At 39.1% G+C, this 71272-nt stretch overlaps 5 protein-coding genes across 6 annotated transcripts; 3 read left to right on the top strand and 2 right to left on the bottom strand.

The window, feature by feature from the left end:
* The first annotated feature begins 8204 nt into the window (after positions 1–8204).
* LOC114563034 (homeobox protein MSX-2-like) lies at positions 8205–10376 on the top strand. Its single transcript, XM_028589800.1, has 2 exons — positions 8205–8689; positions 9387–10376. The coding sequence occupies exons 1-2, from the start codon at positions 8380–8382 to the stop codon at positions 9833–9835; spliced, it is 759 nt and encodes a 252-aa protein (XP_028445601.1). The 5' UTR covers positions 8205–8379; the 3' UTR covers positions 9836–10376.
* Positions 10377–26858: 16482 nt separating this feature from the next.
* Positions 26859–28315, bottom strand: drd1a (dopamine receptor D1a). The gene has a single exon (XM_028589783.1). The coding sequence runs from the start codon at positions 28157–28159 to the stop codon at positions 27041–27043; it is 1119 nt and encodes a 372-aa protein (XP_028445584.1). The 5' UTR covers positions 28160–28315; the 3' UTR covers positions 26859–27040.
* A 13810-nt stretch (positions 28316–42125) lies between these two features.
* nek12 (NIMA-related kinase 12) lies at positions 42126–45326 on the bottom strand. Its single transcript, XM_028589436.1, has 2 exons — positions 44073–45326; positions 42126–42637 (listed from the first exon to the last, which is right to left on the bottom strand). Exons 1-2 carry the CDS (start codon positions 45166–45168, stop codon positions 42438–42440), a joined length of 1296 nt encoding a protein of 431 aa, XP_028445237.1. The 5' UTR covers positions 45169–45326; the 3' UTR covers positions 42126–42437.
* Positions 45327–46344: 1018 nt separating this feature from the next.
* On the top strand, positions 46345–49916 carry pin4 (protein (peptidylprolyl cis/trans isomerase) NIMA-interacting, 4 (parvulin)). Of its 2 annotated transcripts, XM_028589437.1 has the most exons (4): positions 46349–46525; positions 46763–46833; positions 47981–48100; positions 49425–49916. In XM_028589437.1, exons 1-4 carry the CDS (start codon positions 46489–46491, stop codon positions 49581–49583), a joined length of 387 nt encoding a protein of 128 aa, XP_028445238.1. In that variant the 5' UTR covers positions 46349–46488; the 3' UTR covers positions 49584–49916. The 2 variants fall into 2 exon arrangements, with proteins under 2 accessions (XP_028445239.1, XP_028445238.1); XM_028589438.1 differs by lacking the exon at positions 46763–46833 and having other exon boundaries at positions 46345–46525.
* A 517-nt stretch (positions 49917–50433) lies between these two features.
* faf2 (Fas associated factor family member 2) lies at positions 50434–58403 on the top strand. Its single transcript, XM_028590153.1, has 11 exons — positions 50434–50639; positions 51952–52020; positions 52232–52366; positions 52669–52745; positions 52838–52976; positions 53091–53176; positions 53462–53553; positions 55900–56077; positions 56710–56881; positions 57035–57178; positions 57604–58403. The coding sequence occupies exons 1-11, from the start codon at positions 50577–50579 to the stop codon at positions 57784–57786; spliced, it is 1338 nt and encodes a 445-aa protein (XP_028445954.1). The 5' UTR covers positions 50434–50576; the 3' UTR covers positions 57787–58403.
* The last annotated feature ends 12869 nt before the right edge of the window (positions 58404–71272 follow it).

The raw sequence follows: 71272 nt of genomic DNA, 5'->3' as shown, positions 1-71272 counted from the left end.
GTTTGATGGCAGCAATGTGATTGGCTAAGGTAGATCGTGTCAATATATGGTTGGACTACTTAAGAGTGATTTATGCTTCTGCGTTAAATCTACGCCATGGCTAGGTACGGGGAGGCACGGACCCTAAGCTGTAGCCAGACGTGCAGCTCTTGAAAATGTAACTACACGTCGCGGCGATGCATGTCGCTGAGCCGTGGCTTGGTAGCGTTGCATTTCCCCCTACTTATTTCCTGGTTGTCCTTCTTAATAAACAACATGAAAAGCACAGGGGAGACACCTGTTTTTTCCCTCTCACTATGACTCTAGAGTCGGTACTCGCTCCGTAGCTAATCACTGTCACTCTGTCACTCGCTCTACCACACACACACACACACACACACACACACACACACACACACACACGTTGGCCCTGCTATCTTCTTAAAGAGATTGACGCAGGGGGAGTCTTCTTTCACTGAAATAAAAAAAAAAAAGTACCTTTCTTTAATACAGATAAATTAGTTTAATGATTGTCATTAGAAATATAGAGTAAACATTGAACTTAATCTGCCACTTGTTGGCAGCTCATCAAGCTGTTTACACAACACTGACATATTATCACCTCTAAAACCAAAACAATGATTTGAAAGGTGCTAAAATGCTCCACAGAGCTGTGGGGGAACTACAAAATATGATAATTGTCTGTCACCACTCTCACATTACGCATTTTCATCCACTGTTGGTATGAAAAGACTAAGAGTCTACAGCCTCGCTAGCGGCTCTGTGGGGTTGTACTTAGACACAGCACGCTCACAATGCCAGTGTTTAGCTAGTACACTATCTTAGTTTAGCGTGCTGGCATGCTAACATTTGCTAATTAGCACCAAACACTAAGAACAGATGAGGCTGATGGGAATGTCATTAGTATTGCAGATATTTGGTGATAAACAAAAATTTAGGAAATTTTGACCCAATGGCAGCGCTATAGGATAAGACAAGGGATCCCCAAAAGTCCCCCCAATTCGTCCTGAGGGGGGAGGCATCAATGTGTGTAACAGATTTAATTAATCCAATAGTTGTTGAGACATTTCACTAAAGACCACACATGTGAACCTCATGGTGGCACTAGAGAAAAGGTTAGAGACGCTTTAAATGCAGACGCTGTTGCAAATTCTCATTTTTGCCTGTTCTGTTAACCCTACTCTAACAAGTAAGGAGAAGCAACCACATCGTAAATATAAAAAGTATGCATCCCTGAAAGAATTAAAGGCATATTGAGACAAATTATGACACGCAGCAAAGGACCGCAGGTCAGAGTCAAACCCGGGCCCGCTGCGTCAAGGAGTAAACTACATATATATATACTATACTTTATTTACTATACTATATATGGGCGCCCACTCTACCAACTGAGCTATCCGGGCGCCCTGTTTCTTCAGCCTTAATTGAGTCAACAGGCAGCATCCCTTTGCAAGCCAAGAACAAACTACTGTAAAGTGTGAAACTAATGTGACTCTTTTAGGCAACTGCAGAGAAACAGAAGACGCATTAACCGACCAGGCTGTCCTCCTTGAGAATATAAACCATGTTAAACAAATAGAGCCCAATAATGGATCACACAATTAAAACAAAGTAGTTCATGCTTTCTTTAATCTTTTTTCAATCAATGTGAATATGTAGGTGATTAGATGAAGTTATATAAATACTTAGGTTCATTTAAAAACTTTCTTTGAATGGCCATCATCTAAACCAGAGATCTTCAACAGGGGGTCCGGGACCCATTATAGGGGTCCTCAGAGTTACTGCAGAAGGGCCACCAAAAAAAATGTAAACAGGATTTTACATATTTTAATAGCTTAGTATTGTCCGCACCATAAAAAGGTATGTGGAAAAAAAGAAATTGGTTGAGACAGCGGCGTAGGAAGGTTGACTATATTGTAATAATTAGCATCTGGTTGTAAATCATGTCCAATCAATGGTTGAAAAGTCTTAGCAGCTAATTGATCATAGGTAATGCTTTTCCTATCAGGACACAGCACAGCTTCACCTTTTATAATCATTATTGGATTGATAATGCTAAATATTTTGTAAAATCATCTTCGGAGGCCATGACAAATGAGGGCAAGATGGTTTTGGAAAGGCGATATTTCACCGGTGGATGACCTGGTTGTAGCTACATTACGGCGTAATCACTGTGCCTGGAGGAGCCAGCACAGCCAAGTGGAAGGCGCCACTCTCACTCTCTGCAGATGGGGCTTGTTTTTGCATGTACAGGGGTTAGAGACCGAATAGAAAGTGGCTTTCAAGTGTAAAGCAAGCTGAGGACTTGGTTCACTTTATGTACTTTACCTTTTGTCTCCATGTTTTAGCACACTAATTCCTTGTATGGGATTGGATTTAAGCAGTATGGCCCATAAACTGGCTCAGGCAGTACTAATGGCTACATACTCTCATATGTAAGAGAAAGAGTTCAGTGACATGAAGTTGCTGTTACGTCCCCATTTGCTTATATTACGTAGCGCTGAGCCTGTGTGTGTAATATTTCTGTAACTTGTGATCTTAATTTCATTACAACTAATATGTCCCAACTGTTGATGTGTTCTGAATATGCACAAGTGTGACTTTATGAAGCTGCAGCTCATTTTCAGGAAGAGGTTTTGAGTGAGACATTTGTGAGATCGTATCACTGAATAGTTGTTTTGTGGTTAGCTTTTTACAGTTAATGCATGTCAGCGTAAAAATTGTTTGGCATGCTACCAGACATGGAGATTCTGTATCACATGTACATTTGCTTTAACTGTAATTTGTGGTGAGATGGGGATTTACCGTGGCTGCAGTGCTTTCGTCAGTAAGAGGATTAGTTTAATTTGTGTGGAAACACAATGAAGCGCTGAAAGATCCATCAACTAACCATGAAGTAATGATTGCCCTGACTGAAGGGCCTCAAGAAGCAATAATGAGAAAACACATCTGACGATTTTCAGCATCCCAGGAGATAATTACCATCTCAGATTGAAGCTATTTTTCCTTGCAAGTTGCATTAAAATAAATTAAAGACCTAATATCTTCTGCATTGATTATATTTGCATTAAAGACCCATGTTATATATGGGTGTGATTTGTGAAAAAAAAAACAGGGATGTTTTTTGAGCATGCACAACAAAACATGCAAGAATTAAATCCGCCTTTAAATACCATGGAAATAGTGCCACTCGGCCAGCCATGCCAAAACACTTATTTATGAACTTCAATATTCAGTGGAAAATAATGTCAAAATGAAATAGCACAACGTGGTGTCAACATAAAACACAGCGCTTTCAAGCATAACCACGATCTTTATCCTAAACTTAACTAGTCATTTTGCTGCCTAAACTTCGTCATCGCCGCATGACACTCATGACACTTTTCTGGCTAAACTCACCTACCACGGCCCCTGAAAGGACCGTCATCTGGCAGTGCCTGTACCCGGCTCGCAGTCACCTATTGGTGACTAAACAACTGCCGCTGGTAGCCGGCGTCCCGGAGCTCTGTAGCGGCTAAATACAACCAGCAACTGCCAGTGGACTGTTCATGTTACAGCGCTTTACTTAGTTTAAAATACTTTTATTTTATGTATATAATATATATCAAATCACACCCTGTGTATGTGTGTGTGTGTGTATATATATATATATATAAAGCATTATCAGGGTACTTATACACTCACCTAAAGGATTATTAGAAACACCTGTTAAATTTCTCGTTAATGCAATTATCTAATCAACCAATCAAATGACTCAAATAAGGTGGTGGTGGTGGTGCAATGGTGTGGGGGATCCCTTTTGCCTTCAGAACTGCCTTCATTCTTTGTGTCATTGATTCAACAAGGTGCTGGAAGCATTCTTAAGAAATGTTGGCCCATATTGATAGGGTCAAAGGATAGGGTCAAACACGGTATTGGTATGGTGTTCCTAATAATCCTTTTTGCTACCTCAGTTTAATTTACGATAGTTCTAAAGCCCTGTAGCTCCATTTTCCTTTGTACGGCAATGTCTTTAAATCACATTGGTCGCACTCTGGAGCCATGCTGTTAGGATGTTGAAAATGTGTTGCAAAGTCATGTACATTAATATGTAGAACAAGACTGCAGTTAAAGAAAGGACACTGTAACCACCATGCTTCAGTAAATAAACAGTTGTGGGAGTGGTGGGCGTCAGCTTTATAACACAGGACTCATCTGAAGCCCTGCAGGCCAAAATCCACCCCAAATAAACTCCTCTCTTTAGATTTATGAAAACATACTTAAGAGCCCATTTTACTTTAGCTGTACTCCTTCCTACCCTATACTTATAAAGACATTACACATCAGTTATCTCGAAGTTGTCCGTGGTTATGCCTTTCTTTTTTTATGGGTCGTTTATTTTAACTGTCTTCGGATGAAATATTGATTCAGTCTTGATTGGCCCACAATGGCAACAGTGAAACAGTCTGTGGGCTGCTGTGTGGAGCAAAAAAACCAACAACTCCGCTTTGAACACGATGAAGCATGTCCTGGAAACAACGACATGACGGAAGTAGTCGCAAAACTCACTTTGTAAAATTGCGTGGAAGGTTATAGTTCATTAAAGACACTAAGTATTTTGTATTCAGCGCAAGACTTGTGATTGTCTGCATCCTGTAAAATGAATAGCAAACAGATAAAAGGGTTCTAAATAAGCCTTTTCTTTTCCTGATGTAGCCTCTTAGGTGTGCACGGATCCTCGTTAAAAAAAAAAGCACTTCACAATATCAAAGATTTTATAGTTGCAAACTTACACTTATGTGTGAATATGTGTGTGTGCGTACTCCACACTGTTGCTAGCAGAACTAATGCAGGTGAAGCGAGGCAAAAGAGAGAGCAGTGCTAATTGGTGTTTGGGGCCGATCAGTGTGAGCTGAGGACGTTTGCTCTCCGGTCTGCCCCAGCTGCTCTGCCCCACACGGAGACTCTGACTCTGTAACCTTTGCTCGGATGGTCGGGCTGCACCGGCTCTGTCAGTAGCTTCCCCTGTGTGTCTGCGGAGGCAGACCCAAGCAGGAACATCTCAGTGACCAGTGGACAGCAGCGAGCTATTTGTTCCTGGTTACTGGAGGAAAGACTGAAAGATGAAAGGGGACACTTTAGGCACTGCTGGATCACCATCACAATATACAAAAAAAAAATAATCAGGCTACCAAATGTTTTAGACAAGCCAATTAAGCTCCAACATAGAGCTGGGCAATATATCAATATTATATCGATATCGTGATATGAGACTAGATATTGTCTTAGATTTTGGATATCGTAATATGGCATAGGTGTTGTCTTTTCCTGGTTTTAAAGGCTGCATTACAGTAAAGTGATGTCATTTTCTGAACTTACCAGACTGTTGTAATTGTTCTATTATTTGCCTTTACCCACTTAGTCATTAAATCCACATTACTGATGATTATTTATTAGTGCTGTCAAACGATTAAAATATTTAATCGCGATTAATCGCATTAATGTCATAATCGCAATTAATCGCACATTTTTATCTATTCTAAATGTCCCTTTTTGCCCCATTATTTTTTCTCATTTTAATGCCCTTATCAGCATGGAAAAGTGGATCAGCTTGCTTTGTGCTTTTGTCGCCTGGGTTTGACGAGGGGGGGCAGAGAATTGGCATCAGCTGTGTGCTTGGTCATAAATGGTATTTCAGACTGGACGTGCTGCGACGATAGCTCAGTTCACAACGACAAAACACACAGATCACTTTGGTCCTGTCAATGGAACCATTTGGCAACTTTTTAAAAGTAAACTTTCCATTCGGAATCGTATTGGCATCCCTTTCGGTGTCTCGCGCTCGCCATCCCCTCAAAACGCCAAAAAGAACGTTAATCTCACGATAAAAAAAAAAAAAAGGTCGCCGTTAAAATGGGTTAGCGTTAACGCCGCTAATAACGCGTTTAACTGACAACACTATTATTTATCAAAAATGTCATTGTGTAAATATTTTGTGAAAGCACCAATAGTCAACACTACAATATCGTTGCAGTATCGATTATCGAGGTATTTGGTCAAAAATATCGTGATATTTGATTTTCTCCATATCGCCCAGCCTTAACTCCAACATTTCAGTGCTCCTATTCTATGGATCATACTCCAATAAATCAAAACACAGCTTCCCCTAATGGACCACTTTGCTGAAAATTCAACCAAGCTCACCTTGCTTCTGTTATCAATATCAGCCTGCCTTCTCTGCGTAGATCCGCAGAGCGTTTACAGGAGGGTACGTTCTGCTTTAACTGCTTTTACTCCATGAGATAGTTTGAATCATACTCATTCCTTCAAGCTAAGGAAGATTTAAGTTTTTCTTATTATTTCCCCCCCGTCGTGTCCCAGGAATGATTATGAGGTGAAATGCAATGAATGACACAGTATTTTGGAAATTTGTGCTAATTACTGATTTAAAACAATTGTTTGTTTTTTTTAAGATTCACTTTTGGGCTTTTCCACCTTTAATGGATAGGACAGCTAGGTGAGAAAGGGGAGAGAGAGAGGGGGAAGACATGCAGGAAATCGTCACGGGTCGGACTCGAACCCTGGACATCTGCTGTCGATGCATAAACCACTCAGCATACGTGTGCCTGCTCTACCCACTGAGCCAACCCCGCCACGATTTAAAACAATTTCAAACAATTTCAAACAGGACATGATTAGCGAAATTGATTAGTCAATTTAAATTAGTTATTTTTTGTTGTTTTTGTCCTTACAGGAAGCACACTGAAATGCCTCATGTATTGATTTGCATGTGTACTTACAGCAGAGCAATCTCCTGCTGTGTGAGCACTCTGCCTCCTATGGAGACTAATGATGTTGGCGACGCTGGGGGAGTGGAGCCCCTGATGCTACTGTAATCCTGCTGATTACAGAGGGGCACACAGCCTCTGTGATCACAGAGGTCTGGACAGCACACCCCGGTCACCTCACAGGTGGCCTTTGGATGCGTGGGCATCTGTGTATATATAAGAGAGACTTGTATTGTAGACACGGAGACAGACATGAGGGTAAAGATAGAATCTGGCAGACTATAGGACACAACATGCAATAAGCACATTCGTTTTTGCATCGGCTGCTGTGCACGTTTTTCCTCGGCTGGATGAACACTAAATCGTACTCAGAACGGCGATAAACCTTCTGCTGTTCATGCCGGTTTCAACATCCGTGCCCCTTTTTTGGCTGGTTTTCAGAACGCTGCATTGTCGTTATGCCATCAGTGAGTGGTTAGAGGGTCATGTTCAGAGCTGCTGTTGTACTTCTCATGATATTTCCTAATACTCTGGAGCCCTACAGGTATGAGCTTCAAACAGGCACGAGACGCCTCCGTCTCTCCTCCTCCCGTCAGAGCAGAGACTGGGACTAATCGCAGCGGGCGCCACACACCTCAGGAAGGTAGCAATTTTCCATCATTACCGTTAAATCCTGCTCAAAAGAACCGGATTCCAGAGGCCTAATTACAAGGTGTTAATAATAACAATGTAATGACAGTCATTTTAAGGCCTGCCCCAAACCATAATCCATCTCCCAACTGACTCTCACATTTAAGTGTGTGGTTTCGGCAAAGAAGTGCTATTTGAAATTGAAAAGCGCCGTGATTCTTATCGATTAACATTGCAATTACTCTCACGATTGCGTGTCAGGTCCCGTATGTTAGGGCTTGAGTAAGGAGCTCTGTCAGCCTTTGTTGGGTGGAAACACAGCTCTTCAGATGTCACCCTGATGCTTTTCATCCCGGTTGGCGCTGATGCTCGGAGAGACAGCCAGGACAATCCGCCAGCCTAATTGCAGGATGGAGTAGACAGGGGATTGATTTACTTATGTCAGTAATGGTTTCCTCCACAAAATACCAGGCCTCAGTCTCGTGCAAAAATCCACGTGCATTAATTCAGGACATGGAGCGGGACTATTTTCTCGCGCTTTCGTTTGTCAGCTGAGCGTTTGCAGAGTGGCTAAAATACGGCCTGACGCGGTCAGTAATTCTGATTAAAGCCGTGTGAGCTGTTGTGGAACTGGGAAACAATCTTCTCCCTGCATAATTACTGCTAAATGAGGCTGATGTGCAGCTGACCTGCTGTCTAGTAGGGGGGTGTGGCACCACAGGGATCCCGTCCAAGAGACCCAAGCGCGCCGTCCAATCACAAGTCTCTCCCCCCCCTCAGCCCCGGGCTCTGAGTGAAATTCCCAAGAACCTCCCAAAGTTTTTTTCTCCCCAGCACAACTTTTGTCAACTTTGTGTAACCACTTAACTCCGAATTTCTCATCGTGTGGACGCTGCATGTTTGCACTCCGTGACAACAAAGGGTAGGCGATTTCTGGATTAGATATCGATCACGGCCCTAAAAAAAAAAAAAAATAATAATAATGGAAAGAAAGAAAGAAAGCCTGCATTCCCCTGGAGACTGTAGAGACGAGTTTTCAACAGACGAGGATGTAGAAGCCCCGCGGCCGGAGAAGCGCGCGGCGCAGGTGTCCCGTCTGCCCTTCAGCGTGGACGCGCTGATGTCGGACAGGAGGCCGCTGACAGCAGATGGGAAATCCTCTTTGCACGATGAACGGCCGCACAGGCCGGATGTGTTTTCCCGACAATTGGTATCTATCAAATCAGAGCCTTTGGAACGAGGCGGCCGTGCGTCCTGGATGTCCAGCCCCATTGAGATGTCAACGCCACCCCGTAAGTGACCCGGGGTAATGTCTGGAAAGATTTATGAATACGGATTTACTGTTAAGTAATGGCTTAGCCTATATAATGGTTTAACGTTTAATCGTCTTTTGGTGCCTTAAATAACGCCAAGGAAGGATCCAATCTTGTATGTTTTTAGATATGAAAACTTCATAACTGCTACATTTATGGAGAGGTAAGTCTACTAAATAGATTGATATTCAGAATCAGTCTAAGTAAAGGAATAGCTTAGGAAAGACATTTTTCTTTTATAAATTCTAGTATTTATGAATAAGTGTAATTCTAAATATTTAAGTGTTTTCTCTCACTTTTGGTTTTTGTCTGTTTTAGGGCTGCACTTGGCAATCATTTAATTTAAATAATTCATAAAATAATGACAAATGGCCATCACAATTCCTCAGAGGTTAATGAGGTGAGGTGATAATCAACTGTCCAAAACCCAAAAGGTAATCAGTTTACAGTGACATCAAATGGAAAATAGCATCAAACAGAAAGGTTTTGCACTTCTCCTTGATAAATCAATTGGTCCATAATCAAAAAAATCTAAATTGTCAAGTCATTTTCGGCCAATCAACTCATATTTCCAGCCCTTATTCAGTTATTTGGATATTAAATCAATGAAATAGTATACTATAGTTTCATCTAAGTCCGCCAAATGTCAGCCTCACATCTTCCCCATGTCCTCTAGGGCAGCTCAGTCCAGCAGTGTGCTCCTTGAGGAAGCACAAAACCAACCGCAAGCCTCGCACTCCCTTCACCAGCACGCAGCTCCTGGCCCTGGAGAGAAAGTTCCGTCAGAAGCAGTACTTGTCCATCTCCGAGCGGGCCGAGTTCTCCTCTTCCCTGTCGCTGTCCGAGACCCAGGTCAAGATCTGGTTCCAGAACCGGCGAGCTAAAGCCAAGAGGCTTCAGGAGGCCGAGGTGGAGAAACTCAAAATAGCGGCTGGCATTGGGCCCAAAGCTGTATTCCACCCTGGCTTCCCGTCCTTAGGTTTTCCCCTTAGTGTTAACCTGCAGGCTGGATCAGCAGCACTTTACGGACTGGGCTGCTCATATGGCCGCAGCCCCATTTCCCCCGCTGCACATCTGGTCATGTACGCCTCACAGGTCGGCCACAGCCTGTTCCACCTCTCCTGAGGGGAAGCAGCATTATACAGACAACGCGACATGGATGTGTGTAGAAAAAGAGGACGAGTGTATCGTGAAGTCATGCACCTTATAAAAGACTTGATTACGGTCCTGAAGTGGAGCTGAAGCTTTGTGATGTTAACTGGTCTTGAGTTACACGGAGAATTTATAAATGTCCTTTTACAAGGATATGGCATCAAGATCAGTTTTTGCTGATTCAGCAGGGTTCACTGATAATGAATGGAATATTGATACCAGATTGTATTTATTGTAGCCTTTTTGATTTTTGTTTTTTCTACTCTTCCTGTATTCCCTGGATTAATCCAGCATTGGCAGTCAAATTTTCACTTGTTAGCCTTGAATATGCAGGGATATTGTATGTAATACTGCTCTCAGAATAATAAGAAGCGACAAATGGAGAATGACATTTCCGACTTGGTGAAGTGCAGGCATGCTTTAAAGCCAAAGCATGCCCAATTTGGGCTGCACGATATGAGGAAAATATCAAATTGCGATTATTTTGACTGATATTGCGATATGATTCACGATATTGGAGGGAATGATCATTTTTGTGTCATAATTCTCATTTTCATTGAAATATATATAAAAAAATAACGATTGAAGTGTGACTTTTTTTTTTTTTTTTTTTTGAGGATCTGTACCAAACAAAGATTTTTTTCTTTAGTCTGTAGGGTACGATTTGTAGGCCGGGACGTCTCTGCAGCACCACAATACTTTATTTTAGAATGGTTTTGAGAACTATTTTGCCTTTAACAAATATTGCGCCCCTCTGCGATTTGGATATTGCACTAGTCCATATTGTGATTTCAATAAAATTGCGATTAATTGGGGCGGCCTCAAGCTCACCCAGTAAGAGCGTTCGCCCCATGCAGGCTGAGTCCTGCAGCGGCGCGGGTTTGAATCCGACCTGCTGCGTGTCATCCCCCATCTCTTTCCCCCTTTTCCTATCTATTCACAGTCACTATATAATAAAGGGAAAAGCCCCCCAAAAAAATAATCTTAAAAATTGACAGCCCTTCATTTATATCATGGTGCATATCTAATATTTAAAAGTATATATTGAATTTGTTTAACATGAGATTAAAACTTGTAGTTAACCCTGGGTTGTGTTCTCTTGTTGATCTCCTTGTACACCTGCTGAGCGACCTCTAACCTTGCTCAAAGGCAGCGGTCTAGTGATACACAACCTTTAATGGTTGTTTCAGCTCTCCAGTTGAATCTGCTGGCCCTTCTGCTTCTCACTTCCAGCTGCCTCCTCATGTGTGTACTCCACATCTAGCGCAATGCTCTCTGGTTCTTGGGAGCTATGTTTCTTCCACAAATCGCCACGCTGACGATGCCAGGAATCCTCATGAGCGGATCTCCGTGGCGATCAGACATGTTTGATATCTGATGTATACGCAATTTTCGAGTACGGACTGATATTCTGAGGTCTCTCATCCTCTCACATTATTGCAATTACTTTTTTTTTTTTTTTTTTTTTTTTTTTTGGACATTTAGTGTTATGAATAACCTTTGGAAGGACATCCCAACATCAACCGTCATTTCCAATCTTCCGATCTTACATTTTTTACAGCAGACATTTTGACTTAAGCACAGGTGTTAACTGTTAACACAAACAATAACTCGGACACGTTTTCTTCTCCTTTTTGTGACATGACAAAATGTATTCTGTAAAATAAGATCAATACAGCCCACTGGATTTTTAGGGTTTAGTTCCAACCTGGACAGAAGCAACGGCTCGGATCATTGCAGTGTGCAGATTGGTGTTTTTTTTTTCTGCCTCTCCTACCTTAGTTTGCATATATTGCTTTAGAAAGTATGAAAAACAGACCATTTTTGAGTTTAGAGCCTCTTAAGTCATAAAAAATAAATATATGTATGTAAGCTGATAAGTTGTCCATACTATGACAGTAAATCATGTGGGCCTAATCACAGTGCATCAGTCTCAAACACACTTAACACGCTGACTCACTTTGAAAAAATGAGATAACAGTTGTGTGGAACAACCTAAACTTTGCAGCTTAAACAAAGGAGCTTAAACAACATCTGGACGAGCTTAAACAACATCTGGACGTTAAAGTCAAAGTGCGTTGGTATCCTTTTGAAACTTTATGTCGAATTTCCGTATACTTTATATAGTACTGTATGGTCTGTCACATGTATGAATACGTTGGGATCCACTGTATGTATTGTGTGGGTGGATGTTCAAGTGGGTGGCCCACGTGAGGTGTTTCCATGTGAAATTAGGTCTACAAAAATTTATGTTTTCTGCAAATGGCACATCTCAGATTGCCTTAATTGCAAATGTGTTTTCACATTTGCTCTTGGACATCACAGAGGTTGAGATGTATTCCTTCGATGTGAGCTGTATTTTTGAACTGTATACTTTAAATGAACTTTGTTACACATTATACCAGACCCTTTGCGGTCTGCGGTTAAATTGTCCCTGAATTCTGACTCCAAAGCTCAGTGAAATTATAAGACTCAGTGATAACAGCACAATGCATTGTTGGGTTGCACTCTCTCTCTCTCTCTCTCTCTCTCTCTCGCTCTGTGTAATGCTTGTTACCATTAGCACATATTTCACAGTCCATTTGCTCCCCTCCATTTTGAAATTAAACCCGGCATTAAGCTGATAGTGAGGTCTTAATGGCTTTGATTGCCCAATAACCCCGGCCTCCAGTTTCACATGTTTACAATGTGAAACCTTAGCGGAAGAAATTATCACAGCCACAGACGTCGGATAAAGAAAGAGTGGTTGGGTCTTTTAATGAGTAAAAACATTAAAAAAAAAACACAAAAGAAATCAAAATAGAAATGCCAGTCTGACAAAGAATTATATTAGTTTTTTGAAAATATGCTTTGAGAAGTTATTAAGTATACTGACTGAGATAATCCTCAATCAAGAGAGCAAGGGGTCCAGAGGAAATATATATATATATATATATATATATATATATGCTTTAAGGATAGGTTAAAATTGTTCAAGACTATCTTAATACAATACGTACATGCCCATATGTAATTTGAATCATTTTTGTTGGTCACTGTCATCATTTCTCCTCTCCATACTGGCTGTGAAGAGATTCCTTCTTCTAACTTGATTCCCTTGTTAGAGATGGGGAACAAAACCCACAGTCCTCGGTCTGTGCAAAAAATGCTTTTGTAAAATTCAGCCGATGATATTATGAGTCATTCCATTAGACAAATCAAGTGCATGTGTATTCTCCCAAATGTCACTTTAGTCCGAAATTCTCTCTTTTTGTCTGCCTGGACAGTGTTTTCTTGCTCCTTAACTAACCAAAGAGGAGATTTTGTACTAAAATGACCTAAGAATACTTAGATTGAGGACTGTGTTTTTTCCCCTCCATTTCTTACACTGTAACCAGGCGACACTATCAGACAGACTTTTTCTATTCATAACTTATAGATATATTTTAAAGAGCTATAATTAGTCATACGCCTTGTATGACTAATACCTAAAGTTCTTGCAGTTCTGTCTTGAATCCACTAGGTGTAGCAGCTTCCCATCTGTTGCCTCTCACTGTTTTCAACAATTAAGGCCATTCAGTCCTGGCCACCACATATTAACAGACTTATTCTCAGCATTTACAAGATAGTTCCCGAACACTTAAGGTAACAACATATTGTCTTAGATAGAGATTTACATGTTACAGGCTCTAAGATAATGTCTGTTTAATTCATCATGAGTGCCCGAGTGAATAAAAGATGAAACTCGTATGTGTTGTTCCATTGTGCCGGTGGTAAATGGCACGAGTATGGGGATTACTAGAGTCGAGTGTTGCGGGGACAGAAGCATTTGGGTCCTTATATATGCATCATTGCAAAGCAGTGTTGCATCACTTCTGCTTAGATTGAGAATGGGATTGGATGTTATTGAGAATAAGTGCAGTGCAATATTGTGTAGCTCTCTCTGTTCTCTCTTCATTGTGATGAATGCAGATATTCACAATAGTATGCAGCTTTCTGATCACACTGGCATCTGATTAAACATGGCCTCACACAATTTCTGAATCCGTTTAATCGTAAAAAAAAAAAAAGTGTTCAGGGCAAAAACAAAGCAGTCAGAGCCATTGTGTTAAAAGAAGGGGAAGAGCCAGTTTGGGGTTTTTCGCTGCCCCTCTCCTCCCCTGTCCCAGCCTGTTAGACAAAACTGAGATTTGGAGGAACATTTCAGCATCTCCCCGCACGCAGGAACAACGCTGAGATAGAGTAGGCGCTTCATCGCACAGTGGAAAAACACACACACACACACATTTGAGGATCCCTTCGCACAAGGGAGGCAGTAATGTGAGACATGACAAACAAAAAAATAAATAAAGCGGTAGGGGGCACACCTCATAGGCCAGAGGAGCGAAGCATTGGCATTTGTGTTGTTCGGAGTGCTGTAATTAGAGGACATGCTTTCATCTCGTCTTCAAAGCTGCGGAGCAGGTGTGTTTCCCCCAACAACCCCTGCTCTATTCTCCACATTTGCTGTGGATTTTCAGGCTGTGCATCTCTGAACACATTTCTCAATTTCATTTTGAGTCCTTATATTTCATGTTGCATACCAGGTAGACTATTAACAAACATAATATAGATAGATTGATAGATAGATTTAGTTTATTTCAATCACCTTAGTTCATGCAGTGTCATCTTAACTCGTTTCTGATCAATACTGATCGAAAAGGTATAGGTTGAAGCATTTGCTTTTTACACCTACCCTTTTTACATTCTATTTTATTCTATTTTTTATTCTTAGGTCCTTTAGGATATTATGAATTTATATGAAATGTATTATTAATTTCTGTATTTATATACATATTATCACACATATGTGCAAAAATAAAAATAAACAAAACAAAAGGCACTCCCATTCATATACACATTGCCATTCATGCCCCGTTTTTATATTTGTTAATCATCCTACTTTTTAGTATTTTCTTTTTTTAAATCTTTGTAGCGTGTAACACATTTTTACTTCCGCATCTAAAAGATCATGTACAGTCTATAGTTAGGCACCCAGTCAACCTTCATGACTTTGCTGTGAACCATGTGGAGACAAGCCTAGACACAGTAACAAGTTGACAGATTCCTTACAGGGAGAATATCTCAACTGAAACATGCATGCTTAAAAAAACGCACAAACACACTCAAACACACACACAGAGGCAGACATCGTTCTCAGAGTAATCCCACCTCAAGCAGTTTCTGTCTTTTGTTTAGTTCTTTCAACCGGTTTTCAAGAAATGTTTCCGTCAGTCGGGTCGGCCAAACGACATGACCTATTTAAACATAAAGGCGCACACCTAAAAAGCTTTAGCTTTGAGGTTATAAGACAGCAAGCTTTCTCTGGGGTTATGGCTGTTTGTTTTTTTTTTAAGATTGGGAGCACTGATGGCAACAAGAGGTAGAAGAACACACTCCAGGATGGTATTATTATTATTATTATTTATTTTTGTTGTATTACTTCTAATGTTTAAGGCTTTTTTGTTTTTCTGTCTCTTTCTCTAACTCAACCCCTGTGGATTATTTTTTTTTAATTCCCAGTTATTGTAGGAAACCTGTTCTCAGCCCTTACAAAGCAGCAGCAGCCTGGTATTGTATGCGCTGACATGATTGTATTTCTGCTTCTGTGGAGCTCTGATGCTCTTTTGAAGGCCTGAGATGAACACTTCCGGGCTCAGCACTGCTATTGACCTCTGAGGCTAAAGAACAGCATGACAAAATCGTTCATAGTCCTGTACATCCGGTACATACTGTCCTCTTGTCTCCAGATTTTTTTTAGCCTAAGTTTAAGATTAGACCTTTTTTTTTTATGTTCTAAAGGTGACTCTTCCAGAGAGGACACTCCATATCATTAGCATCCTGCTGTGACATCCATACATCGCCCCTTGGGAGGTTTGTGCCCCCGTGTTCGAGCCTTTTCAGAGCGGTGCCATCTGTTGGCGTCGTTGTCGTCCGTGGCTCTTTACAGATCCGTGCGTCCGCTCCCGTCTCCTGAGATCATGTGAGTCATCAATCCACCCCCCCCCACCCCCGTGGCCTCTATTGTACTGAAGGAGATCTAGCCCTCCAGCACGTTATTGGTAACTTCATAACCACACTCGCCGACATGAGATATTCACCCAGATACACCCAGAGCGATTCGCACAGAAGCATGCGATGGGGGATTAAATTCCACAGATGTTCTAAACACTGAAATCTGAGTTATGGTAAATATGGCACAGAGCGACTGTGTTGTCACCCTCCGCAGAGGCTCCGCTTAAAGCTGTCCGCATGGTCCCGTTTTTGTTTGAGAAAATGGAATCGTCAAGCTGCAATTTGAAGTTGTATAGTTCACCATCATTGAAGATGTTCATCTTTTCTTTATAGATTCTTTTTGGGCTTTTCTGCCTTTAATATTCGACAGGACAGCTAGGTGAGAAAGGGGAGAGAGAGAGTGGGAAGACATGCAGGAAATTGTCACAGGTCGGATTTGAACCCTGGACCTCTGCGTTGAGGCATAAACCTCTCAGTATATGTGCGCCTGCTCTAACCACTGATCCAACCCGGCCACTGTTTGTCTTTTCTGTGTTGGATAAAAGCTGTAAAGATAAGCCTGTTGGCTTTATTTGAATTTAACAGACTTTACAATCCAGCTTGATGCTTTGACAAAACATCCTGATAGGACTGTGAGAGATGTGTTTGCTAATAGTTTACATTTTCTATTCACATGTACACATGCAAATACATACATGCAAATATGCCTTTTTATTTAGCTGGTCTTCCATAGCATGTAATTCAGCAAAGCAGGCTTGACACCCACCCCCTCCTGTCTGGTCACATATTGAATTTTTGATGAACAGAAGGTGGGCTAAGCAGGGGAGCAGACTTCCAGATGGGGCAATTAAAGAAGATTAACATTTTCCTCAGAAAAAAAACATCCATCTCCACTTCCTGTCCAGCACTACTGGTCTCCCCAGTGTTGACGTAAACCCTACAGTTGAACATGTATTCCTTGTACACCCCCATATATATGTCTAAGGGCCATGAGTGTATTTGCTTATAAAGTCAGAGATAATCAAAGCAGTTCAATATTGTAATGTGCTGCCACACTATGAGGTGTAAATAGAAGGCAAAAGAACCCGAGGTGAAGCTCGTAAGGACCTCTTTAGATGAGTGGAGCTTGGCGTTTTAATCACAGGATGAATTGCGTAATCCTGCAATCAGACACTGATGAGTAAGACAGCTATAGATCTGTCCACTGATAAGAAGACTGCTGCTGAATAAACTTTCCTAGAAAGTCCTTCCAGCCATAAACTGGAGCTGTCACACAGAGTAATATGGCATGAGGGGGGTGTAGTGAGCGCACAGAGAACTGGATTCAAGCCCCCAAGCATCCACCTCGCTGTGGTGTCCTTGACACACACGCACACACACACACACACACACACACACACACACCCCGAATCCCGGCCAGCCGCAAGGAGGCTGTTCTGTAACTGAACCTGACCTTTGGCCTCGGTGTGGAGGAGCAGCAGGAAAAAAAGAGATGTTTCCTATGGGAGTCATGTTCCATAGTTACATGTACAGTTAGCCCTAACGTGGCTTACAGCAGGTTATACAGGTCACAGCAGCATTTGGTCAGCTGTGGAACTGTGAGGGCAGATGGTTGTTATAAGTAGTGGGCTCTTCTGGTTGTTAGTAACCCAACAGCTTTTAATTAAAATCAAATAAAGTAGCACTCAGTCAGGTGGAGGCCTCATAGAAGCTGTCCTCTCCTGTCTTAAGTTTCTCTCTTAATGTTGTCACTGAAGGTGAGAGGAAAGGCCTGTTTTTTTTAATTTATTTTTTTTTCCCCCAATGGTTGGAGTGTGACGTGCAATTAATCCGTTATGTGGCAGAAACAGAGGTGTTTTTTGTTCTCTGGCTACAGCCAAATTAAGGATCCAAAATGCTTGTTCCCACAGTCTCCCAGCTGTGTCTCTGGTGTGTTTGTGTGTGTGTGTGTGTGTGTGTGTCTGTGTACGCCTGTGAGCATGTTTGCGTCTGCTCGGGCTCGTGTGGTCCCATCTGAACTTTCCAGAGGGTAAAAGAGGCTCCTGCTGTGCTGCCGTTTGACAAGTCCGTTCCTAAAATAGACCAGATTGTGTCTGCTGACTGCTTCCCTCCTATGGAATTGAATAAACAGGAGAACAATGTACAGCCACAGCACCACCCTGCTGCTGCTGCTGCTGCTGCTGCTACTGCTGCTGCGATAATGAATGTTTGAGGTGTTTCTATTCCTGGATCATCTGAGTGAAGCTGTGTTGTCCCGACTCTCCTCTTTGGCCATGTCTTGTTCTTTGTTCACTATTTTGTTACTGGGGTAATGAGTCATTCAGTGCACCACACGTCAATTCTGCCTGCATCAAGACTAATAGAAAGAGTCACTTTGGCTCCAGCAACAGTCTGTTTGAAAAGGCTTTAAAATATTAAAGCACCTCACACTGGTGTACATATTTCTTTGTGTAACGGGGCTCTGTACTCGCATCATCTCCAAGCACTTTGAGTTTGTTCTTCAATAAGACCCTCTCAGTCAGCAACACTGAGAAGTACAAATGCCGCATTTTAAAGTGTCCCGCATTGCAGACAAGGAAAGCAATCCGGAGATATGATGTTAATGCTTTGCTAAACCTATAAAGTCCAAACTATGGCAGCATCTTGGCCTTCTAAGAAACAGTCAACTTTGTAAATCTGCTGTTTTAGAGGGTTTTTTAAACTGCCAAAAGTACTTTTTCAAGCTATTCAGTGAGGTGTTTTTCAGCAGAACCTGAAAAAATATGCCTGGCTTTTATATTCTCCCGGGCTATAATTCCAGATGTTTAAACCAGCCTGCCATCACTTTTAATCAGTGATTTACCATATCAGTACATATTTTATTTTGTTACCATCTGTCTAGGGCTGCAACTAAAGATTATTTTCATTATGTATTAATCTGCCAATTATGTTCTTGATTAATCCTTGTAAAATGTCAGAAAATAGTAAATAAATGTCCATCCCAGTTTCTTAAAGTCCAAGATGGTCAGTTTAATATGATATAAAACAGAGAAAAGTGGGAAATCTCCATAGTTGAGAGGCTGAAAACAATCAATCAATTTTGGCAGAAAGAGGTTTTTTGTTAAAATAGCCTAAAGCCTCTTTCACACTGGCTGCATGGCGTTTCTGTTGCGTGTCAGTTGCGTGTCAGTTGCGTGGATTTTTCTATGTCTTTGCGCACCAGAAACGTGTCTGACACACTGCTGCTGCTTCTGCTGCTAGCCTTGTCTGGACACATTTATGTTTCCCATTGATAAAATGAAGTACCATGTTAAACATAAATATATACTGATTTGATTACAGCAAAGACAACGTCGGCAGTATTGACAGCAAAATAGGCTACAGAATATTTTGTTTGGTATTGACAGGTGCAATATTTGAAAATCAATAATTATTTATAATTTTTTTAAATTACATTTATATCTGCATTTATATCAAAACCTAGAGACTTTCAAACATCAAAATGTAATCTATTAAATGTATTCGTTTCAAAATGACATATAAACATCTTTTCGTATTCTATTTTGCCTGGAAACGCTTCCACCGTGCTTGCGTGTCGCGTGAAAAATAGGCGTCAGTTCTATTTCTAGCATGCACGCGTTTTCGCCGCGCCTGAGACGTGCGTGTCACGCAGGCAGTGTGCAAGCGCTAACCTGTTAACATGGGAGCCAAAATAAAAAAGGACACGCCACGCAGCCAGTGTGAAAGAGGCCTAATGTTTGCATACATTTAATGAAAGCTGAGAAAGGCTAATTCCCTTTGTGCAATGCATTGTGGGAGTGTAGTGTCTAGCAGCAGCACACTTAAAAAAAAACACAAGCATATTTAGAATGCATATTGACATCTTTGAATTGACATCATTTTGTTACTTTTCCAGTGTGAACACACAACGTTGTTTAAATGAATATGTAGTTTAGAATTAAGCCACAACTCTCTGGAGAAATGTACACGTTTGTTTCAAAGAGGCTGGGACACAGTTGGCTGTCATCATAACTTCAAACTAATAAAAGATCTTAAGGGAGATCTTAGTCCCTAAACAGAAAGCTAACCAAACATCGTCAGAGATGAAGGTGTGGACCACAGTAACTTCAGCCAGCAACAGTAGCTGTATTTTCTGTATTTTACACATTCTTATGAAATTGTATGAATCACCACCTCATGTGGGTGTTCCACTGAAAACTGAAACCATGCAAAGAAGCACCATGTGTCACATGCTTTGTTTGTTCATTCAATAATGCCTTTTTTTGTAAGTGTTGTAAACCCAGCCACAGATAGAACCATAACATAGAACGATTGGCACACATGGTGTGGCCTCAGCTCCAATCCTCCCATGGTCAGCACTGTTAACTAACACACTTGGGCCAGACGCCCAAGATCTTAAGCCCAGGTGGAAGGGACAACTATCTCAGTTTCACTGCATAGTTGTCAGTAACCACTCTGTTGTTCTGTCTCTGTCAGTTCCTGCTGCTGAAGTTGTGCTCTTAAAGAGATAAGACACATCTGCTCCCCCCCTCCTCCCCAAGCTAGCTGATTAGCATTCGCATCGTCACAATTCACCCGAAGGGCATCCTACCAGCGTGAGCATTAACACTGGCATCATTAAATAGCATGATCTCCACTCAGAGCCGTCTCCGCCAGACAGCACCTCTCTCCAGCTAAGCTGCGGAGTTCGGCTGGAGTGGACATCACCCCCGTTGAAAACGCCATTCATCCGCCAGCCTCATTTGCACCAGGCTTATTATTTATTGTATAATTGGATCTGCTTTCACTGACTTGATTGTTTTAGCATGCTTCAGTTATGTTTTCTACTCGGCCACATTGACAGTCTGTGATAGGCCAGAGATGAGTGTAATAACTACTGTATGTGGCACATTGTATTTGTCTTTATTTCTCTGGAGGATTTGATCAGGCCAAATTTAGCAAAGACCCAGGTCAACTCATCTCCATTTTCGGGCCCATGTCCAGTAGAGGTCACTTCATGACACAGCATGGAAACTATCAATTTATGAGGGATTATATTCTCTAATATTTAGTTCAGATGATTTAAGCATCAACATTGATACGCTGAGGTTTATGAGGGCAACAAAAGAAACATAAAACAATAAAACAGATGAAAGAGGTAGTTAGATAAGCGGATTAATGAGGATGTTTTCTGAACAGTTGCTATGTTCGTCTCATAAGGAAGCCTGTTGCTTCTCCTTTACCTCTATTTGCAACAGCATAATTTCTTGCTCTCACTCACTCTCACTTCCTGCCACCTACAGATGGGTGACAAATTAAAGGAAAGGCCTGATTAAGTAGGTGAAGCAACATAATGGATGCAGATTTCCTTTTCATCCTCAGTGAGTATTCTGTAAGGATTTACAGAATACTCAATGAGGATGAAAATGAAGTGAATCATATGATCCGATCACAGTCATTAGAATATGGGTTAAAGGACAAATCCGGCGCAAAATGAACATAGGGGTTAATAACACATGTGTACCGAGTCGACCGTTCTCTGGGATATGTTTTCATGCTAATCGAATGTGACCAGTTTTAGCGTAAACCGCTAATTAGCTTATAACGCTTGTCATCAGGGCACGGGTAAATTAAAAAGAAATCGCTATTTTTATTTTTATCCATTATGAGGTTCCCTACATGTAAACCGAAGCATTGACAACTTTGTAAGTGTACAGACAGTTTATTAAAAGGATGAAGTTTATAAAGACAGTACCATTCATGTATACAGGCTGGCGCCATCTTGTGGGTAACGACCAGTCGAACAACGAATGCTAAGTAACCAGTAATAAACACTTACAAAGTTCTCAATGCTTCGGTTTACATGTAGGGACCCTCAGTATGCTACCGTGGAAGTGGGGTGCTATTTTGAGCCTTGTTAGCGGTCTAGAAATAGTGATTTCTTTTTACTTTACCCTCTGCCCCGACGACTAGCGTTATAAGCTAATTAGCGGTTTGCGCTGAAACTGGTCACATTCGATTAGCATGAAAACCTATCCCAGAGAACGGTCGACTCGGTACACGTGTTATTAACCCTAGGTTCATTTTGCGCCGGATTTGTCCTTTAACCCATATGGGGAATTTTTGGAGCGACTCTTGAGACAGTGTTCTATCCGCCACCGTCATGAAAACACCAAATATAATTTGGAGAATAGTGTTTGTTGCGTTTCCTTTAATCCGCCATGCATCTGTATATTCCAATACATTCCTTTCACTTGTGGAGAAAGGGCTGAAAGTCAGGAAGTCCCCGTTTGTTGTGCCAGCCCTCTCTTTCCTCTGTAATAAGTATTTTTCCCTCCGCTCTCTGAAGAGCCCTCTCTCTTTCCCCTCGTTGCCTTGCTCCTTTCCCAGTGGTGGGGTCAAAGGGCCTGTCCTCTCCACTGGAGCCAGTTGGAGTGACGAATGGCAACACGGCACTGCCAGCGGCCTCCAGCACAAGCAGTAAACGGAGCGAGGGTGGAGGAAGAGAGCGGAGTGGTGTGATGAGAAAGAGAAATGAAGAGCGGGAGTAAACTAGGAAGGGGAATTGCCGCAAAGGACGAACACTAAAGGTCAAAAGATGTGCAGGGCGAACTCGTGTCTATTTTTGAAGCACTGGATGAAAAATGTGTTTACAAAATGCATTCAGCAATTTTACAAAGATGAACAGTTTTCCCACAAATGACGGGTGAGTGGGTGTTGCAGTAGTGGCCGGATGTGTGCTGGTTGATCTCTCCCTTCTCAATCGGTTCAAAATGAACATAGAGCAGACACGGACAAAAACAGCAACAGCAAAGTGCATTCATTTCTGGTGTTGTGTGAGGTATTAAAAATGCATTACGATCTAGCGCAATTATAATACACATTTAATGGAGAGTTGTACATAATTATTACAAACTGTTTAATTGCATCTTCATTCCCCAAGATCTCCACTGAAGATGGAGGGCGACTGAGAAATCATTAACTACATTAAAAATCCAGGTATGCCTGCAAGCAATCAGCATGCGAGCACAGAGGCTACTTCATTATGGATGTGACAGCAGTCTGACTTTGGTTGATACTTGTGGGTTATGTGATATTTACAGAGCATCCTTTGAGTCTCCTTTTTAAATAGCCATTGCTTGCTACTTACATAAGACTCTGTCTTGCCCCTTTCTTTCTCTCTCCTCCCTGTCTCAGTAAATCATCTCCCCAGGGCCAGTCATTAGCATCATCTGAAGTTGCCACGTCTAACATCGCTTCACCGACGTGCCAATCTAAAAAGACAGTATCGCTTTGAGAATCTGACGAGCTCCGCTGTAACAAAAAGATAGCGACAGCAAACAAATTCTCTGTTTGCGGTTGCCTCTGGATAACGCACTGGAGCAGGTGATGGTACCGCTGCGACACACACATAAACACCCTCACACACACATATACACACACACACCCTGTCTTGTCGCCACCTCAGCCATCACTCTGAATGATGTCAGTCAAATTAATTGCTGTTCCCTTCCTGTGGCACGCTTGAGGAGGTTTCACAGAGGCAAGGACAGTCCGGGGCCCAGAGAAAGTGGGCTTTAAAGGACAACTCTGCGTTTGTGTGTTTGTGCGAGACAGAAAGAGTTATCATCACGGTATTTATACTTTTTCAGTTTTCCGATGAGCGTTGACGTTAATTTGATTAACATCATCTGTCCTCTAAATCTTTTGAGACGTGCTATTTAATGAGAGTGGTTCATGACATGTAATCACTTTAAAGTGTTTATGTGAAAAGACATGGTTACATGGTAGACGCTTAAAATTCATCCGTGATTATTGAAGACAGGGCACTACAGAGATATTCATTAGCTTTGGTAAACAAAAGCTTACTTCCAAATCAACTTGGATTTTGATTTAATTTATCATTTAAGAATTAGCTGGCAGATGTCAGAGGGAATGTGTGAACTGAACTGAGTCACAAAAATAAAATCCATCACACGTCACTTAACTGCTCTCCCTCTCACTCCCATTCAAGCATCTGAATAAATTAGGGTGTGTAAGTTTACGTGACAGGTGCATCCTTGATGTACAAAATGACTAAAAACCTGACATTTACAGTCAACTTTTACTCGTTCAAGCTGTGACTGAAATGTATGTCGCAAGAGTTCACTCTATCACTTGAGGGTGAAAAACCGCTTAAGTGCAATGAATGAATGAAACAATGCCAAAAGTTAGGATAGTAGGTGGCAAAAGTGGTTGCTCTGCTATATATATTGCTATTCACGACTTCAGATTGGGCTTTTCACTTTGCTAATGATGGCAAAACATCACCCGACAGAACAGACACATGAACACCAGAGTTATGCAAGAGTGAAATTTTGGATGTGAGACACAGCTGGTCCCGTTAAGTTTTACCCTTTAGACTCTGGTGTGAAATGTGCTTCAGGATGTTTGATTTGTGGAGGTCAAAGTTGTACAGCCAGGCACACATACATACATACATACACCACACAGTGGACTTCACGGAATTGGACACACACTTTTATTAAGCTGTGCATTGGAGATTTCCAAATGGCTGAAGCAGACACTTATACTAGTATGAATGTAGCATAACGACAAGTATTCATTCGTCAGACCTCTATAACAACTGCAGAAAAAGATTGTTTTTAGCCAAGTACAAACACCTACAGCTTTTGTTTGTGTCATGAATGCTCACTGTAGCTAACTAATGACGCAAGTTAGCACTATAACAAAATACAGTACACCAAATTAGAGGTAACAGTTGATGACAATGTACCCTGTTCTTCATAGTCCACCAATGCTTCACTTCATAGGACAATTCTTGTGTATTCTTCCTTGGTAAAAAAAATAAAATAAACCAGCAACTCTAAAGCTCACTAATTTACTTGTTATATGTTATTTGATTGATCTGAAGTGTTAAAATATGTCGATCGACGTTCCACTTTCGGGATTGCTCTGTTTGCCGACGGAAATTCTGCCGGATTTCACTCATTTAGGCCAGATATTCGTTGCCTTGGGCTACCTTTGTGTTGGCAGTTGAAACTCCGGTCGATTTTTTTCCTCAGATCTCTGCAGGGTAAATCAACTAAACTAAAACAACTTTTGAACGTACACATGTTCCACCCATAGGCTGTTAAAAGGTTCCACCAAAACAAGTTCCTTCCCGAGGCGTAGGGCGCTTAGCGCCGCCCAAGACGACTGTGATTGGTTTAAAGAAATGCCAATAATCCAGAGCACGATTTTCTCTCATCCCGGAATGCTGTGTGGACTCACCAGACTCTCCTCCGCAGCGCCGCGGTGGAGGAAGGTTTAGGCAAAAAAATACTTAGGGTTACGTGTGGGACTATTACTTGACCGGGCGCAGTGACTTCCTGGAGTCTGGTCGTCACTGTGAGGTTGCCAGGCACGCCAAGAAGTCAAGCAAGACAGATAATAGGTCCCAAATTACTACTAAAACTTTAAAGGGACAGGCGGTCAGATAATCTGACACAAACCCTCAGCTCTCAGTTTACAGACCGACTTCCCCATTCAGCTTCGACGTACTTCACTTAATTAAGTTGTGTGGACTACGGCAGTCACTTTGTACTTTAAATTCGAACTACCGTCCAAAACTGGGAAGTTAAAAAACATTGAATCTGTAATTATGTGTTTGAAATCAAAATTTGCGGTGTATAAGTGCAACAGGCAGTATTGTATTTCCTCCAATGGTCGTCCATTGCATGTCCTCTTGCCCTCATTGCAGTAACCTTAGCTTGTCGCTCAAGTGAGGCACAACATGGTTTAACATTAGGTCGCGTTTTCGGATGAATTAAAACTAATTATGTGTTAGTTCTAATTTTTTCTAACTTGGTGACAGCCCTAGTGCACGATACACAGTTTGCTTGTGCTATCAAGAATATTCGTGACATTTTACGTGTGCTCACTTGTATAGTGGCTTCAATAATCTGGCTATACTGTGGGCTGGTTTTCAACTGGTCTGATTGTCTGGCTGCTCGTGTTTCGTGATGATATCAGTGTGCCCTGATGTCAGCAATGACTTTAGTGAGTACAGTGTTATCATTACTGATAGGAATGACTGACAAACCTAGAAAAATAAGACCCATGTTTCATGCTAAGATTATCCTTTAATAATTCACTTTAACAAACTAAATAAAACTGATTTATCCAAACATAATTCAGTCGATTGCAATTCTTTATCAGCTCCTAAATAAGCACAATAGTCAAATCCTTTGTTACGGTCTTGCCTTCTCCCTAAATAAGGTCATCAGCTGTTGTTTAGGAAAAAAATCAGGACACAAAGTAAAATGAGACACTCATCCATAAAACACTTTCAAGCAGTGAAACAAATAATTTACGAGGTGTCTGTTGAGTAAATTTGGTTTCAAGTTAGTAATGATTTGATTCTGTGTACCTTCACTTCCAAAAGAAATCCGGATCACATAAGTGTCCACTTCCCTTTTAAATCCCCACATTCATGGATTAAGCCGGATGTAAAATCAAATCTGCTTTCATTCTTGCTTTAATATTAAGTCACATGTGGATGTACTTTACCTAGGTGCTCATCTACGCAGAAACATGATTTGGTTTGACGCTTTAACGCTGGACTCCTTGCAGAGCACAGGATGTGAACGTAATGAGTAACAGTATTTCCGTGTGCTGTCATGTAATTTGTCGTAGAGTGCATGCTGGGTGCTGCATTTACACTGAATTTGGAGGAGCATGTTTTGACAGCGTTTGTGTTTGTGTATGTGTGTGTGATGGTATTGAAGAGAGCGGTGTCTGACAGCATTAGGGTGTGTGCTGCCCAGTCATGGGATTATCTATCCCAGGGGCGGGTCAGCACCGCTGCACTCCCAGCTCCCCGGCACAACAGCGGAGAGTCTTTGTCTCAATCCCCAAGCCCCCCTCTCCTTCTTTCAGGAGCGTCTTCCGCTTGAAGACAGTGCAGCGGCCACGATGAGCACGGCAAGCTCACTCTGACAGTCGGCGCACGGACGGCGCCACTCGCCCGAACGCAAACACGGGTACATGTGGGGTCACCGTATCCTTCAGTCACACTAAGAGTCAGCACAGAGAGCAGCATCCTCGTCGATCAGACCGGCCTCTACGGGAACGCTGGGACTCTTAGCATTAAGGATGAGTCAGTGCTATGAGAGAAGTCATGAGTCATTTCTTGTTTAGACTGACCTCCTCTATGTTGTGGCCTCCTGGATACAGTCTGTGGCAGCCCAGCAGGATGGAGAAGGCCTTGCGGAAATCTGCATTGAAGGCATAGATGATGGGGTTGAGGGAGGAATTAGCCCAGCCGAACCACACAAACACGTCAAACGTGGTGGGGCTGATGCAGGGGAAAGCCTTCCCTCCGCTCGACTGCTCGCAGAAGGGCACCATGCAGTTGAGGACGAAGAACGGGAGCCAGCAGCACACAAACACCCCCATGATGACCGACAGCGTCTTCAGCACCTTGGTCTCCCTGTTGAACGTCATTTTGAAAGAGCTCTCGGACTCTGCGATGCTGGAGCCTCCGCAAATGCTGTCGTGCCTGTTCTTGGCACTTTCGGCCGCCCGCTCCAGGGCAGAGATCCTCCTGATCTGTCTGTGGGCAATGCGGTATATCTGGGTGTAGGTGGCCACCATGATGGCCACAGGGATGTAAAAGCTTATGAGAGAGGTGGAGATGGCGTAGGTCCTGTTCAGGCTTGAGTCACAGTTCTCCGGGGTGCTGTAAGATGTAGCATTGGAACCTGAAGAGCCAGAGGACCCTGTGAGAGGGGTGTAAGATTTAGTTTGGGCCTTGTGCCAGTTGAGCTGCACCGGGATGAAGGAAATGAGCACAGACAGCGTCCAGGCCACGCTGATCATCACAAAGGCCACTCGGGGTGTCATCTTCCTCTCATAGCGAAAGGGGCTGGAGATGGCCCAGTAGCGGTCCAGGCTTATCACACAAAGGTTCAAAATAGACGCGGTGGAGCACATAATGTCGAAAGCCACCCAGGTGTCACAGAAAGAGCCGAACGGCCAGAACCCGACGATCTCCGTCACCGCTTTCCACGGCATCACCAAGATGGCAACCAAGAGGTCTGACACGGCCAGTGAGATCACAAAAAAGTTGGTCACTTTGGAGCGCAGGTGACGAAACTTGGTGACGGCGGCACAAACGAGCGTGTTTCCCAGCAAGGTGGTGAGGATGAGCAGCGAAAGGAAACAGCCAGTTAGGACGCGGCCCGACGGCGCCTCATCCAAAAACCCATTGTCGATTACTGTTGTGAGGTTCAAGAGCGCCATCCCTGGACGTGTGAGGGCTGGGGAGAGTTCATTTAAGTCATGCTGGAGAGTCTTGCTACATTACACCCACAGGATCAGAATCTAGGAGGCTCCTGTGCTTCAGCCTCGCAAACAATCTCCATCATTGTATCTTCTGATAAACGACAAGGGATGAGACGTTCGAGGCAAACCCTCTCTGGGCGGAACATTTGCTCCCTGGCTTTGTAAATTAGATTTGACATAATTTGTGCTGATGAGCTGAAAGGGTAGTGCTAACTTAATTTCTCAGTGTATTGATTGTCATGAGCTCCTCCGTCTGCCCAGTTTGTAGGTCCCAAACTGCTGTAATGTTAGGAATCCTCTTCTTGCTTACTAAAGTCATCAGCAGCCCTGTGGATTTAAAGAAATACATTATACAACGTTGGATATATCTGTATTTATTTAATAGTTCTTGTCATGAAAATGCAAAATGGGCTAAAGTAATTGATTTTGATTTCTTGTTTATATAAGTTCTAATTATAGGTACCTTACATGTGTGTGTCATAGCCAAATATATTGGGTATTGTCATGTTAATGATCGGATTTCAAACGGAATAAATAGGGATTTCCCCCCATGAGCGCATTGTCATTATTACGGCATGACCAATCAAGAGTCACACCTTCCCACGTGCATACCCAAAAATATCTATCTTAATCATCATACTCACCTCTTAGTCAGGGAGACGCGGTCAGCTGTAGCATGATTTTATATTTCAAAAAATAAACGTCCCATCGCTTCAGTGACAACTTCACAGCGTAAAGTCAATCCAAAAGGGCGCCCAGCCTCCATGTCCGACAAAAACAAACCAGGGAACTGTCCCATTATATCCCCGACGGGCTCCACGTCGCTGACCGCTAATAAATAAAACAACAGGCAGACACACAGACACACATAGTACTCAAATGTCACTCAGCCATCACCGCTCCGGCTGCGTCCTCCTTCAGCCTCTCCTCGCGTCTGCGGCCAAATTCCCCCCAAATAAAACGGTGCGCTCCTGCGGCTTTAGCCTCACACCGGCGCTCTGACGTTGTCCCATTCAAGAGAAAGTGAAGTACATAGGAATGAGACGTGACCGCGACCAATCCCGCTATAGCCTACTGCACAATTATAGTGTACAGCACGATATACAGCTGCAGGCAACACCTGGCGCGTCATGAGTCGCCTCTTGTGCACAGTTTAGGGGTTTTAAACCCACCTGTTACCAGCTGTGCTTTCTCTTAATTTGACCCAGTTAAATCTGCACTGGGGTGTTACTTTAACTCATTTAAGGGGCAGTTGTTCAAACTGAATCAGGACATGGGGCCAAACATGCGCGGCCAGTGGGTCGCTGAGGCCACCTGATGGAGAAAGAGAATAATTGCGTCAGAGAGGGAAATCAAGCTGCAGGGAAATAACCCCCCACCCACTCCCATTTTATTTTTTTGAAGGATTTTACTTCTATGCAGGATTATAATGAGATTTAATAAAAAAAAGTGATTTATGCCCAGACAGAAGATTAAAAATTGAACAACACATTCTTCGTTGACCCGTGGCAGTTTTCCTGTGCAGATCAATGTCACCTTCAGCCACAGTCCCCATTTCTATCTGCACTGCTTGTAAAATATGTATATATATAAATCCTGGCATTGTCTGTCAACATGCACATAGTAGGTTTAGTCAGTTCAAGCTGGTATATTGCATGCAGAGCATCATGGGATGCAGAAACAATCGTGACATGCCAGCTGTCACCTTACAGTGATGTAAGTAGTTCTGACAGGAGGAAAAAAGAAACAGCTTTTACCCTTTTCCTTCCCAAGCACCCACACTATAAGACGTTTAATAGGTGGATTCAAGCCATGGGACTCGAGGAGTGATAATGGAATAAGAAAAGAACATACTGTATGTTACCCAAAATGAATTTTCCTTTTTCCATTTCTCTACCGTACCTCTGCCTCTGTTCTGTATTCCTTAATCCAAATTATACAACAATAAACAACTCTGACAGTAAACCCTACATTTGTAATATGATCGTGGGACATTTTATTAAATGATGACAAAGTAGTAATACCTAGATGTTTTTTACTCAATATTTAAGATGTCATTTTAGCTTTTCAAGTATTGATTCCAAAGAAATAGAGGACACAAGTTGTCGTTCAGTAAAAGATTTTCAAGCAAAAAGGTTCTGCATTCAACAGTTATGTCTTTGACATTTTTTTTGGCCAGTTATAGTAAACTGAATATCTTGTAGTCTTCGATCGACAGTCACCATGGTTTCTTGGAAGTTTTGCTGTACATTGTTTTTCTTTTTCTGACCTTTTATAGACAAAACAATGAATGGATATAAACAGGAAAGTCGATGACAATAAAATTCAATGTTTTTTCTTGAGAAAAAAAAGTGTGTTGAGCAGGAAAGCCGAGCAGTAAACTCGACCGTTCCAACATTAACACAAGATTTGGACAGATGGGGAGTCTGAGAGAGCAACCAGAGAGGTCGGTGATTACACACAAAACTCTGCTCTAAAAACTGCTTGTTGAGTTTAAAACAAATGAAAGGGAATTATTACCAACCTTCTTTTATTGAACAAATTGAACATTGAATTGAATATAAAAGGCTACCGATATTTTCTTTCATCTAACACAAAAAGTGTGTGTTTATGTGTGTGTCTTTCACCATATGTCGCAGCCTTTCGCAATGTGTGAATTGGGGCCAGTTGATATTGCGACGACGATTAAAAAAAAAAAAAAAAAAAAAAACGATATATTGTGAAGCCCTAATTTTAACCCAAACCGTGATCTTTTCCTAAACCTAACCAAGTGACGTTTGTTATTGTTTGAATTCACAACGGGACTCCCAGAGCGTTTAAGTGACACCAAGGGGCCCTGCAGGGGCCGTTACCATGTGAATAGATGATGATGCCCATTAGAGCTGGGCAATATATCAATATTATATCGATAAAGTGATATGAGACTAGATATCGTCTTAGATTTTGGATATCCTGATATCGTAATATGGCATACGTAGGTGTTGTCTTTTCCTGGTTTTAAAGGCTACATTACAGTAAAGTGATGTCATTTTCTGAACTTACCAGACTGTTGTAACTGTTCTATTATTTCCCTTTACCCACTTAGTCATTATATCCACATTACTGATGATTATTTAAGAAAAATCTCATTGTGTAAATATTTTGTGAAAGCAGCAATAGTCAACACTACAATATCGTTGCGGTATCGATATCGAGCTATTTGGTCAAAAATATCGTGATATTTGATTTTCTGCATATCGCCCAGCCCTAATGCCCATTTCATGGAGTGATCAAATTCAAAATGGTGCAGCTGCTGCTCCTCTAACTCGTGTATACGGTGCCGTTAAAAAGGCTCTCATCCCACACAGAGACAGCCGCTGCTGCGTATACCATAAAGATTATTACTATGATTAGGGTTTCTCAAACATGCTGATTGTCAATTCCTCTGGTTTAATTTTCCCAAACAATGTAACGTAGTAACTTGCTTCCTTCAGACGAAGCTATATGAGAACAGGTAGAGCAAACCTCAACTGCAGACGCTTTTCACAAAGTCTGTCAATCATGACATGCTCTCATGGAGACTTCCGCCGACACAGCTTTAAAAATCTCCCGTGCAGCCGGTCAAGTCATGACAAAACCCCTTAGTGTTTTTTTGTCTGATGTGGAACGACAGGTAACCAGCCACCCACAAGACACACAAGGGCTATGAGTAAGACAGCTGAGAGCAAAACGGGCTGTTTTTGGAACCAAAATGTTAGAAAACCTCTGCCCTCTCTCTGCTGCTGCTGCTGCTGCTGCTGCGTGCATGTTTGTCAGTCGTGCATATCTCTGCAGGTTCAACTGAGTTCACGTGTGTCTTCTTTTTTGTGTGGCTGGCATGTAAACATGTCACATTGCTCTCCAGATGGGTAGAATAGATAAAAGAGACAGTGATTCAAATTAGCTCTTTCTATGCAAATAGCGTAACATTGGTTCTTTAAACGTAGCAGTGAAGGAATTACAATACTCAGCGAGAGCGAATAATGAAAGTGGTTGATTTATTTGACGACAGCAGCAGGTTTTTTCACATTGTGATTATGACTTTTGTGCCGTACAATTGGCTGAATACATTGTTAGAAATGTCAGAGGAAATCCACAGTTGTATGCAAATAAATAAATAAAAATAAATAAATAAATAAGGACATCGTGAACTAAATAACCATAAATAATACTGATAAATACATAAATGGCATTTTTTCTCAAGTTTCTGAATTGGAAACTGCTTACAAATGTCTATCAAATACATTCAATTAAAATTACTCTAATCAGTAACAACTGTAGCAGCCCTACATGAAACGGTAAACCGTAGTCTTCATCTTTTCCTCTTGTTCAGTGTCATGAGGAAATTAATGTATGATTGAAAAGGGTATATGCCGAGCAGACGTGTGTTTTTCCGCACCATTGGGCATTTGGGAGGAATCTGGAAGAGAAACAGAGAGGGTTTGGGATTATATCTCATCTGGATACCACTACTGATGCAGTGGTCACAAAGTAGACAGTAAGAACTCAGTATCATACTTCAAATCACACATTGTTGGCTAACCTTTGATTGGTTGACTGGTTGGAACAGAGCCTGCAGGTTTGCCTTGAGTTCTACAAGAATAGTCTCATTCTGTTTGGGTACCGTCACATTGTCAAGAAGGCGCTTCAGTGTCGTGGCAAAGACATTCACACAGGAAGACTACAATGGAAAAATGACAAGGCCTAGTCAGGCTATCGCGTCATACAAAAGTCATGTATCATCGTGAAATAAGCTCCACGTAAAAAGAAGAACAATCAAACTTGGTCTAGACCATTCAGATTCCAGTCTTGAAGAGATGCAATACTTACCGGATGTGTGCTCTTATTCATCTTTGGTATATGCACCACTGGCTATAAGGACAGAAAATTAATTAAATTAATTTATTAAGCACTGGATATTTTAAGTGTCAGATTGTGACATTAGCAGTCATTGAAACACATGACAGGGAAGCCATGGTAAGCAGCAAGTGTGATAATATTAAAGCATTATACTTACTGATGTGATATTGACGTTGTTGCCTTTGCAGAGTTGGTTGAGTTTATCCAGGTTTGTTATCATCTCATTATTCAAATCTCGGTTTACATTGTAACTGGAGCAGAAATGCAACAGGACAAGGGCCAACACGAACTTCATCATACTGCAGCGTTGTCTTTCTCTGTTCCTTAACAACTTCACCTCGTTGTGTTAAGTGTGAGAACTGATGTGATCGGTATCTGCACATGCTTTTTATATGAGGCCAGAGGGGAAGTTACTGATGTCACTGCATACTCCTACCTGGAAATGCATTTTTTTTTGATGTAATGTGATGCGCAAGCTGCATTTTAAAAGTTAGCACAAATTAGGCCAATTAAAAAAAAAATTCTCCCCCACTGCCTAGCTTCCATTGCAAGAAAAATCCTTTCACCTCTGTTGTGAATGTGTGGCAACAATCTTGTTTATCTGCCTTCTGTAAGAAAACAAGTTCTTTGTTACCTTGCAAGTCCTTGCAAGTCCTTTCTGGTCTAGACATAAAGAAAGAAAAACATATGAAGGTCTTCAATATTCTGTTATGAGACATTAAACCTGTAAATTCAAATGTACTGAATACAACAGCCACAGATGGTGCCATTTTTAAGCTTATAATGTTCAATTGTGAGGTTATGTTTAGCAATGTCCTACTGCGTTCATTGGTATGGTACAGTGAATTTAGTTTTTTTCAGGATGGAATATACAGTAGCCTCTTGAACAGTTCACATGGTCACTGACGAAACCACTGACTATTTCTTGATATAATGTCAGCAGAGAGAGTGCCCACTCTCTTAGCACACAAAAATTACGGCAAACTGATCAATCTGTGAACTTTCTACCTGGGAGAATCCAGTTGACAAAAAAAGTGTAAGTTTGTCAACAAGTTTGTTGGTGAGTGCAACCTAATGTATCACTGAGTATTTATAGATAGACTGCATGCATCACTTCTGGACCACGTGCAAAATAAACGAACAAGTACTTTGTTACCTTGCAAGTCCTTGCAAGTCTAGACAGAAAGAAAGAAAAAAATATGAGGGCCTTCAATATTCTGTTATGAGATATTAAACCTGTAAATTAAAATGTATTGAATACAACAGCCACAGATGGTGCCATTTTGCAGGCTTATAATGTTCAATTCTGAGGTTATGTTTAGCAATATCCTACTGCGTTCATTGGTATGGTACAGTGAATTTAGTTTTTTTCAGGATGGAATATACAGTAGCCTCTTGAACAGTTCACATGGTCACTGACGAGACCACTGACTATTTCTTGATATAATGTCAGCAGAGCGAGCGTCCTCTCTCTTACCACACAAACCACACAAAAATTACGGCAAGCTGTGAACTTTCTACCTGGGAGAGTCCAGTTGACAAAAGAAAGTATGAGTTCGTCAACAAGTTTCTTGGTGAGTGCAACCTACAGTATCACTGAATATTTATAGATACACTGCATGCATCACTTCTAGACCACGTGCAATAAACTGCAACAACAACAAAAAAACTAACCTGTACACCCGTACAAATACAAAATATATTTCAGCTCATGTTCCTCATGTGGCAGAATAAAGGGATTGAGTTATTTTTGATAAAAGGACTACGACAGAAACTCAAATGACACATATTTCTTCATTCACGCAGGGAAATGGGTGATAAACTGATCAGTGTATCTGTTGTCACCAAGAATGAAGAAGTGCAGCACAGTGATAGTGTTTGTGAAGATTTTCTGGTACATAAGACAAACACAAAATAAGACAGTTTCCTTTGTTGTATTGCTGTATATTGTAAGACATTTCTGTCATTTTGTTGAGGACTGGCCAATATACAACTTCTCAGACTAAATAATTGAACATCATCATCTTCACAGCACCCCTGTAGTTTATTGCACATTGTGGTCCAGAAGTGATGCATGCAGTGTATCTATAAATATTCAGTGATACTGTAGGTTGCACTCTCTTTTTGTCAAGTGGATTCTCCCAGGTAGAAAGTTCACAGATTGATCAGTTTGCTGTCATTTTTGTGTGCTAAGAGAGTGGGCACTCTCTCTGCTGACATTATATCAAGAAATAGTCAGTGATCTCGTCAGTGACCATGTGAACTGTTGAAGAGGCTACTGTATATTCCATCCTCTCTCATTCACCAGTTAGTACTGGAGGTAATCCAATTCAATTCAATTCAATTCAATTTTATTTATAGTATCAAATCATAACAAGAGTTATCTCAATACACTTTACAGATAGAGTAGGTCTAAACCACACTCTGTAATTTACAAAGACCCAACAATTCCAGTAATTCCCCCAAGAGCAAGCATTTAGTGCAACAGGGGCGAGAAAAAACTCCCTTTTAGGAAGAAACCTCGGGTGGTGAGGAAAACTTCCTTTTAGGGAGAAACCTCAGACAGACCCAGGCTCTTGGTAGGCGGTGTCTGACTGTGCCAGTTGGGGGTGTGATGAACAGTGGCAAATGTGGCCTTATGGCAACAGGAAGCTGTAATCGTATTGCAACTGATACCTGCCCATTACTACAACTGTTAAAAATGAGCTTGGTGAAGAAAAATATAGCACTCTCTTAGAGTAAAAGGAAGTACTTTCTTGAGAAAGGCCACCCTGCCAGTTTCTGTGGTTGGAGATTGTTTTGATAATTATGTTTCACACTACACGATAACTATTAACTGTGGGTAATTTCATAGTTTCAGTTTGTCGTTTCCCATGTCCAGTGGATTAGCAATGCTAATGACGCATGATGGCAAGTACAGAACAGTGTTGTTAATATTGGTACAGTTTCACTGGGAAATGCCTTATTATATATATATATATATATATATATATATATATGGCCATTATTTATTCAGGGAGGGCCAATTGAGAGCAAGCTCTCATTTCCAATGACACCCTGATTACAGGACATATAAAATTACAATACATATAAAAATTACTAAACATAATTAATATACAGTATACAGTTGCAATACACACAAGTACACACAAAACAATTACAGTATGTCAAACAACTCACAGAACATTCAGTATACATGGCTTCACAAAGAAGACATTTAAAGTGATTAAATGAAATCAGGCTGTTCAATTTCATTAGAAACGGCAGGTTATTCCATTTATATGGAGCATAATATTCAAATGCAGTTTTGCCTAATTCTGTCCTAACAAATGGAATATTTAGGACCAAGGAATCACTAGTGTGAGTGCCATAGTGATACAATTTAAAATTCAGCAAGCTTGTTAAACAGATTTTTGGCCATAACTCAGGAATTGATATGCTAATTACGACAACATTTCACACAGATATCTGGGATACAATTATGAATTTTTTTATATCCAGAAGGTCAAAGGTCAACTTTACTGTGGCATCATAATGTTCTTCAAAACTTGTTATGGCCATTATTCAACACCATAACCAGTGATGCCACGTAACGCGTTACTCTAATCTGAGCACTTTTTTCAGTAACGAGTAATCTAACGCGTTACTATTTCCAAACCAGTAATCAGATTAAAATTACTTATCCAAGTTACTGTGCGTTACTATTTGTCATTTTCCTTAGTAAAAATATATAGGCTATTTTTGCTTTCTTCTTGCGTCTCGGGGAGTGAAGTCACGTATGAGACAAGTCACGTTTTCAGCATGTGGACAGAGAGAGATGCGCGTTTTCTAGCTGGAAATACAGTCATTATTTAGAGTTTGTGTCAGCTAAAGACGGCAGCATTAAGGTTCTTTGTACACTCTGTGCTGGTGGCAACAAAGTGCTATCTAGCTACAAAAACACTACGTCAAATTTGAAGAAACATTTGGAGTCGCAGCACTGCAGTCAAACAGAGCAAGTCCCAGCAGGTGGTGTGAAGCAGAAAGTGAAACTCTGAGTAACGTATTCTGAATACTTGGATTACTTCAGGATTACTTCCACATTGAATTGCGTTTTATAAGTGTAGGAATGCGGCTATCACATCCAGCTTACTAAACAGGCCTATAATGGTGTGTTCTTTTTATTCCAACTAGCTGAATGTGTACCTGAACAAGCAGATAGATTTTTGTATTGGTAGTCCCGAACTGCATACTACAAAAATCTAACCGCGGTCTAAGCTACCACAAGCTAATTTTAGCTAACGTTAGTTAGCATGTCAAACGGAGTCAGTCTTTAAACGGCTCTGGAGCTAGTAAATCTGCACCTAGGAGAATGTAAAGTCGCACGTCAATGTTAAAATAGCAAGGTGACCCGTAAAACTACAGCAGACGACTACCCTTGGCTAATTAAAAAAATAACTTTAAGATACTTCTTCAGGTTGGAAGTGGAGTAATTTGGAGCTGAAAGGAGGTTGGTTGCTGGCAAGCAGAGGCTGCACGGCACATAGCTATATTTCATTCTCCCTGTTCATTCTTTAATGTGAAATGCTGTTTGAATTTCCAAGATAGAAACTTATTGCTGCCCTGGCCCTGTCGTGCCGGTTCCGACTCCATTGTGACTGATCACGCAAATAGCTATTTTTTTCTATTTCATATCGGGGCTTCTGGAAAATGCATTAAGTTGCCTTAATTTATTCAGAGTGAATAAACTCGTGAAACAGAGAAGTATCGTCATGTGATCCATTGATTTTAACAATGTAACTGTATTCTAAATAACAACTATTTAAATTGTAACTGTAACGGAATACAGTTACTCATAATTTGTATTCTGAATACGTAACGCCGTTACATGTATTCCGTTACTCCCCAACACTGCATGTAACTAATAAAGTAACTTGTAATCTAACTTTGTTATTTTTAAAATCAAGTAATCTGTAAAGTAACTAAACTACTTTTAAAATCTGTAAAGTAACTAAGTTACTTTTTCAAAGTAACTGTGGCAACACTGACCATAACTCAGGGAGAGAAAGTGGGTGATATGGTTGGAAACTGAACTGGTGACACTAATCTTGGGTGCCCACCTTGAAACTGTAGTGATACATTTTTTTACACTTTTTTATTAGATAGTGTAGAGACAGATATTAAAGGTCCTATGACATGCTGCTTTTTTGATGCTTTTATATAGACCTTAGTGGTCCCCTAATACTGTATCTGAAGTCTATTTCCTGAAAGGAAGGAAGGTGGGGGTGTGGCCTTGATCAACTGCCATGCTTCGCTCGTTTGCAAGCCATGATGTCTCTCTCTTTCTCATGGGTGGGCCAAATTCTCTGGGCTGGCAAAGCAGAGGGAGGTAACCTTTCTCCTTATGACCTCATATAGGCAAGATTCCAGATCGGCCCATCTGAGTTTTCATTTTCTCAAAGTCAGAGCAGGATACCCAGGGCTCGGTTTACACCTATCACCATTTCTAGCCACTGGGGGACCATAGGCAGGCTGGGGGAATGCATATTAATGTTAAAAAAAATTCATAAAGTGACATTTTCATGCCATGGGACCTTCAAAGGAGGTGAGAGAGGATGACACGCAGCAAAGGGCCTCAGATTGGATTTGACCCGACCGGGGGGCCGCTGGTTTCCCCTAGGTGATGCGTTTACCTGTTGCCAGTGCTGTAGCCTGTGTTCTGACCTTGATGATTAACATGCACCCTTTAACAACAAATGATTTTCAAGTATAAGCTGCAATGGAACCAATTTCTCCTCAGTCTCATGTGCGTCTTCCCCGGCCGTTCCTGGAGACTCTTGTTTGCAAGCAATAAATCTGCTAAGGCAACCCGTTCTCACTCCAAACTCGTAAAACACGGACGCTCGGGCAGTGGCTGTCAGCATCAGATACGACGCAAAAAGCACCCTTCAGTGTGTGTGTAGAACGCACCGGGGGAGAGCAGCAGCTACACGGCGCTTGAAGATGATGTAGCATTAAGAGCGACTACGGTAGCGAGTAGTATGAAAGCCCGAAAATCTGCAGAGGGAGGTTGGTTGGGTTGGGGGATGGGTCAAACAACACAACCCAGGAGAGCGGGGATCGTGTCTTGTGTGTCACATTTCCTAAACCCAACCGTCGCTTTCTTCTTTTATTAAACCCAACCGTCCCGTTCTTCTTCTCCTGAACCCAACCGTCCTGTTTTTCTTTTCCTAAACCCAACTCTCCCGTTCTTCTTCAGACCCTCAAGACAAATCCCTTGATTTATCCAAAAGAATGGCTAATTGTTTGAATGAGTTTGAATTAATTTATTTGTTGAGATGCGGATGACTGAGACTTAAAAAAAGACTTTAAAAAATTCGTTCAGATAAGTTATTTTTTGTGCTGCTGTGATGAATAGAGTGATAACACAAGATATTATCAAAATAGAAGAAAACAATATTAAAGGATTTCCCCTAAATACAGTATTACCTTTGTCATTTTTAGATCTTTGTGGAGATGCAACTTCATGACTCATACTCTATCTAATGTGGGGATGCTGTTGCAATAGTTATTATCTCATCATGGAAGTTGTTGGGGTGTTTTTGTCTTTAACACGATCAGAGGATGAAGAATCAGATGAGTGTGCAGGTGTCAATTTGAGGAGGATTGAGGGGAACATCAGTGTTCTTCCGTGCACAAGAGGGAAATCTTTGAAGAGAGGGAAAGTATAGTGGCAGAAAAATGTCAGAAAAGATCTATCTATCTATATATACGGGTAAACGCTGTTTGCTTTAATGGTTAATATTGAGTTAGTAAGTCCACTCACAGACCTAGATAAAGCTTGGAGCCGGCTGCTCAATCTTTCAGAGTTACAGATGTTGTGAGATAATTGGTACCTGGGCACTGATGCTTCAAAAGCCTCCCTTTGACCTCTTCACTAATCCATCCATGGTGATGGCTGTGGACAAACACAAATGCTTACGCAGTGCTTGTTACTGTAACACTGACCAGTGACCTCACCATCACAAACTGATCAAGGATGATGTAAGTGGTTGGATTTCCTACTCCTATAAATAACATTTGCCCCAGTTTGCCCCTGTTTGTGGTATAGATGCGCAAAGGAAAACTGAGTTACCTTTGAAGGGACGTGTGCATTATAAGCTCATGGAAAGAAGTGTGTGTGTGTGTGTGTGTGTGTGTGTGTGTGTGTTGGACCTGTATGTTGCTACTAAATGTTACATAAGTGGGTGAACATGAGACTGCTGACTATGAGAGCGGAAAAACTTTGGTCAACTCATGAGAGATTGTGTGCTGATAAAAATGTGAATCGTACGTTTCCGCTGAGACGACGCTTAACCTTAAGCTTACTCTCAAAACTTAACTTCTCATCATCAATTTCAAAGATAGAGATATGTACCTGGAAGCGCAGTTTTGTAAATGTGTTAATGGTAAAACATGATTCTTGTAAAGTCTGCTTCACACCTTACCTTTCTGCAGTGTCACAAAGGGCATTATAGTAAGCTTACTTGCTGACAATGACAAAGCAATAACCTGAGAGTGTATGTGTGTGTGTAGTGGATGTGCATACCTTCAGAGAGTACTTTTCAGAAACAATTTAGCTTTAAAGCCTAACTTTTTTTTTGTTCATGATAATATAACTACAGCGTCATTTTAAGGATAAAAACGCCAAAGGATTACTTTAATAATGAAGGGAAGGAGCATATGAGAGTATATTACATACAGTAAATGATGATATAACAACGAGGTGTCCTTTTGTGGGCGAAGGCCGCATGGCGTTTCCTCTGCTAAGTTATTGTTTTCTATGTCGGGACTCCTTGGGGTGTATCACTTGATACTTGAATGATTGCCCCTCCACATTGACTTAAAGCTGTGTCTTAAATGGTTAAGCATTATTTAAAATTTGCATGCTTGTTTGTGCAGTTGTTTCACTAGTGAAAGTCAAGGTAGCATGAATCAACGGTGCTTAATGAGGAGTTCAAATTTAGTCCGTACAGGGATAAAAGACTTTTTGCTTTTGATCTGGGACAAAAAAAAAGGAAAATTAGAAAAACAATGAAAGGAACCCTTCTTTTTTGTTAGAATGTAAAACATGGTACAATAATAGTTTGTTACATCTCTTTAACTTTGATGAAACACATTCAAGTTGTTTGGTTGAGTCAACAAGTAGCTCCAGTAAATCCACAATGGGCTTGTTTAACTATACTTGTGGGGTCCCAACAGCTTTGTGGGGCCAAAATGCTAGTACTCACAAGTTTAAAGGGCTGTTTAAGGGCTAATACTTTAATATTTGTTTTTAGGATTAGGGTTATAATTAGGTTATGGTTAGGGTGAGGGTAAGGGTTAAGATTAGGCATTTAGTTGTGATGATTAAGGTTAGGGTAAGGGGCTAGAGAATGCATTATGTCAATGACGGGTCCCCACAAAGATAGTGTCTGTGTCTGTGTGTGTGTGTGTGTGTGTGTGTGTGTGTGTGTGTAAAGCAATGAATAAAGTGATCAAAAACACAGAAAATATAGCATCTAAGGCAAACCAATAATAAAAAACTTGTAACCGTTATACTGCAAATGTCCCCACTGTGGCACTAATAAAGGCTTGTCTTAGCTTAACTTTACTCATGTTTTAGGTGTTATTATACCATCTTTGTGGCAAGCTGCGTATACTACCTTCTACTTCCTTTGAAGGCATAATTGCATGACAGATCGTGCTTTTATCTGATTTTGAGGCAAAGATAAACCCTTGTGGTTGTCTTATTTCAAACGTTGTGTGATAACATAACAAATAGAAAGTTGAGACGATAAAATACATACAGTATGAAGAATTAGGAGCTGTAATACTGTAGATATGTCAACTGCCTTGGGCCTCCTGCTGATGCTTTTAGATCTTTTTGAAAGTGTGACATGTTATATGTAGTTAAGACTCTGGCTACTGATTTTTATGTAAGAATGAAATAATCCAAGTGATTCGAAATACTGTACAGGCTTGTATTGAATATACAATTTGTTAAAAGAAATTTCTATTTATAGAAAGGTCCAGTCACTTTATTCATTCAACATTACCATCGCTCCATGACGCGAATCAGAAACCTCGTTCATGAATATTAAGGTCACTGAACAGCTGCGCTTGCAGCACACGCCGAGCAGGACTACATTCATTCTCTCTAGCCCCACCAAGTGTTTTTAACATCTTATTTCAGCACTACGATGTCTCTCAAACATGGGAGGCCTGGTGTCCGTATTAACAGCAATTGCATAAATCACTTCACGATCAAGGCACTTGTCAGATATGTAAGTGGTTCAGCTGCTATGGTCCCTTTATTCACATTGTGGCCCATTGCAATGTAAGGTTCCTATGTTCGTTTTTAGCCCTTTTCCTTCAGTGCTTTCAGGGTGATTGTCAATCCTCCAGCATCGCAGAGCTGAAACTCCTCCTCCACTGCATCATCATGTGGCTCTGGAGGAGCAACTGTGTGAACTAAGGCCGCTTCATCCTCATACTCTTCTTCCTCAAAGTCATCTGGATACTCAACTTGTTCTAAGACGTTAGGAGCCTCTGGAAGTACTGTAAAAGAGAAAGAGGGGTTGAAAGCTTTTGTTAAAGTTGTATAGTTTTGATGCTAGTAGGAAATGTTCAATCCCAGATTGATAGCACAATATTAAACAAGTCTTAAGATTTGGTTAAAAAGAAAAAAAATGACTTTCTCGGTAGGACATTTTGAGGCATCCAATATTTGAATTCTGCAAGATCATTTTGAGCATATCACAGCTAGCTGTTTATCATCAGCATGCACCTGAAATCTTCCAAAATGAGTAGCATATCAACTACATCATTTAAAGATATATTGTAAAATTTACAGTGTGTGTACAAATGTACAGAATGAATTATTGAATTTAGGAAACAGTGCCCCCTCTTCTGTCTGTTTTAACCTTCTGTTTCATCTGCTGGTTTGGTTCTCTGTCCATAAAAAAAAAAAAAAAAAAAAAAAAAAAACGACTAGAGAGTAGCGTTAGGACGTGGCAAGATTGCAGGCATCAACTTCCCCACTCTCTCCCACATCTACTCCAACAGAGCTGCAAAGAAGGCCCAATCCTTTGCTGCTGACCCTAGCCACCCCTTGTCCTGCCAGTTTAAGTTACTTCCCTCAGGCCGTAGTACTCCGTGCCCAGATGCAGGTCCAATAGACTCAGTAACTCATTTATCCTGACTGCCATTTCCATTTTAAACAATTTGCCAGAGCTGTTTTAAATGCATGTATTTTATTCACTATTGTGTTTTAGATACTGTGGGTATTTCATGTTTTGCTATATTGTTGTGTGTCTTGTCTTTATGTCTGTCTGCTGGCTGTACAAATAATTGCCCCTCGGGGGACAATAAAGTTACCTTTACCTTGTAAAACTAGCTTCATCTCGACCAGTTGCAACAGTAAAATTACACTTGTGCAGTGATGCATATGATAAAATAGCATGCTATTTGTCTGCAGAATGAGTCATTTATACCTTTACATAAGTAGGATTTTGAACGAAGGACTTGAGTATTTTTACACTGTGTTGTGAGTACTCTTTACTGAAGTAAAGTAGGGCTGTCCTCGACTAAAGATATTCTTAGTCGACTAACACTTATAGGATTTTGTCGACTAATCGATTAGTTGATTTAATTGACAGAGCTGTGCGCTTTGAGAGGTGGTTAAGACTAGAAAAGCACAATATAAATGTAGTTAATTAACCATCTGTAAAACTGACTTTCTCCACAGTTAACCCTGCAAAAGCACCACTTTAAATCTTGTGTTTACCATAAATGTGCTCAGAAGTTTCCTGAAATAAATAATTAAGCATGAATAAGCATAAAAAATGACTAATCGACTAAAGAAATCTTAGTCGACTAAGACCAAAACGACCGATTAGTCGACTAATTGACTAAGAGGTGGCAGCCCTAAAATAAAGGCTCTATGTGCTTCTTTCGACGCTGCTAAGAAAGTGTTTCACTTTACGCGAGTTACCAGTTGGCTCAGCAGAATCGCTGCTCATTGGCGACCCGGAGTGCTCACCGCACTCCTCAAGAGAGGACACACTTTCGTCTTCATCAAAGTCCTCAGGATAGTGCCAGTCACAGTGGTTTTGTCCTCCAACACACAAAGCACCATGATATTCCTCCTCAGCATCACTGGAACACAGGTTGTGTTCGTTTTGTTGGGGCTGACTTAGAGCGTCTGGTTGTAGTGTGGTGTCTGTGATTTCTTCTTCCGTAATGTCACAGCTTCCCACAGGAACACGGTCGGTCTCTGTGCGCTTGGTAGACTCGAGGTGATGTTGCACATATGCGCTGTCAAGGATGCAGGCAGCCCTTGGCCTGTTTTCTGGGTTGAGGCAGAGCATTCTCTGGATCAAAGAGGAGACGTTGTCAGAGTAGATGCTGGGCACGGGGTCGTACTCTCCCTTGGTGATCTTGTAGAACAGACTCAGGAGGTTCCTGGCTGCAAACGGAGGCCTGAGAGCACAGATCTCATACAGCAGACAGCCAAGAGCCCAGATATCAGACTTGGTGCTGTACGGGACATCCCGGCACAGCTCAGGACTGAGGTAGCTCGGTGTCCCAACACATGTGGAGGCCATGTCAGCAGTGTTGGCCATTACTCTGGATATCCCAAAGTCCGCTAACTTCACCACGCCTTGCTTTGTTAGCAGTACATTGGATGTTTTGATGTCCCTGTGTAGTATCTTAGCCACGTGTATGTAATTTAAAGCCACGGCGACCTGTACAAACCACCCCATCACAGTGTCCTCGGTGAAAAAGTCCCCGGGGTTCCTCTGTTTCACCTTGTCATCCAATGTCCCTCCGTCGCAGTAGTCCATCACGATGTAAATGAATCCATCAGAGTTCACAAAGGCGTCGCTGCACTGGACTACGTGAGGGTGCTCCAGCCTTCTGATGATCTTAGCCTCTTGGAGAATTGCGCTTTGGCTTTTTGTTGTCCTTGTGTCCTCTATTTTGATCCTCTTCACCGCGTGCAGGCTCTTGCTCTCTACGTGCCTCATCAGGAACACGTCCGCTGCGCCTCCCCGGCCCAAACACAACACCTTCTCGTACTTGTCCATGTTTTGGTCTGGAGCCGACGACAAAAAAGGATCTTTTTAAATCAATAAAATAAAAATAAAAATAACAACAAAAACAGTGTCAAGCGCACAAGACAGCTGTCATACAGGCTAACAGGCCACGTCACGGGAGCGTTTGTGTTCACTCTCGTTGCCATAGCAACCACACCGGCTCGGCTCTGACGGAGTGAAATTGGCCAGGAGGAACAAGTTTGGACTTAATTTTTTAAGGGTTAGTAACACTAGCTAGGGTTCAAAATGTAGCTGAGCCACTTAGAAGTTAAATGTGAAATCAAAGAAGTGAATTTTCTTAGTTGTGAAAAAACGTTCTATTGATAGATTCTTGTTTTAAGTATTTTCACCTAATACAGTTAAAGAAAAACAAAATCAAGTTTAGTTTTTAGCTAAATTGATATCAGCCTAAAGATAAATAGATTATTTTGCTATGCTGTTTATCTTACTTAGATTTTATAAGACCAATCATTTTTGAGTGACTCCAAACCTTTTATATGCTAGCTAGGCTACTTCAAAAACTTAAATGGAGCTGGTTGGTTTAAATAAACATTTCAAAACCGCACGTCAGAACAACCCTAAACAACCAAAAACTACCAAACGGGAACGTTGTGTTTTAGTAAGGTTGGTTCCCTTAACGTTTTTTTGGTTTGGTTCGAACTAACCTTTAGTTTAGAGAACCATAAACTAACGTTCCCTAAACGTTCTGTGTTAGTGGGGTACCAGCCACTTGCATATTTTACCAGCATTTGGCTAGTGAACGGTAGTACCCTGGTTACTAGGCTATAACATCAGTCCAGGGACTAACAGATAACAATTGAAGTCAATTACAGCGATGGATGGCCATTAATATCATGTCGCTGCTAAATAAATAACATGTTAAATAAGTCATTACAGAAATACACTTGAATGACAGGGTCTAGAATATGCTATGTATGAGGGCAGTATTATAGACTTAGCTAGATTGAACTTGGAAAATGCCCGTAAAAGGAAGGAGAGCGAGAAAAGTAGGGCCCATTTCTCCTTCTTTAATAAATAAATAAATACATGTAGATTAATAGCCTACTACCTTTTATAAACTGCAGCATAACTGTATCATTTGAGACTGCGCACTCGGGTACTTCCCACTGGGTGGCGGTATGGACGGTGAGTGGCTACAATCTGCCATTAACTAGCTAAAGAAGAAGAAACACTTGCGCCGTCGGCGCAGGGGTTTCTGCGCATGTTAACCACAACATAGCGTGAGCGCATGCTATTGCAGTTTTCTCTTTTTCATCATTACTTCAACATTTTAGTAAACGTTCATCTAAAATGCCACCAAAGGGGAAAGGTGGCAAGGGTGGTAAAGGTCAGTGGTCCATCACTTGCCAGCTATTAATCACGTGTTGTGATTAGCTTTAAAGTCAGCCACGTTAACTAACGTTAGCCTGTAGCAAACAACTGTTAACACACACTTCCATGTGATGATGATGATTCACTCGATTACATTATATATTGCTCGCTACGATGTCATTGTATGTTATGCTTTTTCATTGGTTTAACGGTTGTTGTGATGTCATTGGTGCTTAACCTCGTCACTGTGTAGGAGCAGCTTCAGGAAGTGCAGACGCTGACAAAAAACAAGAGAAAGCCCCAAAGGGAGGCACTGCTGTCAAGGTAACCTTAATTACACTTATCCAAAGCTGCACTGCAAAAGTCAAATGTGACATATAACGGGGGGATTTTTACAACAACAGAAAACGTTGTCTGCCCTCGTCTCTTCCTCCTACCTCAAAGCCACTTTTGGATGGATGAGTTGGCTGGAGGGAAATGAGTGGTTGAGTTGGGACTAGGGGTGGGGGAAAAAATCGATACAGCATAGGGGTCTTAAAAATAACAACGGTATCAGTTTCAATACCGTCATAAAAAAAAATGGATTAAATATTAAATATAATTTATGTAATTATGTGTGGTTGTCATCACGTGACAGTGTGGAGAAGAAAGTAGTTTTTTTGTATAATGTATCAATACACAGATGCCAAGCATAGATCTTTTATGATATATGTGTTGGTCAGTCTGTCTGCTTGACAATCCCATATTGCAACATTTAAAATTGAAATGAGATGAACAAACAGAGAAATGTATCTTTTTCTATTAAAACTAAAATGACAACATTTTCCTTTGGGGACATCATTTGAAATTGGGAAAAATTTGAAGTTGGAAAAAGGTAATGCATTGCAATATATCGCAGAATATTGCAATATGTTTAAAATCACAATAATATCGCATCGTGGCATACGTATCGTGATGATATTGTATCGTGTGGCCTCTGGTGATTCCCACCCCTAGTTGGGACCATCTTTGTCACTAGAAATCTGTAACAGTTGAACAGTTGACATTTGTGATGAGCATGGCATTCCAACTGGCAGTTGTGTGGAAAAAAGGTTGAATAATAATTTAGTTAAATTCAGAGCTACAGTTTGTTTTCATAAAATATTTGAAGCATCTTGTTTTATCTCTAGGCTATTACTGGTAAAAAAAAAAAAAAAAAAAAAAAAAAAAAATCTGCTTTATGTCTGCATAAACATCAGCTTTGGGTCACAGAGAAGAGGAAGCGCTAGTGCTGGAAAGCATCAAGGAATTTGGGAGCTTTGGGACACATTTCATAACCTTTACAGTATACATGATCTACTACTGGGATGCTTTATCTATGTTCGCTAAGCACGGTGTCTGATACAGTGATTTTAAGTAGTTCTAGGCTGCATCCCAACCACTGTTTATTTCTTGAATTCTAACCGCCTTTATCATCTGTGCTTTTCACCAGGTTCGACACATCCTCTGTGAAAAACATGGGAAATGCATGGAGGCAATGGAGAAACTGAAGGCTGGAGTCCGTTTCAGTGAAGTAGCGTCACAATACAGTGAAGACAAAGCGAGACAAGGAGTAAGAACACGCACCCATGATAATTTACTAGAGCTGGGCAATATATCAATATTATATCGATATCGTGATATGAGAATAGATATCGTCTTAGATTTTGGATATCGTAATATGGCATAAGTGGTGTCTTTTCCTGGTTTTAAAGGCTGCATTACAGTAAAGTGATGTCATTTTTCTGAACTTACCAGACTGTTGTAACTGTTCTATTATTTGCCTTTACCCACTTAGTCATTATATCCACATTACTGATGATTATTCATCAAAAATCTCATTGTGTAAATATTTTGTAAAAGCACCAATAGTCAACACTACAATATTGTTGCGGTATCGATATCGAGGTATTTGGTCAAAATTATCGTGATATCTGATTTTCTCCATATCTCCCAGCCCTATCAGTTACTCAGTACTTTTGTGCTGCCCTTTTCTTTTACTGACTCAACTGAATCAAGCTATAAAAAAAAAGCCTATGTTGGTTTCTATTGCTTGATTCGAATTATCCCATAGTATTGACTGTAAGCCCTAACTGTCTCTATTGTTTCCTGTCTGTTTATGACTAATCCTTATGTCTGACTTCATTTTTAGTGAAGGTGAGACGAAGCTTCATGAAGCATTGACGCTTTTGAGCACAAGGGTTGATTTCTCGAGAACTCGCGCTCACAAAACCACCTGGTGGTCAAAGAGTGTAGAAAACAGTCAGATATTTTACAGATGATCTAAACCATCATCTGGTTTAGCTCAAGCCAGTAAAGGCTTGGGAAAAATGACTGCCAACGACTGAACACTGAAAAAAACAATCATTTTCAATGTAAAGCATTTATAGTCAAAATAGTGTCTATTTTCTGATAAGTAGGCCTATGATTGTATAACTTAACTGTGTCTTGTGAGTAATAAAATAATGGCAGGATTAGTGTTCTAAAACTGGAGAGTGGCAGTGGTTTAACCGGTCAGAGGGCAGTGAATTTGCTTGTGTAACTACGGAAATGGCGTAGAGGGGAGACTTTATTGATTTTATTCAGGAACAATAATTTCTCAGCTGTGTTAGGGCTTTGGGCGTCATCAATGATGTCATTTGTCTAAAATGATACAAGCCTCGACACGCCCTTCACAAACTCCGAAGCCTCAGCACACCACGTTACATCATCACACCATTGCACCTGGTAACCGAAGCCATACAAAAATAAGTGTTTCAAGTTCCTGCATTGCTCACAGTTGTTACTATTTTCAGTACAGTGAAAAAATGTTGCCTTTGTGTTGCTCACGTTCACTCACTCGTATTATTAGGTGTATATACTATGTGTTTTCTTCATGAAGTTTCTATTTGTGACAGGGTGATCTGGGGTGGATGACGCGAGGATCGATGGTTGGACCTTTCCAGGATGCAGCGTTCGCCCTACCTGTCAGTTCCATGGATAAACCAAACTACACAGACCCTCCTGTCAAGACCAAGTTTGGGTACCACATCATTATGGTAGAGGGGAAAAAGTGACGTGGAATGGCTCACCACTTGGAATTAGGACCTACAAATTCTACAGTGTGCTATATTGTGAAACTGATTATTTCCTGATCTTACCGTTTCGATGCAACGTTTGCTTTTTATTCTACAGAATGTTTAAGAATAAGAAAATGAAATGATCCTTTTGTGTCAGCTTTGTTTTTGTTCAAATGTACACTACCTTACTGACAATTCAACCTGAGGGAATATTCTTACAAGATTAACTTTCACATTTACATAATTCGCTGGATTTTCTTTTTGAGTTTGATAAAGATTGTGGAAATCAAACCACGAACGGCCAAATAAAAGAATTTTTTCTCACTAGTACAAAATGCGTAAGGTTTGTTTATGTGTGTATGAGAGAGTGACAGAAAAAATATGTAATAGAAAAGGTGCTGGCCTCACTCCTAGAAACTTTGCTTTCAAGTCTTTTAGAAAGGGTTTTCCTTTCAGTGTTCAGCTTGTTTTCCTTAATTCCAGAAATATAACTTGTGTTTCTGGTGGCAAAATCAAAACTGTAAATATCAATTAAATTGGTGATAAGTTACTGGTTATTCTGTATTCTGGAGATAGGCAGCTGTTAGTGCTTCAGAGTTAGCTTTAGAGTTAGTAAATGTGAGATAAAACACCAATGATATGAACAAAACTGACATTTACCAATTAGGTAACAATTCTTTATTGTTTAGTTTCATTTTCATTATCAATGAAATCAGTTAATTCTCTGGTCTATAAATGTCATAAGATTTTTTCAGATTGCTTGTTTGCATGCCATCCCCGGTTACAGTTAGGGGTCAAAGAAGATCCGTGCAAATAATACAATCAATTTGATAGATGTGGACCATGACAATAACCCAGAGCTCTGACGTGATCATACGGGTTACATCCAGAGAGCTAGGCGGCGGTAGCCCGCAGAGGCTCAGAGCACAGCCAGCATCAGGAAAAGACAGCTGACGTTGTTACGCCTTGCTAGATGATTGGCGAGGTAAGATGGCGGCGCCAGAGGAGCCAGAGTTGTCTCAGGCGCAGACTGAAAAACTCCTTCAGTTTCAGGTAGAAGGCCTAATCCACATTAACACGTGTCCATTTGAAACCTCATATTAATACACTATCGTTGATACAGAGTCACTGTACGTAGGTGGAATTGTCCGTGTTTAAACGCGTTTTGCACAGTCAACTTACCCCAGCCCCCTAACGCTAACGTCAACTTGAGTCAAAGCTAACGTAAGCAAAGCTAGCTAACGTTAGCTAAGATATCTAACTAGTTAGCAGACTTTTAGGGCTATGGGTGGACTGAAATAACCTAACGTTTGTTATATTTTACTCCAAGGCGTATAACAAATACCACTTTGTTAACCAACATCACTTGTTTTTAATATAATTGTTTTGGCTTTACGGTAACTTGGCTAACAGAAGGTGTCAACTGACGGTCCCACTGAACACTTGCTGAGTTAGCTAGCATCATAGATCTTCGAGTTAGCATTAGCAAAGCAGTCATGGTCGAACTGATGTTTCTTCGCGACACAACTGTTTTCAGCTATGCTGAATTAAATTGTTGGTTTTATGATGATACGAGTGATGCAACTTTCCTCCCCCTTTTAATATGTAGCCTGTTCCAGCTATCTTCACTTCTAAACGTTAGCTAGCTAGCTACATATTGGGGAGCTAGCTAACATGTAACGTCATCCTGCTTGGTATAACGTTGAACTGTTTTTTTTCTCTGTGCATGTTGACGTAAATTTTGCTGCTCAACTCAATAGTATTGTTACTTTAATTATTTCATTCTAACTCTTTGACAGCCGAGACAGTTTAGTTTTGTACGATTAAGGGCTGCACAATATGAGGAAAATATGCGATAACATTAACGTTTTTGAATATCGCGATAACTAGCTACATTACTTGAAATGAATAAACAAATACGTTAACGAGTTCTGCCTTTCTGTTGTACTGCCAAAGTACAACAAATTGCTTGTTGAAATAAAAAACAAACATTTATAATTATTTATTATTTCTAGCATTATTTTATTGAACAAACTGCACATTGAAGTGGACACAAAAGGCACCATTAAAAATGTGGTGATAGTTACAAGTGCAGTTTTCGACTGATACTCTTATAACTAACTCCAAAAAAAAACCTGATTTATCTTTTGCGATGTGTTTATTTCGCTAGTTGATATTGTAATGACGTTACAAAAAAATTGTGCAGCCCTAGTTCAATTCTTGCTAACTTTTCATGAAGAACTTGACACAGCAAACCAGTAGCCTGTAAGCTACTGAAGGAAACCCTGACTCTATACAAACTTGACTTTGTGCTTTTATGAGTAACTGAGGCCTTTTAGACTGACTTTCTTTTTATGTCTAACAGGACCTAACTGGTTTGGAATCAATGGACCAATGTCGTCGAACATTAGAACAGCACAACTGGAACATAGAGGTAAGACGGACATGTTTTTTTTTTTTTTTTTTTTTTTTTTTTTTAACGTTTCAGAGGATTTTACAATTGGATTTTCATGGCTCTGTTTACATTTTTATTCCTATACAGATTCTGTGAACTGTGCTGTCTTGCTTTGAGTTATGTCATTCTTTTTCTTTTGGTTTATTGAAGGACTTGACACAAGTATAATGGGCTTAAATGTATGTTTCAGGCTGCAGTGCAAGACAGACTCAATGAGCAAGAAGGAGTGCCCAGTGTGTTTAACCCTCCACCATCCAGACCATTGCAGGTCAATACAGCAGACCATAGAGTATATAGTTACATCGTCTCAAGGCCACAACCCAGGGTAGGTCTGCAGGTTCTTTTAGCGTTCGTGTTTTAGGATGAAATGTCTGCAGAGATATTAAATATTTTCACCAAACAAAAAACTATTTGTCTAACAATATTCTGTAAAACTTTTGCTAATGCTTGACACAAAGCCACATTCTAGCGCGACTGTTACTTTTAAGCCAATCCTTGAAGCTCCAGTCTGAGGTTTCGTTTTTTAATTGATTTAGTCATTTTCAATTGTACTTTAATGACACAAAACATATCTTGGAATTTTCTACTGTTTAAATATAATAGACTGTTTTTGGTTCTTCTTTTCAGGGATTAATAGGATGGAGTTACTACTTGATAATGCTACCTTTCAGATTTACATATTACACACTTCTGGACATATTCAGGTAATTCAAGCACGTTGACTTAAACTCTGAGCTGCTGGATAGCGCAAGGTAACTGATCGCCACAATGTTCCTTTTTTTTTCTCTTCTTCAAGGTTTGCCCTGCGGTTCATCAGGCCAGATCCTCGTGGTCGTGTGACAGACCCTGTCGGAGATGTTGTGTCCTTCATTCAAATTTTTGAGGAGAAGTATGGTCGGTCACACCCTGTATTTTACCAGGGAACATACAGCCAGGTGAGTTCAGACGGCAGATGGCCACTTACTAGCACATATTGTAATGCTTTAGTTGGTGGACAAGGCGAAATTGCAATATGTTGCTTTGCTTTTTGTTCACCCTGAAACATGTAGGCACTGAATGATGCCAAACGGGAGCTCCGCTACTTATTAGTGTATCTTCACGGGGAGGATCATCAAGACACTGACCAGTTTTGCCGGTATGATACTTGCCTACTTCACCAGAGACATAGCGCCTGCTGTTGCTCAGTCACACTGAGCAACAGCAGGCGCTATGGAAGGACATGTGGTTGCTGTCCTTCAGTTGCTTGAGTTTGTCTTCACTCAAGCTGCAGTCTGGTTGTTATGTTATGAAGGCACATAAGGCTTGTTTGATATTAGTATATTTATGTGTAACCTGTGTATTTTTGTATCCATGTGAACATGAAAAATGTGTTCCTTTTATAAGTTGTTTGTTTTTGTGCTTCTAATTTGTCACTTCCTAGCTCCACGTTATGTACAGAAGAGGTCGTAACCTTCCTCAACACACGAATGCTCTTTTGGGCATGCTCAACCAGCAAACCTGAGGGCTACAGAGGTATGCAAATGTATTGTTATTTAACCCACTCTTTTTTGTGTAAGCTGTTTAATGATTATGTAACATGGGTTGCTCTGATCATGAAAAATATCTGTTTAGTATCACGAACACCTGTAAGCACACATGCATCCCCTGTAGGGCTGGGCCATATTGACCAAAAATCATATCTCGGTATTCTTAGTTAGGCTGAATGGCGATACGAAGCCCATATTAAATAAACACACTATCATTAGAAAGATTTCTTCAGTTGTTTTCTATAACAATAACGGAATACAATAACAGGTTTTAGTCTCCTTCTTAACAGTGAAACCTACACTGTACTGTGACAACTTTACTGTGAATTCCTCTTCTGCTCCGATAGCCAGCAGCTGTCTGCTCTCTCAGCACATCCACCATTTCTCTCTCACTCTCTCTCTCACACACAGTAGGCTACACACTGAGCTATTCCTCAAAGGAGCCAAGTTACAACACGAGTCATCATTCTCAACCCAGTTGTGTTTTTCCTCCCAAGATGCAATGAATGTTATCTTGTTCTTCAACTTTTATGTTGTTTTAGGATTGAGCACCTGATCATCTATGAAGTAAATAAGCCTATCTCTGTCTTCCTGCTGTAAGGAAGTCTTGGAGAGTAGAGCAGACCCATGCCTCTCGCTCACTTTTTCGAACTCGGGCACAATGGGACAACTGTCTGATTGTATTTTCTGGTCCAATGTAAGTTTTTACTGGCTCCAGGGCATCGGGCAATTCTTATTGGACCCTGTTGTCAGCGAGTGAGCCGGGCAGACGCAGCGGGTGGTTATGAGAGATGCACTGACATGGCTTTTGTCATTTAACGCAACATCAAACTATCTCGATATATATCAGAATGATCTCAGCTTATAACTCGTTATATAAATAATAAATATATTGATATAAATGAAAAAAAAGTCAATATACAGCCCAGCCCTAATCCCCTGTATGAAAGACATACGAGACAAACTCAAACTGGTGGATTTGAAAGTTGGTAAAGTGCCCCTCCTTATGTTTAACCTGAGGGGATTGTCCTTTTTATTGGGTTTATAGTCCCAGGTTTTGAGTTCCTCATTGAGACTTCTGTCACCCTAATACAAGGAACTTAAAGGGAAACTTCACTGATTAGCATTAAGCTTTGTATCAGTAGAACCCCGGTAGTATTTTTGAATGACCATGCTTCCCTCCCTCATGTCCCCCTGAGAGGGGAGATCTCTGTATTGAGGGTCTGGAAAAAAGATGACTCAAAATGACGATGTTTGCGTCATCTGAGGCTTTTTTTCCCCAGAGGCAAAAGACTACAGCCTGTATTCATTTTGTTTGTTTTAATTTTAAGAAACAGAAACACTGTATTTGGGCCTGCAAGCTTTTAATACATTTACAACAGTAAAATTAAAACCACTTTACTTCCGCATATCCCACTGACTGTCGGCTTTTTCCGGAGATTGCCGAGGAAAAAACGAGTGTCAGCCATCTTGAATCCTCGCTTAGCTTCTCAGCAGGAGCAGAAACGGTTCATCCCGACCGAAATTTTGGGCCGCAAGCTTTTATTTTGAAAAGTAGACGGGACGGCATGATATGGGACGCTCCAGGCTGCAGCCATACAGTCTTGGAAATTTTAGAACAACAATTATGTGCATTCAAACTACCACACACGTGTACCACCGGGATACATTGGAACACATTCTGGACACTGGAGCTATCAATCAATCCGCTGAAAGAAGTGCTGATAATGTATCAGCTGTGGCAAAAAAAGCATGTTTTAAATGTGTAACACCACTTGAGCCACGGTGAAACGTTTTTTCGTGTATATGGTTGAAATGACAATAAAACACACTTGTTGAGTTGATCGTCTCCCTGTCTGTCTGTAATGGGCAGGCGTGGCTTGGGAGTGGCCTCATACAGCAGCAAAGCAAGTGCATTCTGGGATTTGGTGTCTTTCATCCATATGAGCCAAAAACACATTTTCTGTCTTATCTTGGCCTAGAAGACACCAATTTCAATTTTTTTTTCACATTTCTACTACATAAGTGATTATTATCCAATTTAAAGATATATTCAGCTTTCCAGCGGTGAAATTTCCCTTTTAAGAGATATGTGTGTGCTGTGAAAATCATGAAAAAAGGAAAGCAAGTCCTGTGGATTATACTTAGTAACTGGGAGATTGTTTCTCAAATGTAATTGGTTGGCAAACTAAATTCCATTCACCTTTGGGTGGCAATGGCAATTGAAGTCTCAGTGGAGAACTCAAATGTGTGTGTGTGTGTGTGGGCGTGGGTGGTAGCACCACTGTTGAAACAGGGAGATTTTGATGTGTGATATTTGGGTGTGCTTTAGTGTCCCAAGCATTGCGAGAGAACACCTACCCATTCCTGGCCATGATAATGCTGAAGGACCGCAAGATGACAGTGGTGGGCAGGCTCGAGGGTCTCATTCAGCCAGAGGACCTCATCAATCAGCTCACCTTCATCATGGATGCCAACCAAACCCATCTGATGTCGGAGCGCCTTGAACGGTAAATAAATTCATAGATTGCTCAACATAAAGAAGATTTATTTATTTATATTAGGACAATGCACATTAATCAACATTTCTGTAAATGCGCCAGTGTTAGCCAGTCGGCTAATTTTCAACTGTAGTCCTAGTTGCATGACATCCTATCAACATGGAAGTTCCATTCCATTGTTGAAGCTCAAAATGTTACGGCCTGGAGTTGGTGATTAAGCACTTCAGTTCATTTTCACTCTCACAGTTAGTCCAAAATATGTAAATATATATCAATAATGTTCAATAAAAAAAAAAAAAAAAAAAAAAAAAAGTCAGTTCATAGGGAGTTGGATTGGGAATCGGAGGGGTCGCTGGTTCAAGTCCCCGTATGGACTGAAGTACGGAGGTGGAATGGTAGCTGGAAAGATGCCAGTCACCTCCTGGGCACCAACCGTTCAGGGCGCCTGGTTCAGCCCACTCACTCAGACATCTCTACCTTAGTGCATTTCAGGCCTGTGTGTAATAACCGAGTGTAAATTGGAATTTCCCCATTGGGGATCAATAGAGTATAAATTAAATCTTTCTCTGTTTAATGGCACACTCTGCTAGTACACTCGAACAGTTTCACAGTTTATAAGGACAGGTCATACTTTGTTTCAGGGAGGAGAGGAACCAGACCCAAGTGCTGAGACAGCAGCAGGACGAGGCCTACCTGGCCTCCCTTCGTGCCGACCAGGAGAAGGACCGAAAGAAAAGGGAGGAGGAGGAGCAGCTGAGGCAAGAGGAGGAGAAGGTCCGGCAGAGTGTTCTTGCTGAGGAGCGGAGACGACAAGTGAGTCTTACTTTCCATTTTATTATGTTGTACATGCCCATCGATACATGGAGACCTTAACTAATAAATTACTTTAAAGAGACGGTCGTCTCTTAACATATTTACAATTCTTTCTTTTTTGATCATGTTGTCAATTTTTTGTTGTGACTCCAGACACTCGAAGAAGAGAAGGAGAGGAAGTCCGAATGTCTTCCCCCAGAGCCACCTGCAGACGATCCAGAAAGTGTCAAAATAGTGTTTAAGCTGCCCAATGATACACGAGTAGAGCGACGATTCCTCTTTGGGCAGTCTCTGACGGTAAGCGCCACTGTTTCAAGAACCTGTGTACACACCCAGTTGACCCGGACTGATTTACCTTACAGTGGTTTAGAGCAGGTTTGACAGTGATATTTACTAGTTTGTTCAAATAAATTTAATCCACACGTTTCAAACCATGTGCTATGTACAGCTCCTCCTGCTGCCCCCAATTAGGAATGTGTTAATCTAATTCTACTTGGTCCACATATGAACAAAATACTTCTTTCAGATAGTGTAATGGATCTCACATGAAGCACATAAAAAAAAATTAAAGCTATATTTCAACTCTTTTTCAGGCTGCTAATTAAAGCCATATTGTAACTCTTTTTCAGGCTGCTCTAAAAACTTTATAATAAAAACTCATAAAGCATTTCTTCTCTATATCTACTACCACTCGTTCACTTGACTACTTTTTTCTTTCACAGGTAATATACGACTTCCTCTTCTCTTTGAAAGAAAGCCCAGAGAAGTTTCAGATAATTACAAACTTCCCTCGCCGAGTCCTGCCCTGCCTTCCGACTGAAGAGCAGCCCAACCCTCCCACACTGAAAGAGGCAGGACTCAGCCGCTCCGAGGTCCTTTTTGTTCAGGACCTTACGGACGATTAATAGATGAAATACCTCCTGTACATGGAAACTCCTTTTACCTCCAATGCCCACCCACCCCTGTTTTTTTTTCTTCTTTTTCTTATTTTGTTAAATGGCCATTATGCACAAGGGATCATTGAGATAAAATCCTAACCTGGAAAAATATACCACCCTGCATCCAGTCCAATCCTTGTTTGATTTTGTTAACAGGGTTCCCAATAGCCTGGAAAGTCTTGAATTTTATCAAATAAATATTTCTTAAACTCCTTTTTTTTTTTTTTTAACTCAACTTTGTATCCATGTGGACAAAGAAGTTTGTTTTCCATTGTCTGTACTAGCTACCAGTTAATTCTTGTCCTTCCTCACCAGTAACTGTTGCAGCAAATAATTTAATCATCTCCTGAAATGTACTGAAACTGACAAAACTTTGTGCAAAACCAGAACCATATCCCAAATTACTTCTGAGGAAGTCAGGTTGTATTAATACCTATGGATGCACACAGGATGCAGCATTGAGAAGGTTGGATTTCTATGATGGTGTGAATGCCTTGGCCATTTTGATGTTAAAGACCTGATATTTGATCCATGTGTCCTAATTCAACATTGTTTTTGCCCTTATGTTTGCACGTTTCCTCCACTGATTGTCAAGCACAGTACTGGTTTAAAATGGGACATTGTTACGATTGTGAAGTGTGGAAAGCAAATGTACTACTTCATGGTGCAGTTTGGTGGATGTGGGCATAAAGGAATTATGGGATCCCTGTTTTAAATGAGCCATGACCTGTACATAAGTTAGATATTTAAAACCCCCAAATTTACCTTACAGTTTTTTTGACTCCCCTGTGTCATAAAATGACCAAATGCAGGTTGGTAACTATGTGAAGCAGACTGCCTCAAGCTCATGAAGTTTAAACATACAATATTTAACAGAGGCCACAGGTTTTCCATGTGGCGTTATCTAGTATAGTACGAGTCTGCCCATATTGTGCCTGTGGTTACTCATAGATGCCTGTTTTGCCTGTAACATCTAAATGGGCTCATGTAAAGATGTAATTTTCCAACTATAAATTAAAAACATTTTAAAAAATGTGGGTTTATTGAGACTGTACAACACTTGTAAAGGAATCACATCAGCAGCTCTTTACAGTGCCATGACTTGATGAGTGAGAAAACCCGTTTGAGAAACAAATTTTGTAGAGTTTGATATTTTAGGTGGTCGTTTTTGGAAGAACGTTATTTTTACTAGGATGTTAAAAGTACACTGAGGTACAGCTGTAATCACCTATTTAACATGGTGCATTCTCAACCAGTCCATTCTCAACCCGGCCCTCCATTAAGTGCATTAGCTCAGTCTGTAGGGAGTTGGGTTGGGAACTAGGAGGTCATTGGTTCAAATCTCTGTACAGATCAAAGTATGTAGTGTGGACTGCATCCCGGCAAATCACCTTGTATAGCATGCTTAAAAAAGTCATAGTATAGTATGTCAAAAAAAAGTAGAAAAACATTCATAGTATAGTAGGTCAAAAAAAGTGATAAAAAGTCATAGTGTAGTATGTCTAAAAAAGTCAGTATACTATGGCAAAAAAAGTCAGTCCGCAGCATACTGAAAAAAGTCATAGTATGTTGAAAAAAAGTATAAGTATAGTCAAAAAAATGATAAAAATGTAATAGTATAGCATGTCAAAAAAAGTGATAAAAAGTCAGTATACTATGTCGAAAAAGTGATAAAAAAGTCATAGTATAGTATGCCGGAAAAAGATGTAGTATGTCGAAAAAAAGTATAAATTGTCATAATATAGTATGTCGAAATAAGTCATAGTACAGTATGTCGAAAAAAAGTATAAAAAAGCCGTAGTATAGTATGTCGAAAAAAGTGATAAAAAGTTGTAGTGTAGTATGTTGAAAAAAATTATAGCATAGTAAAAGTCATCGTATAGCATGTCAACAAAAGTAATAGTATGTGAAAAAAAGTATAAAAAGTCATAGTATAGTATGTCAGAAAAAAAGTATAAATTGTCATAGTACAGTATGTCTAATAAAAGTCATAGAATAGTATGTTGAAAAAAGTGATAAAAAGTCATACTGTAATACATCGAAAAAAATGATAGTATGTCGAAAAAGTGATTAATAAGTCACAGTAAAGCATGTCGATAAGTCATATTATACTATGGTGAAAACAAGTCATAGTATAGTACATTGAAAAAAGTCATAGTATAGTATGTCGAAAAAAAAGTTTAAAAAGTCATAGTATAGTTTGTTGAAAAATAGTGTAAAAAGTCATTGTATAGTATGTCGAAAAAAGTCTCAAAAACATCATAGTAAAGGAAAGCAGCACAGTGGCCCAATAGTTAGCACTGTTGCCTCAATAGTATGTTGAAAAAAAGTCACAAAAACATTATAGTATAGTATGTCAAAAAAAAGTCATAGTATAGTGTGTTGAAAAAAGTCATAGTAAAGGAAAGCAGCACAGTGGCCCAATGGTTAGCACTGTTGCCTTCATAGTATGTCGAAAATTTTGAGAAAAAAATCATAGTATAGTATAGTATGTTGAAAAAAGTCACAAAAAAGTCCTGGAATAAGAAAGCAACATGATGGCCCAATGGTTTGCACTGTTGCCTCAATGGACCTTTTTCACAGCAGACATTTTGACTTCTCATAGTAGGAAAAGCACAGCTGACATTGATAACCTCAACGATGGCTCAGTTCCATCGAGTGTCCCAGTAAGCTATTTCAGTGAGTCAGCATGTACAACACCAGGGCCTCTCCTAAGTGGAATGCAGCCATCATTAATGGTTCTGAACACCTGTGCTTTTCCTACTACAACATGTCTGCCGTGAAAAAGGTCTATAATAGGCCTATGTCAAAAAAAGTCACAAAAAAACTATTGTATAGTATGTCGAAAAAAAGTCATAGTATAGTATGTCAAAAAAAGTCATAAAAAGTCAAGAGTATAGTATGTTGAAGAAAGTCACAAAAACGTCATAGTGTAAGAAAGCAACACGATGAACCAATGGTTAGCACTGTTGCTTCACAGGAAGAAGATACAGTGTTTGAATCCATGAAGTATAGTACAATATAAAAAAAAAAGTCACAAAAACATAGTATAGTATGTCAAAAAAAAAAAAGTCATAGTATAGTATGTCAAAAAAAAGTCATAGTAAAGCAGAGCAGCACAGTGGTCCAATGGGTAGCACTGTTGCCTCAATAGTATGTCAATAATTTGTAAAAAAAGGTCCTAGTATGTCGAAAAAAAGTCATAGTAAAGGAAAGCAACACAGTGGCCCAATGGTTAGCACTGTTGCCTCAATAGCATGTCAAAAATTTTGAAAATAAATCATAGTATAGTATGTTGAAAAAAGTCATAGTAAAGGAAAGCAGCACAGTGGCCCAATGGTTAGCACTGTTGCCTCAATAGTATGTCGAAAAATGTCACAATAAAGTCATAGTATAGTATGTCAAAAAATGTCACAATAAAGTCATAGTATAGTATGTCAAAAAATGTCACAATAAAGTCATAGTATGTCGAAAAAAGTCACAAAAAGGCATAGTATAGTATGTCGAAAAAAGGTCATAGTATAGCATGTCGAAAATTTTGAAAAAAAGTCATAGTATAGTGTGTCGAAAAAGTCATAGTAAAGGAAAGGAAAGCAGCACAGTGGCCCAATGGTTAGCACTGTTGCCTCAATAGTATGTCGAAAAATGTCACAAAAAAGTCATAGTATAGTATGTTGAAAAAAAGTCATAGTAAAGGAAAGCAGCACAGTGGCCCAATGGTTAGCACTGTTGCCTCAATAGTATGTCGAAAAAGTAACAAAAAAACCTATAGTATAGTATGTCGAAAAAAAGTCATAGTATAGCATGTCGAAAAAAAGCCATAGTATAGTATGTTGAAAATTTGTAAAAAAAAGTCATAGTATAGTATGTGGAAAAAAGTTACAAAAAGTAATAGTATAGTATATTGAATAAAGTCGCAAAAAAGTCACAAAAAAGTCATAGTATAGTATGTTGAAAAAAGTCACAATAACATCATAGCATAGTGTGTCAAAAAAAAATCATAGTAAAGTAAAGCAGCACAGTGGCCCAATGGTTAGCACTGTTGCCTTCATAGCATGTCAAAAATTTTGAGAAATAAATCATAGTATAGTATGTAAAAAAAAAAGAAGTAATTATAGTATGTTTAAAAAAAGTCATAGTATGTCAATAATTTGTAAAAAATAGTCATAGTATAGTTTGTAAAAAAAGGTCCTAGTATGTCGAAAAAAAGTCACAAAAACATCATAGTATAGTATGTCAAAAAAAAGTCATAGTATAGTATGTCGAAAAAAAGTCATAGTAAAGGAAAGCAGCACAGTGGCCCAATGGTTAGCAATGTTGCCTCAATAGTATGTCGAAAAAGTAACAAAAAAACCCATAGTATAGTATGTCGAAAAAAAGTCATAGTATAGCATGTCGAAAATTTGTAAAAAAAAGTCATAGTATAGTATGTGGAAAAAAGTTACAAAAAGTAATAGTATAGTATATTGAATAAAGTCACAAAAAAGTCACAAAAAAGTCATAGTATAGTATGTTGAAAAAAGTCACAAAAACATCATAGTATAGTATGTCAAAAAAAAAGTCATAGTATAGTATGTCGAAAAAAAGTCATAGTAAAAGGAAAGCAGCACAGTGGCCCAATGGTTAGCACTGTTGCCTCAATAGTATGTCGAAAAAGTAACAAAAAAACCCATAATATAGTATGTCGAAAAAAAGTCATAGTATAGCATGTCGAAAAAAAGTCATAGTATAGCATGTCGAAAATTTTGAAAAAAAGTCATAGTATAGTATGTCGAAAAAAAGTCATAGTAAAGGAAAGCAGCACAGTGGCCCAATGGTTAGCACTGTTGCCTCAATAGTATGTCGAAAAATGTCACAAAAAAGCCATAGTATAGTAAGTTGAAAATATGTAAAAAAAAAAAAAGTCATAGTATAGTATATGGAAAAAAGTTACAAAAAGTCATAGTATAGTATATTGAAAAAAGTCACAAAAACATCATAGTATAGTGTGTCAAAAAAAGTCATAGTAAAGTAAAGCAGCACAGTGGCCCAATGGTTAGCACTGTTGCCTTCAAAGCATGTCGAAAATTTTGAGAAATAAATCATAGTATAGTATGTAAAAAAAAGAAGTAATTATAGTATGTTGAAAAAAAGTCATAGTATAGTATGTTGAAAAAAGTCACAAAAAGTCATAGTGTAAGAAAGCAAAACGATGGACCAATGGTTAGCGCTGTTGCCTCACAGCAAGAAGGTACAGGGTGCAAATCCGTGAAGTATAGTGCAATTAGAAAAAAAATAAAAGTCCCAAAAACATCATAGTATAGCATGTAGAAAATTTTGAAAAGAAATTCATAGTATAGTATGTCCAAAAAAGTCATAGTAAAGGAAAGCAGCACAGTAGCCCAATGGTTAGCACTGTTGTTCATAGCATGTCGAAAATATTGAGAAATAAATCATAGTATAGTATGTAAAAAAAAAAGTAATTATAGTATGTTGAAAAAAAGTCATAGTATAGTATGTCAATAATTTGTAAAAAAAAGTCATAGTATAGTTTTTAAAAAAAAGGTCCTAGTATGTCGAAAAAAAGTCACAAAAACATCATAGTATGTCAAAAAAAAGTCATAGTATAGTATGTTGAAAAAAAAAAAAACATCATAGTAAAAAAGTCATAGAGCAGCACAGTGGCCCAATGGTTAGCACTGTTGCCTCAATAGTATGTCGAAAAAGTAACAAAAAAACCCATAATATAGTATGTCGAAAAAAAGTCATAGTATAGCATGTCGAAAATTTTGAAAAAAAGTCATAGTATAGTATGTCGAAAAAAGTCATAGTAAAGGAAAGCAGCACAGTGGCCCAATGGTTAGCACTGTTGCCTCAATAGTATGTCGAAAAATGTCACAAAAAAGCCATAGTATAGTATGTTGAAAATTTGTAAAAAAAAGTCATAGTATAGTATGTGGAAAAAAGTTACAAAAAGTAATAGTATAGTATATTGAATAAAGTCACAAAAAAGTCACAAAAAAGTCATAGTATAGTATGTTGAAAAAAGTCACAAAAACATCATAGTATAGTATGTCAAAAAAAAAGTCATAGTATAGTATGTCGAAAAAAAGTCATAGTAAAGGAAAGCAGCACAGTGGCCCAATGGTTAGCACTGTTGCCTCAATAAATATAGTAAAAATGTCAAAAAAAGCCATAGTATAGTAAGTTGAAAAAAAGTCATAGTATGTAAAAAAAAAAAAAATAGTCATAGTATAGTATATGGAAAAAAAATGTTACAAAAAATGTCATAAAAGTATAGTATAACATAAAAAAGTATCACAAAAAAAAAAGTCATCATAGTATAGTGTGTCAAAAAAAGTCATAGTAAAGGAAAGCAGCACAGTGGCCCAATGGTTAGCACTGTTGCCTCAATAGTATGTCGAAAAAGTAACAAAAAAAACCATAGTATAGTATGTCGAAAAAAGTAGTATAGCATGTCGAAAATTTTGAAAAAAAAAGTCATAGTATAGTATGTCGAAAAAAGTCATAAAAAGTAAAGTAAAGTAAAGCAGCACAGTGGCCCAATGGTTAGCACTGTTGCCTCAAAGTATGTCGAAAAATGTCACAAAAAAGCCATAGTATAGTATGTTGAAAATTTGTAAAAAAAAGTCATAGTATAGTATGTGGAAAAAAGTTACAAAAAGTAATAGTATAGTATATTGAATAAAGTCACAAAAAAGTCACAAAAAAGTCATAGTATAGTATGTTGAAAAAAGTCACAAAAACATCATAGTATAGTATGTCAAAAAAAAAGTCATAGTATAGTATGTCGAAAAAAAGTCATAGTAAAGGAAAGCAGCACAGTGGCCCAATGGTTAGCACTGTTGCCTCAATAGTATGTCGAAAAATGTCACAAAAAAGCCATAGTATAGTAAGTTGAAAATATGTAAAAAAAAAAAGTCATAGTATAGTATATGGAAAAAAGTTACAAAAAGTCATAGTATAGTATATTGAAAAAAGTCACAAAAACATCATAGTATAGTGTGTCAAAAAAAGTCATAGTAAAGTAAAGCAGCACAGTGGCCCAATGGTTAGCACTGTTGCCTTCATAGCATGTCGAAAATTTTGAGAAATAAATCATAGTATAGTATGTAAAAAAAAAGAAGTAATTATAGTATGTTGAAAAAAAGTCATAGTATAGTATGTTGAAAAAAGTCACAAAAAGTCATAGTGTAAGAAAGCAAAACGATGGACCAATGGTTAGGGCTGTTGCCTCACAGCAAGAAGGTACAGGGTGCAAATCCGTGAAGTATAGTGCAATTAGAAAAAAAATAAAAGTCCCAAAAACATCATAGTATAGCATGTAGAAAATTTTGAAAAGAAATTCATAGTATAGTATGTCCAAAAAAGTCATAGTAAAGGAAAGCAGCACAGTGGCCCAATGGTTAGCACTGTTGCCTCAATAGTATGTCAAAAAATGTCACAAAAACATCATAGCATAGTGTGTCAAAAAACATCATAGTAAAGCAGCACAGTGGCCCAATGGTTAGCACTGTTGCCTTCATAGCATGTCGAAAATATTGAGAAATAAATCATAGTATAGTATGTAAAAAAAAAAGTAATTATAGTATGTTGAAAAAAAGTCATAGTATAGTATGTCAATAATTTGTAAAAAAAAAAGTCATAGTATAGTTTTTAAAAAAAAGGTCCTAGTATGTCGAAAAAAAGTCACAAAAACATCATAGTATGTCAAAAAAAAGTCATAGTATAGTATGTCGAAAAAAAGTCATAGTAAAGGAAAGCAGCACAGTGGCCCAATGGTTAGCACTGTTGCCTCAATAGTATGTCGAAAAAGTAACAAAAAAACCCATAGTATAGTATGTCGAAAAAAAGTCATAGTATAGCATGTCGAAAAAAAGTCATAGTATAGCATGTCGAAAAAAAGTCATAGTATAGCATGTCGAAAATTTTGAAAAAAAGTCATAGTATAGTATGTCGAAAAAAGTCATAGTAAAGGAAAGCAGCACAGTGGCCCAATGGTTAGCACTGTTGCCTCAATAGTATGTTGAAAAATGTCACAAAAAAAGCCATAGTATAGTATGTTGAAAATTTGTAAGAAAAAGTCATACTATAGTATGTGGAAAAAAGTTACAAAAAGTAATAGTATAGTATATTGAATAAAGTCACAAAAAAGTCATAGTATAGTATGTTGAAAAAAGTCACAAAAACATCATAGTATAGTATGTCAAAAAAAAGTCATAGTATAGTATGTCGAAAAAAAGTCATAGTAAAGGAAAGCAGCACAGTGGCCCAATGGTTAGCACTGTTGCCTCAATAGTATGTTGAAAAATGTCACAAAAAAGCCATAGTATAGTAAGTTGAAAATTTGTAAAAAAAAAAGTCATAGTATAGTATATTGAAAAAAGTCACAAAAACATCATAGTATAGTGTGTCAAAAAAAGTCATAGTAAAGTAAAAAAAGCACAGTGGCCCAATGGTTAGCACTGTTGCCTTCATAGCATGTCGAAAATTTTGAGAAATAAATCATAGTATAGTATGTAAAAAAAAAGAAGTAATTATAGTATGTTGAAAAAAAGTCATAGTATAGTATGTTGAAAAAAGTCACAAAAAGTCATAGTGTAAGAAAGCCAAACGATGGACCAATTGTTAGGGCTGTTGCCTCACAGCAAGAAGGTACAGGGTGCGAATCCGTGAAGTATAGTGCAATTAAAAAAAAAAAAAAAAAAAATCCCAAAAACATCATAGTATAGCATGTAGAACATTTTGAGAAGAAATTCATAGTATAGTATGTCCAAAAAAGTCATAGTAAAGGAAAGCAGCACAGTAGCCCAATGGTTAGCACTGTTGCCTCAATAGTATGTTGAAAAATGTCACAAAAAAGCCATAGTATAGTATGTTGAAAATTTGTAAAAAAAAAGTCATAGTATAGTATGTGGAAAAAAGTTTCAAAAAGTAATAGTATAGTATATTGAATAAAGTCACAAAAAAGTCACAAAAAAGTCATAGTATAGTATGTTGAAAAAAGTCACAAAAACATCATAGTATAGTATGTCGAAAAAAAGTCATAGTAAAGGAAAGCAGCACAGTGGCCCAATGGTTAGCACTGTTGCCTCAATAGTATGTCGAAAAATGTCACAAAAAAAAGCCATAGTATAGTAAGTTGAAAATATGTAAAAAAAAAAAAAAAAAAGTCATAGTATAGTATATGGAAAAAAGTTACAAAAAGTCATAGTATAGTATATTGAAAAAAGTCACAAAAACATCATAGTATAGTGTGTCAAAAAAAGTCATAGTAAAGTAAAGCAGCACAGTGGCCCAATGGTTAGCACTGTTGCCTTCATAGCATGTCGAAAATTTTGAGAAATAAATCATAGTATAGTATGTAAAAAAAAGAAGTAATTATAGTATGTTGAAAAAAAGTCATAGTATAGTATGTTGAAAAAAGTCACAAAAAGTCATAGTGTAAGAAAGCAAAACGATGGACCAATGGTTAGCGCTGTTGCCTCACAGCAAGAAGGTACAGGGTGCAAATCCGTGAAGTATAGTGCAATTAGAAAAAAAATAAAAGTCCCAAAAACATCATAGTATAGCATGTAGAAAATTTTGAAAAGAAATTCATAGTATAGTATGTCCAAAAAAGTCATAGTAAAGGAAAGCAGCACAGTGGCCCAATGGTTAGCACTGTTGCCTCAATAGTATGTCAAAAAATGTCACAATAAAGTCATAGTATAGTATGTCGAAAAATGTCACAAAAACATCATAGCATAGGGTGTCAAAAAACATCATAGTAAAGCAGCACAGTGGCCCAATGGTTAGCACTGTTGCCTTCATAGCATGTCGAAAATATTGAGAAATAAATCATAGTATAGTATGTTAAAAAAAAAAGTAATTATAGTATGTTGAAAAAAAGTCATAGTATAGCATGTCGAAAAAAAGTCATAGTATAGCATGTCGAAAATTTTGAAAAAAAGTCATAGTATAGTATGTCGAAAAAAAGTCATAGTAAAGGAAAGCAGCACAGTGGCCCAATGGTTAGCACTGTTGCCTCAATAGTATGTTGAAAAATGTCACAAAAAAGCCATAGCATAGTAAGTTGAAAATTTGTAAAAAAAAAAGTCATAGTATAGTATATTGAAAAAAGTCACAAAAACATCATAGTATAGTGTGTCAAAAAAAGTCATAGTAAAGTAAAGCAGCACAGTGGCCCAATGGTTAGCACTGTTGCCTTCATAGCATGTCGAAAATTTTGAGAAATAAATCATAGTATAGTATGTAAAAAAAAAGAAGTAATTATAGTATGTTGAAAAAAAGTCATAGTATAGTATGTTGAAAAAAGTCACAAAAAGTCATAGTGTAAGAAAGCCAAACGATGGACCAATGGTTAGGGCTGTTGCCTCACAGCAAGAAGGTACAGGGTGCGAATCCGTGAAGTATAGTGCAATTAAAAAAAATAAAAAAAAAGTCCCAAAAACATCATAGTATAGCATGTAGAAAATTTTGAAAAGAAATTCATAGTATAGTATGTCCAAAAAAGTCATAGTAAAGGAAAGCAGCACAGTAGCCCAATGGTTAGCACTGTTGCCTCAATAGCATGTCGAAAAATGTCACAATAAAGTCATAGTATAGTATGTCGAAAAATGTCACAAAAACATCATAGCATAGTGTGTCAAAACAAAATCATAGTAAAGCAGCACAGTGGCCCAATGGTTAGCACTGTTGCCTTCATAGCATGTCGAAAATATTGAGAAATAAATCATAGTATAGTATGTAAAAAAAAAGTAATTATAGTATGTTGAAAAAAAGTCATAGTATAGTATGTCAATAATTTGTAAAAAAAAGTCATAGTATAGTTTGTAAAAAAAGGTCCTAGTATGTCGAAAAAAAGTCACAAAAACATCATAGTATGTCAAAAAAAGTCATAGTATAGTATGTCGAAAAAAAGTCATAGTAAAGTAAAGCAGCACAGTGGCCCAATGGTTAGCACTGTTGCCTCGATAGTATGTCGAAAAAGTAACAAAAAAACCCATACTATAGTATGTCGAAAAAAAGTCATAGTATAGCATGTCGAAAAAAAGTCATAGCATGTCGAATTTTGAAAAAAAGTCATAGTATAGTATGTCAAAAAAAGTCATAGTAAAGGAAAGCAGCACAGTGGCCCAATGGTTAGCACTGTTGCCTCAATAGTATGTTGAAAAATGTCACAAAAAAAGCCATAGTATAGTATGTTGAAAATTTGTAAAAAAAAAAGTCATAGTATAGTATGTGGAAAAAAGTTACAAAAAGTAATAGTAATATTGAATAAAGTCACAAAAAAGTCACAAAAAAGTCATAGTATAGTATGTGGAAAAAAGTTACAAAAAGTAATAGTAATATTGAATAAAGTCACAAAAAAGTCACAAAAAAGTCATAGTATAGTATGTCAAAAAAAAGTCATAGTATAGTATGTCGAAAAAAAGTCATAGTAAAGGAAAGCAGCACAGTGGCCCAATGGTTAGCACTGTTGCCTCGATAGTATGTCGAAAATATTGAGAAATAAATCATAGTATAGTATGTAAAAAAAAAGTAATTATAGTATGTTGAAAAAAAGTCATAGTATAGTATGTCAATAATTTGTAAAAAAAAAAAGTCATAGTATAGTTTGTAAAAAAAGGTCCTAGTATGTCGAAAAAAAGTCACAAAAACATCATAGTATGTCAAAAAAAAAGTCATAGTATAGTATGTCGAAAAAAAGTCATAGTAAAGGAAAGCAGCACAGTGGCCCAATGGTTAGCACTGTTGCCTCAATAGTATGTCAAAAAAGTAACAAAAAAACCCATAGTATAGTATGTCGAAAAAAAGTCATAGTATAGCATGTCGAAAGAAAGTCATAGTATAGCATGTCGAAAATTTTGAAAAAAAGTCATAGTATAGTATGTCAAAAAAAGTCATAGTAACGGAAAGCAGCACAGTGGCCCAATGGTTAGCACTGTTGCCTTCATAGCATGTCGAAAATTTTGAGAAATAAATCATAGTATAGTATGTAAAAAAAAGAAGTAATTATAGTATGTTGAAAAAAAGTCATAGTATAGTATGTCAAAAAAAGTGATCAAAAAAGTCATAGTATAGTATGTCGAAAAAAAATATAAAAAGTCATAGTATAGTATGCAGAAAAAAGTCATAGTATGTCGAAAAAAGTGATCAACAAAAATCATAGTATAGTATGTCGAAAAAAAATATAAAAAGTAATAGTATAGTATGCAGAAAAAAGTCATAGTATAGTATGTCGAATAAAAGTATAAAAAGTCATAGTATAGTATGACTTTTTCGACATACTATGTTATGACTTTGTCATAAAAGTAAACGAAAAAGTGATAAAAAGTCAAAGTATAGTATTTTGATAAAAAGTAAAAAAAAAAAAAAAAAAAAAGTCATAGTATAGTATGTTAAAAAAGTGATAAAAATTCAAAGTATAGTATTTCGATAAAAAGTAAAAAAAGTCATAGTATAGTATGTTAAAAAAATGATAAAAACCTCCACACAGAAAGGGCTGGGACTGGGTTTGATCCCAGAACCTTCTTGCTGTGAGGAAGAAGCTCTAACCACTGAGCCACTGTGCTGCCTTGTTGTAGAAAAATTCAATTATATTTATAGTATCAAATCATAATGGGTTGACTCAGTACACTTTACAGATAGAGTAGGTTTAGACCACACTCTATAATTTACAAACACACAAAAATTCCAACATTTCCCCCAAGAGCAAGCATTTAGTGGAAAGGAAAAACTTCCTTTTAGGCACCAGGCATCTGCCGGTTATGGTTGAGACACTGATACAGATATGCAGATATTGACCAATATGATTCCTAATAATTATAGCAGTTGTTGATGACATACTATACTATGACTTTAATGAGATTTTTATGACAAAATATACTATGACTTTTTAGGACATTTTTATGACATACTATACTATGACTTCATGACACAAAAAAAAATGTCATAAAAAAGTCACAGTATAGTATGCTAAAAAAAAAAAAAAAGTCTGTCATCAAAAATGTCATGAAAAGTCATAGTATAGTATGTGATCAACAATGTCATAAAAATGGCATAGTGTAGTATGACTTTGATATGACTTTTTTCATGGCATACTATAACTTGTTTTGTTGATGAAATACTATGACTTTTTATGACTTTCATGACATACTATACTATGACTTATTTATACAACTTTATGACATACTATACTATGACTTTTTATGGCATACTATATGAGTCATAGTACAGTATGTCATCGACATGGTCATAAAAAGTCATAGTATGCCATTAAAAAGTTAGTCTTGCATTGCCATGACCTTCCTCCACAGTGCTGCAGAGGAGGGTCTGGCTAGTCCACATAGCATTCTGGGATGGGAGGAAAACGTGCTCTGGTTTATTGGCATTTCTTTAAACCAATCGCAATCGTCTTGGGCGGCGCTAAGCACCGGACGGAGAGCCA

This window comes from Perca flavescens, chromosome 10 (assembly GCF_004354835.1).
Source record: "Perca flavescens isolate YP-PL-M2 chromosome 10, PFLA_1.0, whole genome shotgun sequence".
Classification (NCBI taxonomy): Eukaryota; Metazoa; Chordata; class Actinopteri; order Perciformes; family Percidae; genus Perca; species Perca flavescens.
Note: the sequence above shows the minus strand (reverse complement) of the source record. Positions and strands in the feature narration are given on the sequence as shown.

What these genes read in the sequence shown, in the direction of transcription:
- LOC114563034 (XM_028589800.1), top strand. Translation starts at nt 8,380, where the DNA reads ATGGAAAGAAAGAAAGAAAGCCTGCATTCCCCTGGAGACTGTAGAGAC. An exon ending in TGAGATGTCAACGCCACCCC is followed by an intron (nt 8,690 to 9,386) that starts GTAAGTGACCCG and finishes CATGTCCTCTAG; the next exon opens with GGCAGCTCAGTCCAGCAGTG.
- drd1a (XM_028589783.1), bottom strand. Translation starts at nt 28,159, where the DNA reads ATGGCGCTCTTGAACCTCACAACAGTAATCGACAATGGGTTTTTGGAT.
- nek12 (XM_028589436.1), bottom strand. Translation starts at nt 45,168, where the DNA reads ATGGACAAGTACGAGAAGGTGTTGTGTTTGGGCCGGGGAGGCGCAGCG. An exon ending in CGATTCTGCTGAGCCAACTG is followed by an intron (nt 42,638 to 44,072) that starts GTAACTCGCGTA and finishes TCTCTTTTACAG; the next exon opens with TACTTCCAGAGGCTCCTAAC.
- pin4 (XM_028589437.1), top strand. Translation starts at nt 46,489, where the DNA reads ATGCCACCAAAGGGGAAAGGTGGCAAGGGTGGTAAAG. An exon ending in AGGGAGGCACTGCTGTCAAG is followed by an intron (nt 46,834 to 47,980) that starts GTAACCTTAATT and finishes GCTTTTCACCAG; the next exon opens with GTTCGACACATCCTCTGTGA. An exon ending in AAGACAAAGCGAGACAAGGA is followed by an intron (nt 48,101 to 49,424) that starts GTAAGAACACGC and finishes TATTTGTGACAG; the next exon opens with GGTGATCTGGGGTGGATGAC.
- faf2 (XM_028590153.1), top strand. Translation starts at nt 50,577, where the DNA reads ATGGCGGCGCCAGAGGAGCCAGAGTTGTCTCAGGCGCAGACTGAAAAA. An exon ending in TCTCAAGGCCACAACCCAGG is followed by an intron (nt 52,367 to 52,668) that starts GTAGGTCTGCAG and finishes TCTTCTTTTCAG; the next exon opens with GGATTAATAGGATGGAGTTA. An exon ending in ACACTTCTGGACATATTCAG is followed by an intron (nt 52,746 to 52,837) that starts GTAATTCAAGCA and finishes CTCTTCTTCAAG; the next exon opens with GTTTGCCCTGCGGTTCATCA.